Source organism: Coregonus clupeaformis, unplaced genomic scaffold (assembly GCF_020615455.1).
Source record: "Coregonus clupeaformis isolate EN_2021a unplaced genomic scaffold, ASM2061545v1 scaf1071, whole genome shotgun sequence".
Taxonomy (NCBI): Eukaryota; Metazoa; Chordata; class Actinopteri; order Salmoniformes; family Salmonidae; genus Coregonus; species Coregonus clupeaformis.
The window spans coordinates 60,514-132,602 of record NW_025534525.1 but is presented as its reverse complement, the minus strand read 5'-3'; the positions used below and the strand labels follow the sequence as shown (position 1 = coordinate 132,602).

Genomic DNA, 72,089 nt, shown 5'->3' with positions numbered 1-72,089 from the left:
AGGCTCCCAGTGTAAACTGCCTGCGGAGGCTCCCAGTGTAAACTGCCTGCGGAGGCTCCCTGCGCTGTGAGTCTCGGCTAAATTCCTCCTCGTCCAAGGAGGGAATGGAGAGACCGCGTAAATTGTTGGTCAGCGATCACTCAGTCGTTGTTATAGTCCCACTAAGCGCAAACCAGATGGGATGGCGTATTGCTGCAGAACGCTGTAGTAGCCATGCTGGTTAAGTGCGCCTTGAATTCTAAATAAATAAACGACAGCGTCACGATCACACCTCCTCCTCCATGTGAGACAGAGCAGGAAGAGTTGGCAATAGGTTGTGTGTATGAAGGAATTTTGGGTGTGGTAGCTGATGTGAACTTAACCATTGAACAGCAACAGTTTTTCTCTGTGCACCAAACAGTTCCCCATATCTCTATCTCCGAGATAGAGGGAAACCAAATGGGAAGAATTTGGTGCATGGGGCGTGAGGTTGGCAACAGACTGGGAGGCTCAGCCAGACGGGAGAGAATTATCCTCTGTGATTGGGGGATCACAGCACGCCGTGCACAGAGGGGACAATGAAGTCCCTGTTCCTGTTTCCTGTTGCGCCTAACCAGCCCTCGCCCTGACAGCTGTTGTCTCAGGTTCCAGACCGTTCATGGACAAAGGATAAATATGACATAGGGGAGATGAGAGGAGCAACGCCTGTGACCGTCTCTCCTAAAGGCTCATATCGGCCCCACAAAGCACAGTACCCTTGCGTAAGGAGGAGGCGGAGGCAGGAATTGGCAAAATCCTGACCTCTCTGCTGAGCAGGGGGGCTGTTGTCACCTGTACGTCATCACCTGGCAACACGCCAATTTGACCTGTTAGGAAAGCATCTGGTGAATGGAGAATGGTACAAGATCTTAGAGCTGTTAACGAGGCAGTGTATGCCATGGCCCCAGTTAGAGCTGTTAACGAGGCAGTGTATGCCATGGCTCCAGTTAGAGCTGTTAACGAGGCAGTGTATGCCATGGCCCCAGTTAGAGCTGTTAACGAGGCAGTGTATGCCATGGCCCCAGTTAGAGCTGTTAACGAGGCAGTGTATGCCATGGCCCCAGTTAGAGCTGTTAACGAGGCAGTGTATGCCATGGCCCCAGTTAGAGCTGTTAACGAGGCAGTGTATGCCATGGCCCCAGTTAGAGCTGTTAACGAGGCAGTGTATGCCATGGCCCCAGTTAGAGCTGTTAACGAGGCAGTGTATGCCATGGCCCCAGTTAGAGCTGTTAACGAGGCAGTGTATGCCATGGCCCCAGTTAGAGCTGTTAACGAGGCAGTGTATGCCATGGCCCCAGTTAGAGCTGTTAACGAGGCAGTGTATGCCATGGCCCCAGTTAGAGCTGTTAACGAGGCAGTGTATGCCATGGCCCCAGTTAGAGCTGTTAACGAGGCAGTGTATGCCATGGCCCCAGTTAGAGCTGTTAACGAGGCAGTGTATGCCATGGCTCCAGTTAGAGCTGTTAACGAGGCAGTGTATGCCATGGCTCCAGTTGTGCCAAACCCCTAAAAATGGTGAAGAAGCGCAAATTTGGCTTAAACAGGCACTCTCGTTGATGCATTTTTTAAATTTTAAATTTTAGTCATTTAGCAGACGCTCTTATCCAGAGCGACTTACAGGAGCAATTAGGGTTAAGTGCCTTGCTCAAGGCCACATTTACGTCATTTAGCAGACGCTCTTATCCAGAGCGACTTAGAAATTGGTGCATTCACCCTATAGCCAGTGGGATAACCACTTTACAATTTGGGGGGTTAGAAGGAACACTTTATCCTATCCCAGGTATTCCTTAAAGAGGTGGGGTTTCAAATGTCTCCGGAAGGTGGTGTGACTCCGCTGTCCTGGCGTCGTGAGGGAGCTTGGTCCACCATTGGGGTGCCAGAGCAGCGAACAGTTTTGACTGGGCTGAGCGGGAGCTATGCTTCCGCAGAGGAAGGGGAGCCAGCAGGCCAGAGGTGGATGAACGCAATGCCCTCGATTGGGTGTAGGGACTGATCAGAGCCTGAAGGTACGGAGGTGCCGTTCCCCTCACTGCTCCATAGGCAAGCACCATGGTCTTGTAACGGATGCGAGCTTCAACTGGAAGCCAGTGGAGTGTGCGGAGGAGGGGGGTGACGTGAGAGAACTTGGGAAGGTTGAACACTAGACGGGCTGCGGCATTCTGGATGAGTTGTAGGGGTTTAATGGCACAGGCAGGGAGCCCAGCCAACAGCGAGTTGCAGTAATCCAGACGGGAGATGACAAGTGCCTGGATTAGGACCTGTGCCGCTTCCTGTGTAAGGCAGGGTCGTACTCTCCGAATGTTGTAGAGCATGAACCTGCAGGATCGGGTCACCGCCTTGATGTTAGCGGAGAACGACAGGGTGTTGTCCAGGGTCACGCCAAGGCTCTTCGCACTCTGGGAGGAGGACACAACGGAGTTGTCAACCGTGATGGCGAGATCATGGAACGGGCAGTCCTTCCCTGGGAGGAAGAGCAGCTCCGTCTTGCCAGGGTTCAGCTTGAGGTGGTGATCCGTCATCCATACTGATATGTCTGCCAGACATGCAGAGATGCGATTCGCCACCTGGTTATCAGAAGGGGGAAAGGAGAAGATTAGTTGTGTATCGTCAGCGTAGCAATGATAGGAGAGGCCATGTGAGGATATGACAGAGCCAAGTGACTTGGTGTATAGGGAGAATAGGAGAGGGCCTAGAACTGAGCCCTGGGGGACACCAGTGGTGAGAGCACGTGGTGCGGAGACAGCTTCTCGCCACGCCACTTGGTAGGAGCGACCGGTCAGGTAGGACGCAATCCAGGAGTGAGCCGCGCCGGAGATGCCCAGCTCGGAGAGGGTGGAGAGGAGGATCTGATGGTTCACAGTATCAAAGGCAGCAGACAGGTCTAGAAGGACAAGAGCAGAGGAGAGAGAGTTAGCTTTAGCAGTGCGGAGAGCCTCCGTGACACAGAGAAGAGCAGTCTCAGTTGAATGATCAGTCCTGAAACCTGACTGGTTTGGATCAAGAAGGTCATTCTGAGAGAGATAGCAAGAGAGTTGGCTAAAGACGGCACGCTCAATAGTTTTGGAAAGAAAAGAAAGAAGGGATACTGGTCTGTAGTTGTTGACATCAGTGGGATCGAGTGTTGGTTTTTTGAGAAGGGGTGCAACTCTCGCTCTCTTGAAGACGGAAGGGACATAGCCAGCGGTCAAGGATGAGTTGATCAGCGAGGTGAGGTAGGGGAGAAGGTCACCGGAGATGGTCTGGAGAAGAGAGGAGGGGATGGGGTCAAGCGGGCAGGTTGTTGGGCGGCCTGCAGTCACAAGTCGCAGGATTTTATCTGGAGAGAGAGGGGAGAAAGAAGTCAAAGCATAGGGTAGGGCAGTGTGAGTAGGACCAGCAGTGTCATTAGACTTAACAAACGAGGATCGGATGTCGTCAACCTTCTTTTCAAAGTGGTTGACGAAGTCATCCACAGATAGAGAGGAGGGGGGGATTCAGCAGGGAGGAGAATGTGGCAAAGAGCTTCCTAGGGTTAGAGGCAGATGCTTGGAATTTAGAGTGGTAGAAAGTGGCCTTAGCAGCAGAAACAGATGAAGAAAATGTAGAGAGGAGGGAGTGAAAAGATGCCAGGTCGGCAGGGAGTTTAGTTTTCTTCCATTTCCGCTCCGCTGCCCGGAGCTCTGTTCTGTGAGCTCGCAATGAGTCATCAAGCCACGGAGCTGGAGGGGAGGACCGAGCCGGCCGGGAGGATAGGGGACACAGAGAGTCAAAGGATGCAGAAAGGGAGGAGAGGAGGGTTGAGGAGGCAGAATCGGGAGATTGGAGGGAGAAGGATTGAGCAGAGGGAAGAGATGATAGGATGGAAGAGGAGAGAGTAGTGGGAGAGAGAGCGAAGGTTGCGGCGGCGCATTACCATCTGTGTAGGGGCAGAGTGAGTAGTGTTGGAGGAGAGCGAGAGAGAAAAGGACACAAAGTAGTGGTCGGAGACATGGAGGGGAGTTGCAGTGAGATTAGTAGAAGAGCAGCATCTAGTAAAGATGAGGTCAAGCGTATTGCCTGCCTTGTGAGTAGGGGGGGACGGTGAGAGGGTGAGGTCAAAAGAGGAGAGGAGTGGAAAGAAGGAGGCAGAGAGAAATGAGTCAAATGTAGACGTAGGGAGGTTGAAATCCCCCAGAACTGTGAGGGGTGAGCCATCCTCAGGAAAGGAGCTCATCAAGGCATCAAGCTCATTGATGAACTCTCCAAGGGAACCTGGAGGGCGATAGATGACAAGGATATTAAGCTTAAATGGGCTAGTGACTGTGACAGCATGGAATTCAAATGAGGAGATAGACAGATGGGTTAGGGGAAAAATTAAGAATGTCCACTTGGGAGAGATGAGGATTCCTGTGCCACCACCCCTCTGACCAGATGCTCTCGGGGTATGCGAGAACACATGGTCAGACGAGGAGAGAGCAGTAGGAGTAGCAGTGTTTTCAGTGGTAATCCATGTTTCCGTCAGCGCCAGGAAGTCGAGGGAATGGAGGTTAGCATAGGCTGGGATGAAGTCAGCTTTGTTGGCAGCAGAACGGCAGTTCCAGAGGCTGCCTGAGACCTGGAACTCCAGGTGTGGGGTGCGTGCAGGGACCACCAGGTTAGAGAGGCAGCAGCCACGCGGTGTGAGGCGTTTGTGTAGCCTGTGCGGAGAGGAGAGAACAGGGATAGGCAGAGGCATAGTTGACAGGCTGTAGCAAATGGCTACAATAATGCAGAGGAGATCGGAATGAAATGAACTAAACATCAGGGAAAGGAGAGAGTAGGGCCTCCCTCACCAAAACTTCCACCTCAGAAACTATAATTGTTTCACTGAACCACCCGAATAAAAAACTCTCCCAACTTCCACTTTAGAAATTAGAATTGTTGTGAACTACAGCGGTTCGATGTTTCAAGGAATAGACTCAACTTACTTTATTCAGCTAGCTAAATATGACACCATAGCTAACTAGCATGCTAGCATCCAATAACACACAGTTTAGCACCAATACTTGGTTACAACAAACTACCAGTAGTGTGATAACACACTAAACAGATAATTCGTGTGTTAATGAATTACGTTGGCTAGCTAGCACAAATATATTGTATTTAGCTGCTACAGTACAGTTAGCTGGTCGTGTTGGCTAGCTAGCAATGGCTACTGTGTTGACTTTGTTTGGAAAACGGCTAGCTAGCTAGCTTCGTGCTACCTACAATAACTACCCACAATAACTACCCACAACAGCCCACGATGCCTGACTATGACGCCATAGCTAACTAGCATGCTAGCATCCAGTAACACACAGTTTAGCACCAATACTTGGTTACAACAAACTACCAAAAGTGTGTTAACACACTAAACAGATAATTCGTGTCCGTGTCTAGTTCCTATCATAACGCAGCAATAATTAAACGTTGGCTAGCTAGCACAAATATATTGTATTTAGCTGCTACAGTACAGTTAGCTAGTCGTGTTGGCTAGCTAGCAATGGCTACTGTGTTGACTTTGTTTGAAAAACGGCTAGCTAGCTAGCTAGCTTCGTGCTACTCCCGGCACAGCCGAATACAATGCTAACCTACAATAACTACCCACAACAGCCCGCGATGCCTACCTACAATACCTAACTACGATCTAAATACATAATTAAGCCTTACTCGACAAAGCCCAAGCTATGTATAAAGCCAAACTTACCCGACGCCAGCTGATATTTGTCTTCTGCAATCAGTAGGTGTAATTAAGTACAGTAGCTACTAACTACCTAACGTTGATGCCTCAGATGAGGTTAGAAAAACGGCTGAAATGGTAGGTAGCTAGCTGGCTTAATTACAGGTACTCTTAAGCGTGAAATAACATTGGAAACAGCTATCCACCGTTGCTAAACGTTACCAGTAGCTACCCGATAGCTAGCTAGCCTCGTGCTTCGCCGGGCTCCGCCGTAAACAATACTTACCTACAATAGTTACCTACAGAAACCTACAATAACTACCTAAATAACTACCTAAATAAACTACCTACAATACCTAACTACAACTACCTACCTACAATCAAATACATGGTTTAAGCTTTACTCAACGCCATAAAAGAAGCCAAGCTTACATCCTGCTAGAGAAAACACAACCTCTCCCGTCCTCAGCAGTATACACTGATAGATATGCTAAATGCAAAACGTTCTCTATATGAAAGTAAACTGACGGCTGTAGCATTCTGAAACATTTTTTAGGACCAGGAATGTGAACTTGCACACCATGTCGGCTTGTTTTACTTACTGTAAAAAACACTGTGTGCTGATGTAAGTCAGTGTTCTTTCAACATAAGCAAAGGGACCTTCAGGTGCATTCAATCAGCTTCACTCATGCCTTGTTTGGGGTTACCTGATCACTCAAAACCTTTCCAAAATAATGGGTTTATGTTAGCAGTACTGACACAAACTGTGGGTGGTAAGATGAGACCTGTTGGTTTCTACTCTAAACGTCTCCATACTGTTGGTTTCTACTGTAAACGTCTCGATACTGTTGGTTTCTACTCTAAACGTCTCCATACTGTTGTGCGTGCACTGCTCCCTTGCCTACGCTCTGTGGCGACACCAACGGAGGCAGTGTTGGCCTGTGTTGACATTGTAGCTATGCGGCCCTTAACTGTCATGTGCCTCATTAGTGTCTTCTCCCTTATCTCACAGGCGAGGACAGCACATCTCACCCCCGCAAGGCCGCTACATTGGCAGAATGTGTTACTTACAATGGCTCATGTTACTCTGAAACGCTGCACTGTCTTAAACCCTACAACCTTACTCCCCACAGTGTGACGGTGATGCACATGACTGCAGTGAGGTGGTTGACCTCTTGTGTAAACCACGCCCTGATCTCCAAGATGTGCCAATTCCTAACAGTGATCTAATCTATTTTGTTGATGGTTGTGCTAAACGTTCTTCTTCAGGTGATCCAGTTGCATCTTATGCTGTGTGTATATGTACCCCACAGTTTTGAGGAGGCAGCCAGACTACTCTCCCACTACTCTGCACAGGAAGCAGAGCAGTTTGCTCTTACACGTGCCTGTGTGTTGGGAAAGGGCAAGTCCCTCACAGTGTACACTGACTCTCAGTACGCTTTTGGTGTCTGTCACATTTCTGGAACCGTGTGGCAACATGGTGGTTTCCTCACCTCAACTGGTAAACCAATAGCACACCATAACATGGTTAAAGTACTGCTTGAGGCAGTACTCCTACCTTCCACTAAACACACTGATCCTGTTTCCCTAGCAGACTGTGCAGCGACAGCAGCTGCCTCCCCTCTCCTTGTGATGGCATGCATTGACCCTGTCACCTCTCTCTCCTTTAATGATGTCTCCCTGCTACAACAGGGGGCTGATACAGTGGAACATAAACGTTGGCAGCGAACATGAACGCGTGACCCCTCTGATGGCGTGTGGAAGGGCCCAACTTTCTAGCACAGACTGGAATATGTTCCGGGATTCATCCAATGGCATTGAGGAGTAAACCACCTCAGTCACCGGCTTCATATGTGCATCGACGACGTCGTCCCCACAGTGACCATACATACATATCCCAACCAGAAGCCATGGATTACAGGCAACATCCCCACCGAGCTAAAGGCTAGAGCTGCCGCTTTCAAGGAGCGGGACACTAATCCGGATGCTTATAAGAAATCCCGCTATGCCCTCAGACGGACCATCAAAGAGGCAAAGCGTCAATACAGGACTAAGATTGAATCCTACGACACCGGCTCTGATGCTCGTCGGATGTGGCAGGGCTTGCAAACTCCTCTACACAAGGAGATGGTGCCGGTGTGGTGCCCTCCCTGAAAGCCGAGAGAGGATACATCTGTGCTGTGACTGACTGTCTAGACACGTTGGGCCGACTAGCCTTGGATACTCCTCGACGGTCAGGTTTTTCATCTGTGTTCCATCAATCTACCGGAGTCTTCTGACTCCACTACTGCCTTGCTGTGCTGTGTGGTGGAAGCCTGAGGTCGGTATCTGCGCTGTGACGTAACGTCTAGATACGCTGGGCTTCCTAGCCCAGGATACCCCCGCCGGGTGGACTCGCCACCGGTGATTGGCCGGTCTACTGGGCCCGCTGCTGCCTCACTGTGCGGTAGTCTACTGCAAGGAGACTGGGTGCATTGACCAGATCCACACACTGGGTGGAATCCCTGTCAAGGAGCCTGGGCGCATTGACCAGATCCACACACTGGGTGGAATCCCTGTCAAGGAGTCTGGGCGCATTGACCAGATCCACACACTGGGTGGAATCCCTGTCAAGGAGACTGGGCGCATTGACCAGATCCACACACTGGGTGGAATCCCTGTCAAGGAGCCTGGGCGCATTGACCAGATCCACACACTGGGTGGAATCCCTGTCAAGGAGACTGGGAGCATTGACCAGATCCACACACTGGGTGGAATCCCTGTCAAGGAGACTGGGCGCATTGACCAGATCCACACACTGGGTGGAATCCCTGTCAAGGAGACTGGGCGCATTGACCAGATCCACACACTGGGTGGAATCCCTGTCAAGGAGACTGGGGGCATTGACCAGATCCACACACTGTGGGTGAAATCCCTGTCAAGGAGACTGGGCACATTGACCAGATCCACACACTGTGGGTGGAATCCCTGTCAAGGAGTCTGGGCACATTGACCAGATCCACACACTGTGGGTGGAATCCCTGTCAAGGAGACTGGGCGCATTGACCAGATCCACACACTGGGTGGAATCCCTGTCAAGGAGACTGGGCGCATTGACCAGATCCACACACTGGGTGGAATCCCTGTCAAGGAGACTGGGTGCATTGACCAGATCCACACACTGGGTGGAATCCCTGTCAAGGAGACTGGGTGCATTGACCAGATCCACACACTGTGGGTGGAATCCCTGTCAGCACATTCCTGCAGCGACTGTTGAACGCGCTGGCGTTCTAACTAAGGCAACATCGCTCGGGCAAACACTTGGTTTCTAAATCTACTAGACCTGTAGGCATACAGCTGAACATTTTTAGGGCATTTAAGGTTTCAAAAGACTGACTCAGCATATTTTGTTTTCTTTTTGTTTTAGTGAATTGTTGGATTCAGTGGTTAAAATGGGTATTTTTGTAAAAATGGTTGTAACTGCTGCCTACATGGGTTATGGCTCATTGCAGAGTCTCAGTTATCAAAAACAATCTCCTCTCCTTTCCCCAGAGATACCTCTAAATACCCTACGTTGACTGATGGTGCAGCAGCTTTTATCTTTCAGAGGGATCTGATTGTTACCATTTGACTCCTGATGGTGCAGCAGCTTTTATCTTTCAGAGGGATCTGATTGTTACCATTTGTCTCCTGATGGTGCAGCAGCTTTTATCTTTCAGAGGGATCTGATTGTTACCATTTGCCTCCTGATGGTGCAGCAGCTTTTATCTTTCAGAGGGATCTGATTGTGCTACCATTTGCCTCCTACTGTGACATGCTCATGAAACTCTTTCTCATCTACAGGGTTTGGTCTGGCTAAAAACTGGGTTTGTTGTATCAGATGACTGTAGTTTGGATCATTTTAAATAATCTAAAGTGTAGAGAGATTTTGGGAAGCAACAAATCAAGGTGTTTTATTGTTCTTCTGCTTTTGGTGTCAGGAAACATTCAGCCAAACCCAGGTCCACTGGCTATGGAGGAACTTCTCACTCCAAATAATTTGGTGTCAGGAAACATTCAGCCAGACCCAGGCCCACTGGCTATGGAGGAACTTCTCACTCCAAATAATTTGGTGTCAGGAAACATTCAGCCAAACCCAGGCCCACTGGCTATGGAGGAACTTCTCACTCCAAATAATTTGGTGTCAGGAAACATTCAGCCAAACCCAGGTCCACTGGCTATGGAGGAACTTCTCACTCCAAATAATTTGGTGTCAGGAAACATTCAGCCAAACCCAGGCCCACTGGCTATGGAGGAACGTCCCACTCCAAATGATTTGGAAACTAGATCAGGGTTGGGACTGTGTCATGAGAATCGTATTAATGTGAGGAGTATGATGGTGAAAATAGACATGATAAAAGTCTGGGTTCACTCTGCTGACCCAGATGTCTTAGTTCTGTCCGAGACCTGGCATAAGACATCTGTTCTAAATCAGTCTATAGGCTTGGATGGTTATAATGTTTATCGATGTGACCGAAGAAGAAAGGGGGGGTAGTATAGCCATCTATATTAAAGACAGATATGTGGTGTGATGTCACGAGAGGCTGTGTCCTGGAGGGACGTTACATCCCCCTGAGGTGGCTGCAAACCCAGACAGCTATGGCTCCATCTGCTGGTATGGTCGGGAACTCCAACCCTCTATGGCCAATCTTCCCACGCAGCTGAAACAAATGAGGAGCTGATGAGCTGAAGGTTTTGGAAGGGAAGAGACACAGTCTCCAACCTGGGCTCTCTGGAGGACAAGAGTGCTGCACGTCCACTTCCATGAGGAATATAAGGATTTGGAGATACTTACCTTTGGGAAATACTCACCTTTGGATATATGCACCTGTGGAAATACGTGTGGGACATTTGGAAGGACGTGTTGCTGGGTTGGCCACTAGCTGCAACGTGGAATATAGTAAGACTGGGGAAAAGTTATTTGAGCGAGGGAGAGTTATGATTTTGGATGTGGAAGAGACATCCCTGAACTGTTAACCCTTAAAGAGCCACCAGAGAACAGAATTGTGTTATACTTTCGTTAGTTTCCCAAGACCTTTAATAAATTCCTTGTTTTGTTTGAACCAAAAGAAAGCCAACCTTCTGAAGGCAGAGGAATTGCAGTTGCAGAGACAGAGGGTGGTCCAAAATACCCGCCCAATAAAGGCAAGTGACTTTATATCTAAGATGGGAGCTACCGATGACATTGAGGCATACCTGCATGCATTTGAGGCCACGGCCACTAGGGAAGCCTGGCCCAAGCAACAGTGGGTTGGTCTGTTAGCCCCCTTTCTAACCGGGGAATCGCTGAATGCTGTCCGGGACCTGGGCCCTGACCAGGTTACTGACTATGATGCCCTGAAGTCTGAGATCCTCAGCAGATATGGACTCACAAAGTTTGGTATGGCCCAGCGCTTTCACAGCTGGACCTTCCAACCAGACCAACCTCCTCGGGCGCAGATGCATGAACTTGTCCGAATCGCAAGGAAATGGCTGGATCCGCAGAGGAATACAGCAGCGGCGGTGGTGGAGGCCGTTGTGGTGGATCGTTACTCTACGCGCCCTGCCTTATGAGGCAAAACGGTTCATCAGTCAACAGGCCTTGACCACGGCTGATCTGACCGTGGAAGCTGTGGAAAAGTACCAGGCCACAGCGGAGATGCTGAATGCTTCCCGAAAAGACCCCAGGAGTGCGGCCCCACCACAAATGGGAAGAACCCGTCCAAAGGACCCCAAGGTCTCGAACCCAGCCACGTCAGGACTTATCCCGGCTCCAGGGGGAGCCAGAAACCAGGCGGGTCCAAGAAGAGTACACCAGGAGGGGGAAACTCGACAGTGTTACCGGTGTGGGGAGATGGGACATATCTCCTGGCAGTGTGGGAAACCAGCCGATGAACCTATGCCCACTGCGAGTCCTCCAGCTCAGCACCCACACACCGTTTTGCCTCGCTCTTGGGAGTCGTGAGATGGCGGCCCAGATCGACCCCCCCACCTGCCCGGTAACTGTGAATCACCATGATGTGGAGGCCTTACTGGATTCTGGTAGCCGGGCCACCCTGGTGCGTAAGGATTTGGTGGGCCCAACGTGTCTGACCCCGGGAAAGTCCTCCCAGTTTCCTGTGTCCATGGGGACACCAGAGAATACCCCATTACTGAACTTACAATGACCAGCACACGGGGAACCATACACACGACGGGCGGGGGTGGTTGATTCCCTCCCCGTCCCTGTCCTAATTGGACGAGACTGCCCAGCCTTTTACCCACTCTGGAGAGAGTCTCAGGAGAGGATAACCCGAGTACCTCGGAAACGGAGAGGCAAGACTCATCCTGGTAAGGCTCCGGTGCAATCCTCCGATTACTCACTCCCGCCCGGGCTCTGATAGGGATGGCAGGTGCCCAGACCGACACAGAGACGGAGCTACAGAATCTGGACAAAGAACTGTCTGGTCTGAAGGGGACCGCTGAGAGGTATCGTTTGTTAAAGCAACAGTTAGACATGAAGACAGAAGAGTTAGATATCCTCCAGGCTAAACTCCAACAGAGCTCCTTCCATAAGCAACAGGAGGAGCTGGAGAGGCTGCGCAGGACCATCGAGGAGTGTGAGGAGACCCTGCGCAGTAGTAAGGAGGTCCAGAAGAAGGCAGAGGAGAAGTACAAGGTGTTGGAGAACAAGATGAAGAATGCGGAGGCAGAGAGAGAGAAGGAACTGAAAGCTGCTCAACAGAAGCTAAACTCTGCTAAAACCAAGGCTGATGCGTTCAGTAAGAAACTCAAGGGAGAGACAACAGGAGGCTGAGTCCCTGGTCCTAGAGTTGGAGGAGTGGAAGAGAGAGCAGTCTGGCAAGCACCACGGCAATGCGGACGCCCTCTCCCGGCGTGATGCCTTCTTCGCTGCCTTTACCCGACGAGGACGTCGGTCCCAAGGAGGGGATGTGTGATGTCACGAGAGGCTGTGTCCTGGAGGGACGTTACATCCCCCTGAGGTGGCTGCAAACCCAGACAGCTATGGCTCCATCTGCTGGTATGGTCGGGAACTCCAACCCTCTATGGCCAATCTTCCCACGCAGCTGAAACAAATGAGGAGCTGATGAGCTGAAGGTTTTGGAAGGGAAGAGACACAGTCTCCAACCTGGGCTCTCTGGAGGACAAGAGTGCTGCACGTCCACTTCCATGAGGAATATAAGGATTTGGAGATACTTACCTTTGGGAAATACTCACCTTTGGATATATGCACCTGTGGAAATACGTGTGGGACATTTGGAAGGACGTGTTGCTGGGTTGGCCACTAGCTGCAACGTGGAATACAGTAAGACTGGGGAAAAGTTATTTGAGCGAGGGAGAGTTATGATTTTGGATGTGGAAGAGACATCCCTGAACTGTTAACCCTTAAAGAGCCACCAGAGAACAGAATTGTGTTATACTTTCGTTAGTTTCCCAAGACCTTTAATAAAATCCTTGTTTTGGTTGAACCTTGTCTCCTTGCACTACTTGAGCAATCCCGCTGAAAGCTGTGTAGCCTCTCGTGACGTCACAGAGGCTACTGAACTAAGGTCTTTATCTAAACCAAAACAGTTTGAGTTTTTAGCATTGAAACTGCAGTTATCAAAAGCTGTGAACTTAGATTCAATAGGATGTTATTGGCCTCCATCTGCAAAAGTAGATAGGCGATTTAAACTGGGACTGGTTATCTCCAAACTCCGAGGCCATAAGAGGACTGTGCAATACACTGAATTCTACTCAAATTATAAATGCAGTCACAAGACTCAATCCAAAAGACATCTCTACGTCAACACTTATTGATGTTATTCTAACTAACAATCCGCATAAATACTCGCCCGTTGGTATTTTCCCTAATGATTTAAGTGATCATTGTGCAGTTGCTTGCATTAGAGACGCCAACATTTTACACTGTTCTGTGAGCAGGCATTTATGCATGAACTTTATGCATGCAACTGGGGTAGGATTGTGCTTATTCCAGACATCAAAGAGGCATTCTCCTATTTTAATTCCATGTTTTCTACTATCTGTGATAAACACACTCCTCTCAAAAAGTACCGGGTAAGAGGTAGAGACAATCCCTGGTTTACAGGGGAAGTATCTGATTTGATCCATAAACTAAATACACAATGGGCCAAAGCCAGAAAGGGTAATTCCCAGGCTGAATGGCAGTTATTCAGGCCACTGAGAAATAAGTGCCCCTTGTTAAAACAGAAATGCAGATCTAGCTTCTATTGCGAATCTACCAAGTCAAACCTCAATTACCCAACGAAATGATGGAAAACCATTAAATCCATGAATGCTAACACAGACTCCTCTGGCCTTCCGCTGAAATTGACCTCGAATTCAATGCTTGTGACTGACAAGAATAAACTGCTTGACATGTTGAATGAGCATTTTGCTAAAGCTGGTCCTCTGTAGCTCAGCTGGTAGAGCACGGCGCTTGAAACGCCAAGGTAGTGGGTTCGATCCCCGGGACCACCCATACACAAAAATGTATGCACGCATGACTGTAAGTCGCTTTGGATAAAAGCGTCTGCTAAATGGCATATTATTATTATTATTATTATTATTATTATTATTATTATTTGATAATGAACTCCTTCCTAACATCTGGAATGAGGCAGTGAATGAAACTGCCACATGCCGGCCTGTGGTTCATCTATTTCATTTGACAGAGATTGAGCTTTCAGAAGTTGTAAAGTCACTCAAATCTATTGATATTAAGAAATTATTTGCCAATACGAACGATGTAGTAAATATTGTTTCCAAACTGCGTTACCCACTCCAGTCAGCAGATGGCGATGTGCGTCTTTCAGGTGATTATTCTTGCGTGACGTATAATGGACTGGACGGGACTCTTCTTCAGCAACAACCACACGGCTACTCTTTCAACCATCTCAGTAGCTTGCTAGCCAACATAAAACCGAAAGATTGAGGCTTTAGACCATGTTTATGTACATTAGCTAATCTCAGTGTTTTAAACACATTTATTTTGACGTAACATGGGTAACTTTAACCTAATTTGCAAACTTGTTAAAGATTGATACTGAGCCTAGCACTAGGCTAGTCGCTAATGCTAACTAGCTATCTAACTAGCTTACATCCCTGACCATGAGCTCAGTAAACTACTCCTCCCCTGCTAAAGAAGAGGAGGTCTGGTGTATGGAGAAAGAAGCTCTGGGGCTGAACATTGCCGTGAAACAAGAAGAGGAGGATGTTACAGTGAAAGGAGAGGAAGAAGCTTTCAGAATGATAAAGGAGGAAGAGGAGGATATTACACTGAAAGAAGAGGAGGATGTTACAGTGAAAAAAGAGGAAGAACCTTTTAGAGAGGAAGAGGATGCTATCTCAGTAAAGGTGAAAAAGGAAGACATTTTTGGCGTGAAAGAGCAGGAGGAGGAGACAGAATATCAGATTAACACCAGTGAGTACTGTCTTAAAAACAGGGGCACAAACTATGCAGTTCTTGAACTAATGTGTGGTTTTTAAGGGGCATTCTACTGAAGTTATATACTTCAATATGTTGTTCAGTACTGTATAAATTGTTAAAGGTTCAATCTGCAATTGGTACATATATTTTTCAGACTTTTAAATTAGCTTGAATGAATTCTCCATGTGGTCTACATTAAAGTGCACCTCATCTAATATAACAGGCTTTTACAATTCAATATTGGTGCTTAATTTCTACTTAAAATATCAAATGGACGCAAAAGGCACCCAATTCGTGGAACTACCTTTTTCACATTTGCATCATAAACAATATTTTATAAAATCATGATGAAAGTGACCGTTTTAGGCCCTGTTTAGATATATTAATGCCTCTTGTAAGACCCTATGATTGCAATAGAAGATAATATGTTTACCATCTGTTTGATGTTCTCGTTCACACAGGAGGGAGACATGACTATCATGGATCCTCTGGGGAGCCTCAACAACATCCTGATGCTGACGAGGCAGAGAAGAGTCTCTCCAGATCAGAACACCAGATGGTACAGCTTGGTCTGGTCTAGCATACAGCTTGCTCTATCGGGGTCTGGGCTGGGTTTCTGTAAAGCACTTCATGACAACAGTGACATCAGCATCCATAATGATATGTGTCTGTGTCCCCTCTATATGGTTACCAGGACAACGCTAGCCCTTCCTCCCTCCCAGAGTCCCTGTGTCGTACCTCTCCCAGTAGCACCTTACTGCTGGGTCTGAAGAGGTTGTCTGTGCGGCTGGTGGACTGCAGGAAAACAACGGGGCTGAGTGGAACTGTGAGAGGAGGAAAAGAGAAGAAAGGAGCAGATTTGACTCGTCAAAGTAAGTGCTGTAGTTTAGTTTGAACAAATAAAATAGATCTGCCCACTGGTATCTGTTACCAGGACAACCAGCAGAGTTCTGTTAGTTGAAATGAAGATTGACTGGTACCTGTTCCCAATAGGGCTGTCCCCGACTAATACAAATCTTGGTCGACTTAGTCACCTGTTCTTTCCACCAATCGATTGCTAAACATTTTAAACATGCATTTCAATATATAGACGGTAAATAATGTACTGACATTCAGTAATCTTGCTTTGATTTGTCATCCTGAGGGTCCCAGAGATAAAATATATCATAGTTTTGTTTGATAAAATCCATTTTTATATCCTAACACGATCCATGTTGTATACAGCGTTTTTCATGAATTCTGACTCTTTCAACTTGCAACAAAACTATTTATGAAATCTAATTAGCAAAACATTGTTTAACCCAGTCAAGTTAGTTAGTTCTATTATCTATGTTGACTATGACTTTACTTTAGCTAATATGGTGACAACGATGTAGGCTGTGTGTAGCAGTTATGATATGGTTTGGCTTGGAAAGGTTTTTTTGCCTTGTCACATACAGCTGATGTGGTTTGCATTGAAGTCCAGAAGGGAAAAGGTGAGAGGGGGAGAGCGCATAGATGCAAGAAGAAATATAACGTGGCTGTTATGAACGTGAACTGTGTTTACGCGTGATCAGGGGTGTATTCATTCCGCCGATTCTGTTGAAAAACGTTTCTAAAACGGAACTAAACCGGGATAAACGTACCTGAATTTGTCCAATAGAAACTCTCGTTTGCAACTGTTGAACTAACGATTACACACTATGTCAGCTAGATACAGGCAACAGTGTGGAAGGTGGTATTGAATGTGTCACTGTGTGACCATGTTTCACTGTCTGTCACCTCAAATGTTTCTCTCCACCTGTGTGCACCTACATTCTAAACTTTCATTCATAGGCTAGGTTGTAGCAACCTCATGATGGGTATAGGGAAAAGTATCATGTAGTAGCATAAACCTATAGCTGTTACATTGAACAGGGTGAATGGAATATGAATGACAGTCATCCAATGTGGTGTAATATAAATAAGGCCATGCTCATGATTTAGTTTTTTGTCCTCCCTCATCTTAAACGGCACCAACCGCCACTGTTTGGGTGGTGGACCATTCTTGGTACACATGAGAAACTGCTGAGCTGGAAAAACCCAGCAGCGTTGCAGTTCTTGACACAAACTGGTGCGCCTGGCACCTACTACCATACCCTGTTCAAAGGCACTTAAATATTTTGTCTCCCCCATTCACCCTCTGAATGGCACAAATACACTATCCACTTCTCATTTGTCTCAAGGCTTAAACATCCTTCTTTAAAACCTCTTCATCACGAGGTTCCCCATATCCGGGGTACTCCTCCCGCAATCTCAAACAATGGCATAGTACGGTTTTTAAACATGTGTGAATACCTGAATGTCATACACTACTGGAACGAGAAGCGTCTCAACCGTGAATCTAGCTAAACTGTTGTTGCCCAAATGAAATAATATTCCGACTCCAAGCAAATATATAAGCATATAGCAAAACCAGTACTCTATTTTGAAACCGTGCATGCCCGTATATTCGTAGACAGATAATGTATTTTTCTCAACCTATCTATTCAAACGATACACCATTCAAAAGCTGCTACCTCACAGATTCCAACAGTGATAGCCATGTTCCTCTATGACCAACGCTCACTAAACTATTAATCAAAGAACGTCAATAACAAACTTCCATTTTTTAAAATCACACCAACAAACTGCGTCTTACCTTTGTTGTGTCTGTTACCAAAAGTAGTGTCTGATCGAATAAAACCACTTGGAAAAGATACTATAGTGTCTCTCTCTCATTCCGAGTCGATTTCAATGAGTTTCCATCATTTTACATGGCCAACAATGTGTTTGAAGATGAAGTCAGTAGTTTGGTTCAATCACAACAGGCACTGTTTTGTCGCCATCTTCTGGATATATGATGCAATCCCCGTGGTTTGTCATTGTGCTTATTTAATTATACTGATCCAGAGCTTTCGATAGAGGGGTCACATGTCAAAATCGACCAACCGGTTGTTGAAATATCCAAGTGCGCACCTCATTGTCTCATATTAGTTGACTTGCTGCGTTACGCACGGTTACGCAGAGCGCACAACAACACTAGAATTTCGGAGGGAAAAACGCAAAGTTTATTGAAATATGGCAGGCTCTAGTAACAAATATGCAGTTACAGAGGCGTTATTTATTGTAACAGATGAAAGTTGGACTCCATGTATCCCCATTGACTCTGAATCAGACGATGAGGACCTGCTTAGACCGGACGAACCAGACCCCAACGACGAGAACGAAGGTTATCGTGTCCAGGGCCCTACTCAAGCATCAGAAGAGTATGCAATCCCGTTGTTATTTATTACTTCTAATACTACTATTACTAATTTATTGTATGAGTACAAAACATACATTCTTAAATATCTATTTGAGTAACTGAAGCTCAACGTAAGTTAGCGCTAGCTTAGAGGCCCACGCGCAAGTTTACTTACAATAGAATGCTATGTGTATTATTTCTTGTCACTGAATTATCACTTTAGTCAACATTCTCATAGTTGTAACTATTTATTTGATATATCTGACTGTTTTGAGTCAGATTTGTCAATGAATGAATACAAGTGTGTGTTAGTCATGATTTTCTTTTCTCTTTTGTCTTGTTTGTACAGTGAAGATGATTATAGGGGTGATGAGCCACAGCCAGAGCATCTGCCTCCTCAGCCACAGCTTCCCCTTCCTCAGGCAGAGCCTCCTCTTCCTCAGCCTGGCCGCTTGTCTAGACAACGCACTTCTGCTCCCCTCCCTCGGCCACGGTCTTCATCGGACACCGAGTCCCCTGTAAAGAGCCCTCAACCCAAAAGAAAAGGAAACGCTTTCTCAAAGTCAGCGTATCCAAGTCAGCGTGGTGGAGGTAGGCCTGCCACTCCAAGAGTCGGTGAGGAAGAAGAGGAAGAAGAAGATAGGTGGCATAATAGAGAAGAGAATGATGAACGACCAGACCCAATCCGATTTATGCCCACCAGAGTCCCAGGCCCCACAATCGACACCACTGCGTCATGGTCTCCCCTTTCACTCTTTCAACTGTTTTTTACCACTTCAGTTGTCCGCACAATAATTTGCAACACTAATGCAAATGCTGCCAAAAGACTGCAGTCCGGACTGAAATTCGCTTGGATACCACTAACGATGAGAGATTTTTACATTTTCCTGGCAATTCTGCTATACTCAGGGCTTGTCTCTGTACACGAGAGGGGCACCTACTGGAGGAAGGAATGGCCATATAATTTCCGCTTCCCTGGAGACACTATGACACGAGACCGTTTTGAAGCAATCATGTGGTCACTGCACTTGAGCAAACCGGAAGACGATGAAGCCAACAACACTAAAAAAGGCACTGCAGAATACGATAGACTTTTCAAGATCAAGCCCCTGTACACTGAGCTTACCAATGCCTGCAAATCACATTTCCAGCCGTACCAAAACATCTCCATAGACGAAAGGATGGTGGCATCCGAGGCGAGAATAAGTACGCGGCAATATATGAAAGCAAAGCCCACTAAGTGGGGGTATAAATTATTTGTACTGGCTGACTCTCACACTGCTTATACGTGGAATTTTGTTGTTTATGAAGGCAAGAGTGTGTTCACACCAGGCCAGGGACTAAGCTACACTTCAGTTATGGACTTGATGCCATTCCCTCTACTCGGTGGGGGCTATACACTTTTTGTAGACAATTTCTATTCTAGCCCTGCCCTTTTTGAGGAGCTACGTAGAAGAAACACTGGTGCCTGTGGGACGATTAGAACGAACAGGATTGGTTTCCCACAAACCAAAAGGAACAACCTGCCAAAAAAAGCAGAAAGGGGAGATTTGCGTTGGATACGCAAAGGAAATGTATTATTTGTAAAATGGATGGACACACGTGAGGTAACCATGTGCTCTACTGTACATGAAGCATTTAGTGGACAAACTGTCAAAAGGAAGGTAAAAGAGGGTGGTGTATGGCAGACTAAAACTGTGCCCGTCCCAGATGCGGTAGCCGACTACAACCGGAGCATGGGTGGAGTGGATTTATCCGACGCATTGATTGGATACTGCAGTGTTCACCACAAGACGATGAAATGGTATAAGACTTTTCTTTTTCATTTTGTTGATATTGCTGTTGTAAATAGTTTCCTACTTCACAAAGAACTCCATAAGAACAACTCAACTAAGCCGTACACACAGAAGAAGTTCAGGGAAAAGCTACTCACAGAAATGGTGAGCTTTGCTAAACAGTCTGAACCACAACCTTCACCACGACCACCACCAACATCCTGCATGCCAGAATACTATGGTGATGATGCCAGCAAAGGCAGGAAGAACTGTAGGAGATGTCTGGATGCTGGCGTCCCCAAAGTGAAAACCCCTGTGTACTGCAGGAAGTGCCAAGTCCCTTTATGCCTTACATCAAAGCGTAACTGTTTCAAGGATTGGCACGACAGCAAGTTTTAGGGTAAAAAGGGGTCTACATTTTGTGTGACAACCCACCCAAGGACACCATATCATTGTTTATAGTTTTGGGATGTGTGTAATTTTTTGTTTTTTAAATTTGTTGTTTATAGTTTCTAATAAATCTGCTCAGTTTGGAGTCAAACTTTCCCATTGCATGGTTTATTTGAATGGGAACACGTATAGAGGTCTGGGAGAACATGGGAAACAACATCAAAACAGTTGTATTTGGATGGAATGTACACATATAGTGAGTGATATGTTAGTGAAATGAAATGCCTTTTGCTGTCTGGTTCCTGATAAAAGTCAAGTGGCACTGATGGTGCCCAAATCTACCCAAATGTCTCCATTTGGTAATCCGCCTAAACATACTTCAACTAAAACCCCTACAACTTTGGTTTACTTTACTTTTATTGGCATCAAACTTCACATAAGTACTCATCAGATATTGGGCTGATATATGGTCCCATAGTGTTTAGGGGCTGCAGCTGCATAAGTCCAATACATTATTCCCTATAGAACCTGAAGTTACTTTCAGGCGGAATCAAAACCTCCCAATTGATGCTGTGTTCTAGCTTCATGTACTCTGTCACAGTAATACCCACATTAATTATTTACACTTCAAGATACATCTCCCACGTGTTACCTTTCTTTTGCTACCAATATTATGTTGATAGCCCTTGTCGTTTTGGAGATGCACTCTATTCAATTTGGGCGTGCATTTTCGAGGCAGGCACTTTAGCCAGGTGCCTAGTGATGGAGAGGTTAACCGGTCTCCTCCCCTTCATCTACACTGATTGAAGTGGATTTAACAAGTGACACCAATAGTTGGATCATAGCTTTCACCTGGATTCACCTAGTCAGTCTGTAATGGAAGGAGAAGGTGTTCTTAATGTTTTGTATACTCAGTGTATATCACTACAGATAATCAAGTGCTATTTGCATGTGATGCATTTGCTCTATTGTTTACAGGATGATTTGTATCTTATAGAGCGTGGCTTTAAGGGAATATTATGGTCACATCTAGATAAAAACGAATGTGAAAAATGAACAGAGCAAATGTGTATTAACACATTACCTATTCATATAAGTATTTATTAATCAAATTCAATCAATCAAATTTTATTTATGAAGCCCTTTTTATATCAGCAGATGTCACAAAGTGCTATACAGAAACCCAGCCTAAAACCCCAAACAGCAAGCAATGCAGATGTAGAAGCATGGTGGCTAGGAAAAACTCCCTAGAAAGGCAGAAACCTAGGAAGAAACTTAGAGAGGAACCAGGCTCTGAGGGGTGTAACAGTACATGGCCATTAAGGCCAGATTTTTCTCCAAGATTTTCAAACATTCATAAATGACCAGCAGGGTCAAATAATAATCTCAGTGGTTGTAGAGGTTGCAACAGGTCAGTACATCAGGAGTAAACATCACTTGGCTTTTCATAGCCGGGCATTTAGAGGTTGAAATAGCAGGTGCGGTAGAGAGAGAGAGTTGAAAACAGCAGGTCTGGGACAAGGTAGCACGTCCGGTGAACAGGTCAGGGTTCCATAGCCGCAGGCAGAAGAGTGGAAACTGGAGCAGCAGCACGACCAGGTGGACTGGGGACAGCAAGGAGTCATCGGGACAGGTAGTCCTGAGGCATGGTCCTAGGGCTCAGGTCCTCCGGGATGGGAGGGAGAGAGAGAATTAGAGGGAGCATACTTACATTCACACAGGACACCGGATAAGACAAGAGAATAACACCAGATATAACAGACTGCCCTAGCCCCCCAGCACATAGACTATTGGAGCATAGATACTGTAGGCTGAGACAGGAGGGGTCGGGAGACACTGTGGCCCCATCCGATGATACCCCAACAGGGCCACCAGCATATACCCCACTTTGCCAGCACAGCCCCCACACCACCAGAGGGATATCAACAGACCACCAACCTACTACCCTGAGACAAGGCTGAGTATAGCCCACGAAGATCTCCTCCACTGCACGAGCCCGAGGGAGCAACAAACCGGACAGGAAGATATCGTCAGTGACTCAACCCACTCAAGTGATGCACCCCTCCTAGGGACGGCATGGAAAGCACCAGTAAGCCAGGGAAACAGCCCCGTAATAGGGTCAGAGGCAGAGAATCCCAATGGCGAGACAGGAACCTAAATCTAAATATTCATATTAAGCTTTACGTCTGTGTACAGGAAAGTCTTATTTGTAAGACGTAGGAGAAAATATATCAGCTTACTGTTAAATTATTACGACATTCTTTGCCAATACGAACAATGTAGTAAATATTATTTCCAAACTGCGTTACCCACTCCAGTCAGCAGATGGCGATGTGCGTCTTTCAGGTGATGATTCTAGCGTGACGTGTGATGGACTGGACGGGACTCTTCTTCAACAACAACCACACGGCTACTCTTTCAACCACCTCGGTAGCTTGCTAGCCAACATAAAACCGAAATATTGAGGCTTTGACCATGTTTATGTACATTAGCTAATCTCAGTGTTTTAAACACATTTCTTTTGACGTAACATTATCTACTTGGTAACTTTAACCTAATTTGCAAACGTGTTAAAGATTGATACTGAGCCTAGCATTAGGCTAGTCGCTAATGCTAACTAGCTAGCTAACTAGCTTACATCCCTGACCATGATCTCACTAAACTACTCCTCCGTTGCTAAAGAAGAGGAGGTCTGGTGTATGGAGAAAGAAGCTTTGGGGCTGAACATTGCCGTGAAACAAGAAGAGGAGGATGTTACAGTGAAAGGAGAGAAAGATCCGTTTGGAGTGAAAGAGGAAGAGGGGATAGAGGCTGTCACAGTGGAAGAGGAGGAGGTAGAAGCTTTCAGAATGATAAAGGAGGAAGAGGACGCTGGTGTATTGAAAGAAGAAGAGGAGGATGTTAAAGTGAAAAAAGAGGAAGAACCTTTTAGAGAGGAAGAGGATGCTATCTCAGTAAAGGTGAAGAAGGAAGACATTTTTGGCGTGAAAGAGCAGGAGGAGGAGACAGAATATCAGATTAACACCAGTGAGTACTGTCTTAAAAACAGGGGCACAAACTATGCAGTTCTTGAACTAATGTGTGGTTTTTAAGGGGCATTCTACTGAAGTTATATACTTCAATATGTTGTTCAGTACTGTATAAATTGTTAAAGGTTCAATCTGCAATTGGTACATATATTTGTCAGACTTTTAAATTAGCTTGAATTAATTCTCTATGTGGTCTACATTAAAGTGCACCTCATCTAATATAACAGGCTTTTACAATTCAATATTGGTGCTTAATTTCTACTTAAAATATCAAATGGACGCAAAAGGCACCCAATTTGTGGAACTACCTTTTCACATTTGCATCACAAACAATATTTTATAAAATCATGATGAAAGTGACCGTTTTAGGCCCTGTTTAGATATATTAATGCCTCTTGTAAGACCCTATGATTGCAATAGAAGATAATACGTTTACCATCTGTTTGATGTTCTCGTTCACACAGGAGGGAGACATGACTATCATGGATCCTCTGGAGAGCTTCATCAACATCCTGATGCTGACGAGGCAGAGAAGAGTCTCTTCAGATCAGAACACCAGATGGTACATCTTGGTCTGGTCTAGCATACAGCTTGCTCTATCGGGGTCTGGGCTGGGTTTCTGTAAAGCACTTCATGACAACAGTGACATCAGCATCCATAATGATATGTGTCTGTGTCCCCTCTATATGGTTACCAGGACAACGCTAGCCCTTCCTCCCTCCCAGAGTCCCCGTGTCGTACCTCTCCCAGTAGCACCTTACTGCTGGGTCTGAAGAGGTTGTCTGTGCGGCTGGTGGACTGCAGGAAAACAACGGGGCTGAGTGGAACTGTGAGAGGAGGAGAAGAGAAGAAAGGAGCAGATTTGACTCATCAAAGTAAGTGCTGTAGTTTAGTTTGAACAAATAAAATAGATCTGCCCACTGGTATCTGTTACCAGGACAACCAGCAGAGTTCTGTTAGTTGAAATGAAGATTGACTGGTACCTGTTCCCAATAGGGCTGTCCCCGACTAATACAAATCTTGGTCGACTTAGTCACCTGTTCTTTCCACCAATCGATTGCTAAACATTTTAAACATGCATTTCCATATATAGACGGTAAATAATGTACTGACATTCAGTAATCTTGCTTTGATTTGTCATCCTGAGGGTCCCAGAGATAAAATGTATCATAGTTTTGTTTGATAAAATCCATTTTTATATCCTAACACTATCCATGTTGTATACAGCGTTTTTCATGAATTCTGACTCTTTCAACTTGCAACAAAACTATTTATGAAATCTAATTAGCAAAACGTTGTTTAACCCAGTCAAGTTAGTTAGTTCTATTATCTATGTTGACTATGACTTTACTTTAGCTAATATGGTGACAACGATGTAGGCTGTGTGTAGCAGTTATGATATGGTTTGGCTTGGAAAGGTTTTTTCGCCTTGTCACATACAGCTGATGTGGTTTGCATTGAAGTCCAGAAGGGAAAAGGTGAGAGGAGGAGAGCGCATAGATGCGAGAAGAAATACAACGTGGCTGTTATGAAAGTGAACTGTGTTTACGCGTGATCAGGGGTGTATTCATTCCGCCGATTCTGTTGAAAAACGTTTCTAAAACGGAACTAAACCGGGATAAACGTACCTGAATTTGTCCAATAGAAACTCTCGTTTGCAACTGTTGAACTAACGATTACACACTATGTCAGCTAGATACAGGCAACAGTGTGGAAGGTGGTATTGAATGTGTCACTGTGTGACCATGTTTCACTGTCTGTCACCTCAAATGTTTCTCTCCACCTGTGTGCACCTACATTCTAAACTTTCATTCATAGACTAGGTTGTAGTAACCTCATGATGGGTACAGGGAAAAGTATCATGTAGTAGCATAAACCTATTGCTGTTACATTGAACTGGGTGAATGGAATATGAATGACAGTCATCCAATGTGGTGTAATAGAAATAAGGCCATGCTCATGATTTAGTTTTTTGTCCTCCCTCATCTTAAACGGCACCAACCGCCACTGTTTGGGTGGTGGACCATTCTTGGTACACGTGGGAAACTGCTGAGCTGGAAAAACCCAGCAGCGTTGCAGTTCTTGACACAAACCGGTGCGCCTGGCACCTACTACCATACCCCGTTCAAAGGCACTTAAATATTTTGTCTCCCCCCATTCACCCTCTGAATGGCACAAATACACAATCCACTTCTCATTTGTCTCAAGGCTTAAACATCCTTCTTTAAAACCTCTTCATCGCGAGGTTCCCCATATCCGGGGTACTCCTCCCGCAATCTCAAACAATGGCATAGTACGGTTTTTCAACATGTGTGAATACCTGAATGTTATACACTACTGGAACGAGAAGCGTCTCAACCGTGAATCTAGCTAAACTGTTGTTGCCCAAATGAAATAATATTCCGACTCCAAGCAAATATATAAGCATATGGGTCAATATCACCATAAGGTGCCTTTGAGACTTCCCCATTTCCCCCCAAAAAAGCTGAGATTTTCCATTGAACTTCATATTCATTGTATTAAGTATATGTTATGCTGTTAGAAATGCATATTGGTCAAGCTCCCACACTTTTTATAAATTAACTGCAAGCAGACAATTTACATGCAAACAGCAAAATATGTCCACCCTGTCATGGACAATTTCAAAGCAGAATAAATACATTGTAATTACATAGTGATTATAAAACGTACATTTTCAGAAAACTATTTAGTCACTTTCTCAACAATATATTTTAGTTTATGGGAAAAGTATTTGGATAATAATGAAATTATGGCAAACTATTTGTTTCTCTATAAAATCTGCGAGAGTTGCACTTTCTTTTCTAAATAAAATCTAACAAAAAAGATATCTGGTCAAACTTTCAAACAATACTATTTGGCCCTCATTTGTTTATAAAGGAATCACACAAAAGATTTTGCTAACTTGTGAAAATAATTTGTTTATTTTCATAGAACATGAAAATAACAGGGTGGACAGTGACATGACAGGGTGGACCCTGGGCATGACAGGGTGGACACGTTGTGAAATGTCATTGAATGGCCTCATAAATGCAAGGAACAATGCAAGAAAATGATGTAAAAATGCCTTTTCCCATGTAGAGGGAAATTACAAGTTGAACAGACTGTTTTTGATCCACTCTACCTGCATGCAGCCACTGAATAAAGATGCCCAAAATGAGACATTAATGTGGCCTTCTAGCGTTAAACTCTGTACATCATTCTGCACAGTGAAAGTCAAACATTCAACTGTAGAACAAGAATAAAAATGTTTTTTAAGTGGAGAACAGTTGATTTGAAAAAACAGAATATTACAGAAAGATCACTTGGACGCATCTCCAAACAGTCTCTCCCTTTCTGCAGAGACATGGCTCAGTTCTGCAGTTGCTGTTCCACATACTTCCATGCAGACACTTCAATCTGTACAGAGCGCTTGTTCAGAGCCTGTGGTTCTGGTATTAGGCAAAGTACCTGCCAGTCATGGTACCAACAGATGTCGTCCCGAAGACTTGGCCATTTGAACTTGTTTATGCCATGGCGTTGCATACACTTAACTTTCACACTGTGCCCTTCTGCATCCATGATGATACCTGGGTATGCTTCATTGTCATAATTAACGACGCACCACTCTCCAATGTGCTTTACCTCAATCATTTCTGGTCTCCTAGGATTATCTGGTGTCTTTCCACATGCTGGGGACTTGTCAGATGAAACAGGAACATTAGCTAGAGTGACCTCTTGAAGGTTAAAGCAGGGGCAGTCCAAAACACCTTCCTCCCTTTTACACAGACATGAAATGTCTCTGTATTTCATTTGGCCGGGTGTCAGACTGATAGCTTGGTGGATTCTCATAGTGCCTTTTATGGCAGCTATTGCAGGTACCTCAGGCTTTGATTCAATATCCCTCTCTGGGATGAAGAACAGCTCGACAGATGTGTCCAGGCTTTTCAGCTTGTTATACAAGCTCTGGGCATCAGGAATGTCTCCTCCATGGGCTACAATCCGGTCTGCTGACCTCTTGAGGGCCCCACCCACACTGTCTGGTGCCCCCTTCCCATGATTAGCCTCAAAGAAATTCCACGTTATTTCTTTGAAGCCATACTTGTAGGGTTCCGTTGAGAGGTAGAAGAAATTTCCCTTTTGTCGATACTGCGTTGCAGGCCCATCGCTGAAAAAATCAAGTGTGCTGACTTGAGGGTGTCGTTCTCTCACTACCTTCAGAACTGGATCAAGGTGGGCCCAGATGGCCACAGGGTCGTGTCTTCTGGAGGGTGATATGGAGCAGAAGGTGTGTGGCGCTTGTTCACCAGTGGTGTAGAGCACTCCAGTGTGCAGACTGGCCTGCTTGTGTGAGCCTCCAAAATGCACAGATTGTATTTCTTCGCTGTACTTACATGAGTAATTTTCGCTAAAATCTATATGCAAGAGGGACTCATTGTGCTTCAGACTCCTCCTGAGCTCCCTGTAGGCATCAAACTGCCATTTAATGTTGAAGACATGGCTCCTAAAATGGAGAAGCCTCTCCTGGAAATCTGTGTTAAGCTCATGCTCTGTTGTTGTTATCTCCCTTTTCACTGTTATTGTTGACACCTTCTCATCCTTCTTGATCTTCTCTGTCATCCACTGAGATAAACGAATGTTCTCTTCCCCAGGGGTTTTCAGCATCGGGTGACAAGTTAGGAGGCATTCACTGCACTCACCATAAGCACAGACCTTGGCTTTCGGGTCACACATGGTTGCTTCAGACATTTCCTCAATATTTCTTGAGGACAGTAACCCTTGGCTCTGCAAGGCATTGGCAATGAATTGCAAGTTCTCATGTTTTTTGCAGAGACATGTGTCACGGTCAGAGGAAGAAGGGGTTACCACCCAAAAGGGTCTGAGACGGCAAAAGGAGGTGTATGACATTTGGCCAATGTGCTCAGAGAGAAACCTCCTATGCAAGTTCTTCATTGTATCAGTAAGCAACCTCTTTTGCATTTTTTTCTTTAGCCGTGTGACTGTTTGTTTGCGGCCAGTTGTCATTCGACTAACATCATCTCGAAGAAAAAATTATGTAACGTTCTTCCTAATCTCATTTCGACTGAAGCACCTCCTCCCACGGTAGGTCAGATCCACAGGATACTTTGCTCTCTTCTTAGAGTAGCCAAAAGCAGCCTGGGCATGCTTTTGGAGCTTATACTTCTTAAGAATGTTTCCACTGACCACTTTTGCTATCAGCTGCTTCTCTCGGTTTGTTTTTGCATGTTCATATTTTCTTCTAATATCTTCAATCAGGGATGTATGGAAAAGAAGAGCTCTTTTGATGGGTGAATTCACTTTTTGATGTGCCAACAAAGCATTGACTTTTGTACGTGGTGATTTGGACGCACTTTCTTTCTTGGCCCGATAGTACCTCTTCTTATATTTCTCAGTTTTACTTTTCTCTTTTGTGAGCTGTGCCACTAATATTTCGATCTGTTTTTTCCGTTTTCTCTTCGAACTCCTTCGAATGCTTTCCCCTTGACGCCGTTGCCTGAAACACAAAATATTTGTAAGGATTTTTTTTAGCAAGTTAGTTATCAATATGTCATTTTATGGGGACATAAACAGTTGATAATTGTCCTTCAAATAAATCTAAACTTTCTAATAAGTCTCATCAGCTAAACTTCCAATGATCTAACCTGGAGGGCCCTGGCTCATGCTGATTTTCAGGAGTTTCAGCAGGGGAGTTGGGTGGTGTCTCTGACTGTAGCAAAGCACTGGCCCTGTTTCTGGCTCTGGCTTGACTTTTTGCCTCTCTCCATTTCTTTCTTTTTGGCCTCTTCTCTCTCTCACTGAGCTCATTGACACCCTTCTTCTTTCCAGTCTCTCTGTCTTTTTTCCATTTGACCCTTTCTTTCTCAAGGTACTTTCTTCTTCTGTCTGGGTCAGCATCACGACGTTCCCGATATCTCCTTGCTATCTCAGCTCCTTTTGATCTCATTCCTTGAAAAAGACGATTCAAAATGTTCCCTTACACACTTTAATTGGCAGTCCCGGTAAACTAGGCTTGCATTATCAAACTAGGTTTGCTGATACCGATATCGCCAAAAAAATTGTCCATATTGTCCATTCTTACTATGTATAGCATGTACTGTTATAAAATGTGTGTAATAGCTGTTGTAATATGTGTAACATTATCAGTATGTGGCCTAAACTATGCACATGTCCTTCCTGTCATGAACCATGTCCACCCTGTCATGGAAGGCTTGCTGACAGGGTGGACAATGACAGGGTGGACATTTTTGCTAATGTTAGCATTTAATGAGCACATGGTGGACCTTCACTTAGCAACATACTACAGTTAGCAAGCTGACTGTGTACTGTTTTACAAATATATTTCAAAGTTCTGATAGGTTTTTCTATCAATTGATATTTCACTATGACAGAGTGGACATGTTAAGCTTGACAACATCCAACTACACACATAATATGATGAAAATTATGAAACATAAGTGTAAATACTTACTCTGCAACTAGACACTGCTTCAGCCTTCATTGAAGAAAGACAAAATGCTCAGAGTGATGTCACTGAAAACATCAGTGGGTTTCTTAAAGGGGCAGTTACCCCATAATGACAGGGTGGACAGCAATTTCAGGGACACATGCAAAATGTTCAATATGATTATGAAAATACAATATACATGATCAAAATTACTTGTTTTATCAAATAACTTATTGTGGACAGTAAAACCATGTAAAAAAAAATGTGGATTTAGTATCATTTAACCACTTATTACACACACTGTAGTTAGCAGAGCAGTGTGTGGGACATGCCAAAATCACGTACATCCAATGAAAAAAATTTAATAAAATGAAGGAAACACTTTTTAGAGACTTATCATTCTACTGATATGTGTGCAAATGTTTGGCCACTTATAATAAGACCTCAGACTTTCATTATTCTGCTACGTTTTCATGATGACTGAGTGAGTCTGATGAGGACACCAAAGGCACCTCATAGTGATATTGACTCATATAGCAAAACCAGTACTGTATTTTGAAACCGTGCATGCCCGTATATTCGTAGACAGATAACGTATTTTTCTCAACCTATCTATTCAAACGATACACCATTCAAAAGCTGCTACCTCACAGATTCCAACAGTGATAGCCATGTTCCTCTATGACCAACGCTCACTAAACTATTAATCAAAGAACGTCAATAACAAACTTCCATTTTTTTAAATCACACCAACAAACTGCGTCTTACCTTTGTTGTGTCTGTTACCAAAAGAAGTGTCTGATCGAATAAAACCACTTGGAAAAGATACTCTAGTGTCTCTCTCTCATTCCGAGTCGATTTCAATGAGTTTCCATCGTTTTACATGGCCAACAATGTGTTTGAAGATGAAGTCAGTAGTTTGGTTCAATCACAACAGGCACTGTTTTGTCGCCATCTTCTGGATATATGATGCAATCCCCGTGGTTTGTCATTGTGCTTATTTAATTATACTGATCCAGAGCTTTCGATAGAGGGGTCACATGTCAAAATCGACCAACCGGTTGTTGAAATATCCAAGTGCGCACCTCATTGTCTCATATTAGTTGACTTGCTGCGTTACGCACGGTTACGCAACAACACTAGAATTTCGGAGGGAAAAACGCAAAGTATATTGAAATATGGCAGGCTCTAGTAACAAATATGCAGTTACAGAGGCGTTATTTATTGTAACAGATGAAAGTTGGACTCCATGTATCCCCATTGACTCTGAATCAGACGATGAGGACCTGCTTAGACCGGACGAACCAGACCCCAACGATGAGAACGAAGGTTATCGTGTCCAGGGCCCTACTCAAGCATCTGAAGAGTATGCAATCCTGTTGTTATTTATTACTTCTAATACTACTATTACTAATTTATTGTATGAGTACAAAACATACATTCTTAAATATCTATTTGAGTAACTGAAGCTCAACGTAAGTTAGCGCTAGCTTAGCTTAGAGGCCCATGCGCAAGTTTACTTACAATAGAATGCTATGTGTATTATTTCTTGTCACTGAATTATCACTTTAGTCAACATTCTCATAGTTGTAACTATTTATTTGATATATCTGACTGTTTTGAGTCAGATTTGTCAATGAATGAATACAAGTGTGTGTTAGTCATGATTTTCTTTTCTCTTTTGTCTTGTTTGTACAGTGAAGATGATTATAGGGGTGATGAGCCACAGCCAGAGCATCTGCTTCCTCAGCCACAGCTTCCCCTTCCTCAGGCAGAGCCTCCTCTTCCTCAGCCTGGCCGCTTGTCTAGACAACGCACTTCTGCTCCCCTCCCTCGGCCACAGTCTTCATCGGACACTGAGTCCCCTGTAAAGAGCCCTCAACCCAAAAGAAAAGGAAACGCTTTCTCAAAGTCAGCGCATCCAAGTCAGCGTGGTGGAGGTAGGCCTGCCACTCCAAGAGTCGGGGAGGAAGAAGAGGAAGAGGAAGACAGGTGGCATAATAGAGAAGAGAATGATGAACGACCAGATCCAATCCGGTTTATGCCCACCAGAGTCCCAGGCCCCACAATCGACACCGCTGCGTCATGGTCTCCCCTTTCACTCTTTCAACTGTTTTTTACCACTTCGGTTGTCCGAACAATAATTCGCAACACTAATGCAAATGCTGCCAAAAGACTGCAGTCCGGACTGAAATTCGCTTGGATACCACTAACGATGAGAGATTTTTACATTTTCCTGGCAATTCTGCTATACTCAGGGCTCGTCTCTGTACACGAGAGGGGCACCTACTGGAGGAAGGAATGGCCATATAATTTCCGCTTCCCTGGAGACACTATGACACGAGACCGTTTTGAAGCAATCATGTGGTCACTGCACTTGAGCAAACCGGAAGACGATGAAGCCAACAACACTAAAAAAGGCACTGCAGAATACGACAGACTTTTCAAGATCAAGCCCCTGTACACTGAGCTTACCAATGCCTGCAAATCACATTTCCAGCCGTACCAAAACATCTCCATAGACGAAAGGATGGTGGCATCCGAGGCGAGAATAAGTACGCGGCAATATATGAAAGCAAAGCCCACTAAGTGGGGGTATAAATTATTGGTACTGGCTGACTCTCACACTGCTTATACGTGGAATTTTGTTGTTTATGAAGGCAAGAGTGTGTTCACACCAGGCCAGGGACTAAGCTACACTTCAGTTATGGACTTGATGCCATTCCCTCTACTCGGTGGGGGCTATACACTTTTTGTAGACAATTTCTATTCTAGCCCTGCCCTTTTTGAGGAGCTACGTAGAAGAAACACTGGTGCCTGTGGGACGATTAGAACGAACAGGATTGGTTTCCCACAAACCAAAAGGAACAACCTGCCAAAAAAAGCAGAAAGGGGAGATTTGCGTTGGATACGCAAAGGAAATGTATTATTTGTAAAATGGATGGACACACGTGAGGTAACCATGTGCTCTACTGTACATGAAGCATTTGGTGGACAAACTGTCAAAAGGAAGGTAAAAGAGGGTGGTGTATGGCAGACTAAAACTGTGCCCGTCCCAGATGCGGTAGCCGACTACAACCGGAGCATGGGTGGAGTGGATTTATCCGACGCATTGATTGGATACTGCAGTGTTCACCACAAGACGATGAAATGGTATAAGACTTTTCTTTTTCATTTTGTTGATATTGCTGTTGTAAATAGTTTCCTACTTCACAAAGAACTCCATAAGAACAACTCAACTAAGCCGTACACACAGAAGAAGTTCAGGGAAAAGCTACTCACAGAAATGGTGAGCTTTGCTAAACAGTCTGAACCACAACCTTCACCACGACCACCGCCAACATCCTGCATGCCAGAATACTATGGTGATGATGCCAGCAAAGGCAGGAAGAACTGTAGGAGATGTCTGGATGCTGGCGTCCCCAAAGTGAAAACACCTGTGTACTGCAGGAAGTGCCAAGTCCCTTTGTGCCTTACGTCAAAGCGTAACTGTTTCAAGGATTGGCACGACAGCAAGTTTTAGGCTAAAAAAGGGGTCTACATTTTGTGTGACAACCCATCCAAAGGACACCATACCATTGTTTATAGTTTTGGGATGTGTGTAATTTTTTTGTTTTTTAAATTTGTTGTTTATAGTTTCTAATAAATCTGCTCAGTTTGGAGTCAAACTTTCCCATTGCATGGTTTATTTTAATGGGAACACGTATAGAGGTCTGGGAGAACATGGGAAACAACATCAAAACAGTTGTATTTGGATGGAATGTACACATATGTTAGTGAAATGAAATGCCTTTTGCTGTCTGGTTCCTGATAAAAGTCAAGTGGCACTGATGGTGCCCAAATCTACCCAAATGTCTCCATTTGGTAATCCGCCTAAACATACTTCAACTAAAACCCCTACAACTTTGGTTTACTTTACTTTTATTGGCATCAAACTTCACATAAGTACTCATCAGATATTGGGCTGATATATGGTCCCATAGTGTTTAGGGGCTGCAGCTGCATAAGTCCAATACATTATTCCCTATAGAACCTGAAGTTACTTTCAGGCGGAATCAAAACCTCCCAATTGATGCTGTGTTCTAGCTTCATGTACTCTGTCACAGTAATACCCACATTAATTATTTACACTTCAAGATACATCTCCCACGTGTTACCTTTCTTTTGCTACCAATATTATGTTGATAGCCCTTGTCGTTTTGGAGATGCACTCTATTCAATTTGGGCATGCATTTTCGAGGCAGGCACTTTAGCCAGGTGCCTAGTGATGAAGAGGTTAACCGGTCTCCTCCCCTTCATCTACACTGATTTGAAGTGGATTTAACAAGTGACATCAATAGTTGGATCATAGCTTTCACCTGGATTCACCTAGTCAGTCTATGTCATGGAAGGAGAAGGTATTCTTAATGTTTTGTATACTCAGTGTATATCACTACAGATAATCAAGTGCTATTTGCATGTGATGCATTTGCTCTATTGTTTACAGGATGATTTGTATCTTATAGAGTGTGGCTTTAAGGGAATATTATGGTCACATCTAGATAAAAACGAATGTGAAAAATGAACAGAGCAAATGTGTATTAACACATTACCTATTCATAGAAGTATTTATTAATCAAATTCAATCAATCAAATTGTATTTATAAAGCCCTTTTTACATCAGCAGATGTCACAAAGTGCTATACAGAAACCCAGCCTAAAACCCCAAACAGCAAGCAATGCAGATGTAGAAGCATGGTGGCTAGGAAAAACTCCCTAGAAAGGCAGAAACCTAGGAAGAAACCTAGAGAGGAACCAGGCTCTGAGGGGTGTAACAGTACATGCCCATTAAGGCCAGATTTTTCTCCAAGATGTTCAAACGTTCATAAATGACCAGCAGGGTCAAATAATAATCACAGTAGTTATAGATGTTGAAACAGGTCAGTACATCAGGAGTAAACATCACTTGGCTTTTCATAGCCGGGCATTTAGAGGTTGAAATAGCAGGTGCGGTAGAGAGAGAGAGAGTTGAAAACAGCAGGTCTGGGACAAGGTAGCACGTCCGGTGAACAGGTCAGGGTTCCATAGCCGCAGGCAGAAGAGTGGAAACTGGAGCAGCAGCACGACCAGGTGGACTGGGGACAGCAAGGGGTCATCAGGCCAGGTAGTCCTGAGTCATGGTCCTAGGGCTCAGGTCCTCCGGGATGGGAGGGAGAGAGGGAGAGAGAGATAATTAGAGGGAGCATACTTAAATTCACACAGGACACCAGATAAGACAGGAGAATAACACCAGATATAACAGACTGCCCTAGCCCCCCAGCACATAGACTATTGCAGCTTAGATACTGGAGGCTGAGACAGGGAGGTTCGGGAGACACTGTGGCCCCATCCGATGATACCCCCAGACAGGGCCAACCAGGCAGGATATAACCCCACCCACTTTGCCAAAGCACAGCCCCCACACCACCAGAGGGATATCAACAGACCACCAACCTACTACCCTGAGACAAGGCTGAGTATAGCCCACAGTCTCTCCACGCACGAGCCCGAGGGAGCGACAAACCGGACAGGAAGATAATGTCAGAGACTCAACCCACTCAAGTGATGCACCCCTCCTAGGGACGGCATGGAAAGCACCAGTAAGCCAGGGAAACAGCCCCGTAATAGGGTCAGAGGCAGAGAATCCCAATGGAGAGACGGGAACCTAAATCTAAATATTCATATTAAGCTTCTACGTCTGTGTACAGGAAAGTCTTATTTGTAAGACGTAGGAGAAAATATATCAGCTTACTGTTAAATTATTACGACATTCTTTGCCAATACGAACAATGTAGTAAATATTATTTCCAAACTGCGTTACCCACTCCAGTCAGCAGATGGCGATGTGCGTCTTTCAGGTGATGATTCTAGCGTGACGTGTGATGGACTGGACGGGACTCTTCTTCAGCAACAACCACACGGCTACTCTTTCAACCACCTCGGTAGCTTGCTAGCCAACATAAAACCGAAATATTGAGGCTTTGACCATGTTTATGTACATTAGCTAATCTCAGTGTTTTAAACACATTTCTTTTGACGTAACATTATCTACTTGGTAACTTTAACCTAATTTGCAAACGTGTTAAAGATTGATACTGAGCCTAGCATTAGGCTAGTCGCTAATGCTAACTAGCTAGCTAACTAGCTTACATCCCTAACCATGAGCTCACTAAACTACTCCTCCGTTGCTAAAGAAGAGGAGGTCTGGTGTATGGAGAAAGAAGCTTTGGGGCTGAACATTGCCGTGAAACAAGAAGAGGAGGATGTTACAGTGAAAGGAGAGAAAGATCCGTTTGGAGTGAAAGAGGAAGAGGGGATAGAGGCTGTCACAGTGGAAGAGGAGGAGGTAGAAGCTTTCAGAATGATAAAGGAGGAAGAGGATGCTGGTGTATTGAAAGAAGAAGAAGAGGATGTTAAAGTGAAAAAAGAGGAAGAACCTTTTAGAGAGGAAGAGGATGGTATCTCAATAAAGGTGAAGAAGGAAGACATTTTTAGCGTGAAAGAGCAGGAGGAGGAGACAGAAGATCAGATTAACACCAGTGAGTACTGTCTTAAAAACAGGGGCACAAACTATGCAGTTCTTGAACTAATGTGTGGTTTTTTAAGGGGCATTCTACTGAAGTTATATACTTCAATATGTTGTTCAGTACTGTATAAATTGTTAAAGGTTCAATCTGCAATTGGTACATATATTTTTTGGACTTTTAAATTATCTTTAATGAATTCTCCATGTGGTCTACATTAAAGTGCACCTCATCTAATATAACAGGCTTTTAAAATTCAATATTGGTGCTTAATTTCTACTTAAAATATCAAATGGACGCAAAAGGCACCCAATTTGTGGAACTAGCTTTTCACATTTGCATCATAAACAATATTTTATAAAATCATGATGAAAGTGACCGTTTTAGGCCCTGTTTAGATATATTAATGCCTCTTGTAAGACTATGATTGTAATAGATCATAAGTTTACCATTTGTTTGATGTTCTCGTTCACACAGGAGAGAGATACGACTATCATGGATCCTCTGGGGAGCCTCAACAACATCCTGATGCTGACAAGGCAGAGAATAGTCTCTCCAGATCAGAACACCAGATGGTACAGCTTGGTCTGGTCTAGCATACAGCTTGCTCTATCGGGGTCTGGGCTGGGTTTCTGTAAAGCACTTTATGACAACAGTGACATCAGCATCCATAATGATATGTTTCTGTGTCCCCTCTATATGGTTACCAGGACAACGCTAGCCCTTCCTCCCTCCCAGAGTCCCCGTGTCGTACCTCTCCCAGTAGCACCTTACTGCTGGGTCTGAAGAGGTTGTCTGTGCGGCTGGTGGACTGCAGGAAAACAACGGGGCTGAGTGGAACTGTGAGAGGAGGAGAAGAGAAGAAAGGAGCAGATTTGACTCATCAAAGTAAGTGCTGTAGTTTAGTTTGAACAAATAAAATAGATCTGCCCACTGGTATCTGTTACCAGGACAACCAGCAGAGTTCTGTTAGTTGACATGAAGATACACTGGTATCTGTTACCAGGACAACCAGCAGAGTTCTGTTAGTTGACATTTTATTTTATTTATTTTTAGTAATTTAATCTTATCCAGAGCGACTTACAGGAGCAATTAGGGTTAAGTGCCTTGCTCAATGGCACATCGACAGATTTTTCACCTAGTCGGCTCTGGGATGAAGATGTAGATAGACTTTTGAATGTGGATGTTATGAATATCATAACACTGAAAAAGGATTCTGCCAATGAAAAGAGAGAAACCAATAGACAATATAAAACCTTGATGAAAGTTAGATTTAGAGAGAAAGTTTCAAGATGATCCAATATAAGGTGCATGTTTTACAAAAACATTTCCTAAAAACATTATGAATGTTACATTGCCTGTCCCAGTCACCCCCCACTAACTTTACAATACTGTAGAACAGGCAAAACCAAACTCAAGACACTTCAATATGGTCTGTATTGCTTCATTAACATCTGATCTACAGAATTGGTTCAAAATTGTAAATATATATATTTTTTAAACAAGCTCCGTAAGCCTTTTCTAAAAGCCATGAAATATGATTGAATGAAAAGCATTTTCTGTGACACTTGGCCTCCGTCTCTGTACCGATTGACCATAAAACATAGACAAATATGATGATATCATAGTGAATTCATGACATCTGAATGAACAAGCCTTTTCATACTTTATAATATAGCTATATAGGTCTGAATACTTCGGGAAAGTATTCAGACCCCTTGACTTTTCCATATTTTGTTACTTTACAGCCTGATTCTAAAATTGATAAAAATGAATTTTTCACTCATCAATCTACACACACTACCCCTTAAATGACAAAGCGAAAACAGTTTTTTTTTTAGAAATGTTTGCAAATGTATTAAAAATAAAAAAACAGATACCTTATTTACATAAGTATTCAGACCCTTTGCAATGTTTCCATTGATCATCCTTGAGATGTTCCTACAACTTACCTGTGGTGAATTCAATTGATTGGACATGATTTGGAAAGGCACACACCTGTATATATAAGGTCCCAGAGTTGACAGTGCATGTCGGAGCAAAAACCAAGCCATGAGGTCGAAGGAGTTGTCCGTAGAGCTCAGAGACAGGATTGTGTCACGGCACAGATCTGGGGAAGTGTACCAAAACATTTCTGCATCAGTGAAGGTCCCCAAGAACACAGTGGCCAACATCCTTCTTAAAAGGAAGACGTTTGGAACCACCAAGACTCTTCCTAGTGCTGGCCGCCCGGCCAAACTGAACAATCAGGGGAGAAGGGCCTTGGTCAGGGAGGTGAACAAGAACCCGATGATCACTCTGACAGAGCTCCAGAGTTCCTCTGTGGAGATGGGAGAAACTTCCAAAAAGGACAACCATCTCTGTAGCACTCAGGCTTTAAAGTAACAAAATATGGAAAAAGTCAAGGGGTCTGAATACTGCAAAAATCTCTGAAGCTGGAGACTCTTATCTCCCTCACTAACTTTAAGCATCAGTTGTCAGAGCAGCTTACCGATCAGCCCATCTGTAATTAGCCCACCGAACTACCTCATCCCCATATTGTTCTTTATTTTGCTCATTTGCACCCCAGTATCTCTATTTGCACATCATCTTCTGCACATCTATCATTCCAGTGTTAATACTAATTGTAATTATTTTCCACTATGGCCTATTTATTGCCTTACCTCCATAACTTGCTACATTTGCACACACTGTATATAGATTATTCTATTGCGTTATGGACTGTGCATTTTACCCCATATGTAACTCTGTGTTGTTGTTTTTATCGCACTGCTTTGCTTTATCATGGCCAGGTCGCAGTTGTAAATGAGAACTTGTTCTCAACTGGCCTACCTGGTTAAATAAAGGTGAAATAAAAAATAAATAAAAACTCCATCAATCAGGCCTTTATGGTAGAGTGGCTCGACGGAATCCACTCCTCAGTAAAAAGCACATGACAGCCCGCTTGGAGTTTGCCAAAAGGCCCCTAAAGGATTCTCAGACCATGAGAAACAAGTTTCTCTGGTCTGATGAAACCAAGTTTGAACTCTGCCTGAATGCCAAGCATCACGTCTGGAGGAAACCTGGCGTCCTCCTTAAGGTGAAGCATGGTGGTAGCGGCATCAAGCTGTGGGGATGTATTTCAGGGACTTGGAGACTATTCAGGATCGAGGGAAAGATGAACCGAGAAAAGTACAGAGAGATCCTTGATGAAAACCTGCTCCAGAGCGCTCTGCACCTCACTGGGGCAAAGGTTCACCTTCCAACAGGACAACGACCTTAAGCACACAGCCAAGATAACACAGGAGTGGCTTCGGGACAAGTCTCTGAATGTCCTTGAAGGTTCACCTTGAGAGGATCTGCAGAGAAGAATGGGAGAAACTCCCCAAATACAGGTGTGCCAAGCTTGTAGCATCATACCCAAGAAGACTCTAGGCTGTAATCGCTGCCAAAGGTGCTTCAAGAAAGTACTGAGTAAAGGGTCTGAATACTTATGTAAATGTGACATCAGTCATACAAACCTGTTTTTGCTTTGACATTATGGGGTATTGTGTGTAGATTGATGAGGGGAAAAAACCAATCTAATCAATTTTAGGCACAAACGATCAATTTAACGTAACAAAATGTGTAAAAAGTCAAGGAGTCTGAATGCTTTCCGAATACACATTACCAGTCAAAAGTTTGGACACACCTACTCATTCAAGGGTTTTTCTTTATTTTTACTATTTTCTACATTGTAGAATAATAGTGAAGACATCAAAACTATGAAATAACACATACAGTGAGGGAAAAAAGTATTTGATCCCCTGCTGATTTTGTACGTTTGCCCACTGACAAAGACATGATCAGTCTATAATTTTAATGGTAGGTTTATTTGAACAGTGAGAGACAGAATAACAACAAATAAATCCAGAAAAACGCATGTCAAAAAATGTTATAAATTGATTTGCATTTTAAAGAGGGAAATAAGTATTTGACCCCTCTGCAAAACATGACTTAGTACTTGGTGGCAGAACCCTTGTTGGCAATCACAGAGGTCAGACGTTTCTTGTAGTTGGCCACCAGGTTTGCACACATCTCAGGAGGGATTTTGTCCCACTCCTCTTTGCAGATCTTCTCCAAGTCATTAAGGTTTCGAGGCTGACGTTTGGCAACTCAAACCTTCAGCTCCCTCCACAGATCTTCTATGGGATTAAGGTCTGGAGACTGGCTAGGCCACTCCAGGACCTTAATGTGCCTCTTCTTGAGCCACTCCTTTGTTGCCTTGGCCGTGTGTTTTGGGTCATTGTCATGCTGGAACGACCCATGTTCAATGCCCTGGCTGAGGGAAATAGGTTCTCACCCAAGATTTGACGGTACATGGCCCCGTCCATCGTCCCTTTGATGCGGTGAAGTTGTCCTGTCCCCTTAGCAGAAAAACACCCCCAAAGCATAATGTTTCCACCTCCATGTTTGACGGTGGGGATGGTGTTCTTGGGGTCATAGGCAGCATTCCTCCTCCTCCATACACGGCGAGTTGAGTTGATGCCAAAGAGCTCCATTTTGGTCTCATCTGACCACAACACTTTCACCCAGTTCTCCTCTGCATCATTCAGATGTTTATTGGCAAACTTCAGACGGGCCTGTATATGTGCTTTCTTGAGAAGGGGGACATTGCGGGCGCTGCAGGATTTCAGTCCTTCACGGCGTAGTGTGTTACCAATTGTTTTCTTGGTGACTATGGTCCCAGCTGCCTTGAGATCATTGACAAGATCCTCCCGTGTAGTTCTGGGCTGATTCCTCACTGTTCTCATGATCATTGCAACTCCACGAGGTGAGATCTTGCATGGAGCCCCAGGCCGAGGGAGATTGACAGTTATTTTGTGTTTCTTCCATTTGCGAATAATCGTACCAACTGTTGTCACCTTCTCACCAAGCTGCTTGGCGATGGTCTTGTAGCCCATTCCAGCCTTGTGTAGGTCTATAATCTTGTCCCTGACATCCTTTGAGAGCTCTTTGGTCTTGGCCATGGTGGAGAGTTTGGAATCTGATTGATTGATTGCTTGCTTCTGTGGACAGGTGTCTTTTATACAGGTAACAAACGGAGATTCGGAGCACGCCCTTTAAGAGTGTGCTCCTAATCTCAGCTCGTTACCTGTATAAAAGACACCTGGGAGCCAGAAATCTTTCTGATTGAGAGGGGGTCAAATACTTATTTCCCTCATTAAAATGCAAATCAATTTATAACATTTTTGACATGCGTTTTTCTGGATTTTTTTTGTTGTTATTCTGTCTCTCACTGTTCAAATAAACCTACCATTAACATTATAGACTGATCATTTCTTTGTCAGTGGGCAAACGTACAAAATCAGCAGGGGATCAAATACTTTTTTCCCTCACTGTATGGAATCATGTAGTAACCTAAAAAGTGTTAAACAAATCAAAATATGTTGTATTTTAGATTCTTTAAAGGAGCCACCCTTTGCCTTCATGACAGCTTTGCACACTCTTGGCATTCTTTCAACCAGCTTCATGAGGTAGTCACCTGGAATGCTTTTCCAACAGTGTTGAAGGAGTTCCCACATATGCTGAGCACTTGTTGGCTGCTTTTCCTTTACTCTGCGGTCCAATTCATCCCAAACCATCTCAATTGGGTTGAGGTGTAGTAGCAAATGTTGTCCTTATACTGATCAAAGAACCAAAGTATTTCAGAGTTTTTGTAGAATTAAGATAGACTTTATTACAATAGCCGAGGTGGTTTGCAAAGCATCCTTCTTCTACCTCTCAGCTTCTCAGTTTATATAGTCATCTCACATATCTTTTAGCCTAACCCCTCTTTCCTGGGTTCCCCCACCACTGTCTCCAGCTTCCACCCCTTGACTGCTCCGCCCACCTCCCCAGTTTATGATAGTGGCGAAATCTGACTTATCCTATTCAGTTTGGAAACAATGGTGGTACACTCAATAAAGACCTGTCATGAAAAATGTATAATGTTCAGTTTGAACTCTGTTCAACCCCGGCTCACCCTGGCTCGACCTGAAGATTGACTGTTGGACATGGCATGTTCACAATCAATCTCTCAAACATACCCAAGCCCAACTCCTCTCTCTCCTCCCGTCATGCTGTAATTAATCAAGAAGCCGCCCCAGGAGAGACAAAGGGTTTAGGCTGAACTCTGTTCAACCCTGGCTCCGTTTTCAGGACTTTGTCTAAGGAGAGAGGCAAAATGCAACAGTCTGGTTTCAGTCACTGATAAGGTAGGACAGCCCTGAATTGGTTAAGAGCGAGGAATTCGACCCGAGGTCAGATCCCCATTTCACACACACACAAACTCGGTGAGAGAGCAACCAATTAAGTTCTTGCCTAGCAACAGAGATGTACCCATGTTTAACCCTGGCTCCGTGTTTGTCATGTTGTGATTAACTTTGTTTATCTTACTGAAAAATCCTCATCAGAGATCGGTTGATTGTGGAGGCCAGGTCATCTAATCCAGCACTCCATCACTCTGCTTCTTGGTCAAATAGCCTTTACACAGCCTGGAGGTGTGTTTTGGCCCTTTACACAGCCTGGAGGTGTGTTTTGGCCCTTTACACAGCCTGGAGGTGTGTTTTGGCCCTTTACACAGCCTGGAGGTGTGTTTTGGCCCTTTACACAGCCTGGAGGTGTGTTTTGGCCCTTTACACAGCCTGGAGGTGTTTTGGCCCTTTACACAGCCTGGAGGTGTGTTTTGGCCCTTTACACAGCCTGGAGGTGTGTTTTGGCCCTTTACACAGCCTGGAGGTGTGTTTTGGCCCTTTACACAGCCTGGAGGTGTGTTTTGGGTCATTGTCCTGTTGAAAAACAAATGATAGTCCCACTAAGCCCAAACCAGATGGGATGGCGTATCGCTGCAGAATGCTGTGGTAGCCATGCTGGTTAAGTGTGCCTTGAATTCTAAATAAATCACTGACAATGTCACCAGCAAAGCACCATCACACCTTCTCCTCCGTGCTTCACGGGGGGAACCACACATGCAGAGATCATCCGCTCACCTACTCTGCGTCTCACAAAGAAACAGTGTTTGGAACCAAAGATCTCGCATTTGGACTCATCAGACCAAAGGACACATTTCCACCGGTCCATTGCTCGTGTTTCTTGGCCCAAGCAAGTCTCTTCTTATTATTGGTGTCCTTTAGTAGTGGTTTCTTTGCAGCAAATCGACCATGAAGGCCTGATTCACGCAGTCTCCTCTTAAAAGTTGATATTAAGACCTGTCTGTTACTTGAACTCTGTGAAGCATTTATTTGGGCTGCAATCTGAGGTGCAGTTAATTGCCGATTTCTGAGGCTGGTAACTCTAATGAACGTATCCTCTGCAGCAGAGGTAACTCGGGGTCTTCCTTTCCTGTGGCGGTCCTCATGAGAGCCAGTTTCACCATAGCGCTTGATGGTTTTTGCGACTGCACTTGAAAAAACGTTAAAAGTTCTTCACATTTTCCGGATTGACTGACCATGTCTTAAAGTAATGATGGACTGTCGTTTCTCTTTGCTTATTTGAGCTTGTCAAGGACTTGGTATTTTACCAAATAGGGCTATCTTCTGAAATATCATGACATTAGTCAAAATGTAAAAAATGTGTGAATGTCTAATTCAGAAAAATTGCCATTTAAAACATTGTGTCGAACCCTTTCAACGGGGAGATGTTTCTGATGTGCTTTGTGTCTGTCTCCAATGTAAAAAAATTACAGTTTAGGGCTTCCACACAAAATTACTTCTTTACTTATTTTAGGTTGAAGGAAATGTGTAGGTCTCATTCTGTATCATACAGCTGTTAAGGTTATACATTTACAACCACCTGCACGATAGGAATCTAAACATATCAGTAAAATCACATGAAGATTTTTTTAAATGATGATATGTTTGAAAACTGGTCTCAGGTTATTGAAGAATCTGATTTGGATTAAACCTCACAGCAAGGCAGTTTTATCATGTGGAGGTTTCATTCAGGTCTCTCTTTAAATAAACACTGTCTTTGGCAGGAGAAAAACCAAAGTCGGAGGAACCAGAGACGTCCAAACCAGCAAGACGACACCTCTGCTCCCAGTGTGGAAAGAGTTTTAACCTGTTAGGATGTCTGAAAAGACATGAGAGGGCACACACAGGAGCGAAGCCACACCATTGCACCCAGTGTGGAAAGAGTTTTATCCAGTTAAGGCAACTGAAAGAACACATGAGAACGCACACAGGGGAGAAGCCTTTCCATTGCTCCCACTGTGGAAAGAGTTTTAGCCATTTAGGAAGCCTGAAAGGTCATGAGCGAATCCACACAGTGGAGAAGCCTTACCACTGCTTGCAGTGTGGAAATAGTTTTAGCCATTTAGGAAGCCTGAAAGATCATGAGCGAATCCACACAGGGGTGAAGCCTTACCACTGCTTGCAGTGTGGAAATAGTTTTAGCCATTTAGGAAGCCTGAAAGGTCATGAGCGAATCCACACAGGGGAGAAGCCTTACCACTGCTCCCATTGTGGAAAGAGTTTTAACAGGTTAGGCAACCTGAAAAGTCATGAGAGGGCACACACAGGGGAGAAGTCTTACCACTGCTCCCACTGTGGAAAGAGTTTTAGCCATTTAGGAAGCCTGAAAGCTCATGAGCGAATCCACACAGGGGAGAAGCCTTACCACTGCTCGCAGTGTGGAAATAGTTTTAGCCATTTAGTAAGCCTGAAAGGTCATGAGCGAATCCACACAGGGGAGAAGCCTTACCACTGCTCCCAGTGTGGAAAGCGCTTCATCCGGTTATGGAACCTGAAAGAACACATGAGAACGCACACAGGGGAGAAGCCTTACAAATGTTCAGACTGTGGGAAGACATATTACTCATCACAGTCACTTAAAAGTCATGTGAGAATCCACACAGGAGAGAATAATAACTCATCCTAGTGTGTAAATTGATATTTCACATCACATTGACTTAATTACTTCTAGTGTTGAAATTGACATTTCACATCAAATTGACTTAAATTACTCATCCTAGTATCTAAATTGATATTTTACATCACATGACTTAAAGTTAATAAGTTAATCAGAGAACGTACACACTGCTCCCATTGTCTTATATTGTTGACTGAGAATGTGTTTACTTGTTTACACCATATGAAATGTAATTATACAAAGTATACTCAAAAATATTTGTATGTTTTTATTAAAAAACATGAATTGAATATGGAGTGTGTCAGTTTGAATATAGAGTAGATCAGATTCCATGTGTTTAAATTGTACTTTTTTAAACGCTGACTATGACTACTAGCTGTTTAGGGTGTTCGGTCCAGTCCAGGTGTTTTCAAGGTTGACCTCATATTTTTTTTACAATTTCAGAGACGGATGTTGGAGGTAGGGGGTAAAGGAGGAGTTAAACATATTTATTTACAATGGAAATGAGATTGGTATACAGTGCATTCGGAAAGTATTCAGACCCCTTCACTTTTTCCACATTTTGTTACGTTACAGCCTTATTCTGAAATGGATTCAATAGTTTTTCCCCTCATCAATCTACACACAATACCCCATAATGACGAAGCAAAAAACAGGTTTTTAGAACTTTTTGCAAATGTCTTAAATTAAAAACTGAAATATCACATTTACATAAGTATTCAGACCCTTTACTCAGTACTTTGTTGAAGCACCTTTGGCAACGATTACAGCCTTGAATCTTATTGGTTAAGACGCTACAAGCTTGGCACACGTGTATTTGGGGAGTTTCTCCCATTCTTCTCTGCAGATCCTCTCGAACTCTGTCAGGTTGGATGGGGAGCGTCACTGCACAGTTATTTTCAGGTCTCTCCAGAGATATTTGATCGGGTTCAAGTCCGGGCTCTGGCTGGGACACTCAAGGACATTCAGAGACTTGTCCCGAAGGCACTCCTGCGTTGTCTTGGCTGTGTGCTTAGGGTCGTTGTCCTGTTGGAAGGTGAACCTTCGCCCCAGTCAGAGGTCCTGAGAGCTCTGGAGCAGGTTTTCATCAAGGATCTCTCTGTACTTTGCTCTGTTCATCTTTCCCTCGATCCTGACTAGTCTCCCAGTCCCTGCTGCTGAAATATACCTCTAGTAAGAGTCTTGGTGCTTACAAACTTATTCCATTTAAGAATGATGGAGGCCATTGTGTTCTTGGGGACCTTCAATGCTGCAGACATTTTTTGGTACCCTTCCCCAGATCTGTGCCTCGACACAATCCTGTCTCAGAGCTCTACGGACAATTCCTTCGACCTCATGGCTTGGTTTTTGCTCTGACATGCACTGTCAACTGTGGGACCTTATATAGACAGGTGTGTGCCTTTCCAAATCATGTCCAATCAATTGAATTGTGTATATATATATATATTTTTTTTTTTTATGAATTAGCAAAAATTGTATAACCTGTTTTCGCTTTGTCATTATGGGGTATTGTGTGTAGATTGATGAGTATTTATATTTATTTAATACATTTTAGAATAAGGCTGTAATGTAACAAAATGTGGAAAAAGTCAAGGGGTCTGATTAGTTTCCGAATGCACTGTAGGTCATCATTCTCGCCACCGCCAGAGAGAAGACAGGGAAGAAACCACCATTTACCTCTAGGCTGCTATATACTCTCAAAAAATACATTTGTATGTTTGTTTTTAAAAATGGAGTGTGTCAGTTTGCTCTGTGAATTGTTTTAAAGAACTTCTCAGTGATATGATTGGAGATCATCTGCAAAGGATATAACAACCGGAGGAGTACATTCCTTTTAATTACTGCATTATTTCTAACCAATAAAGTGTCAATGATGATCACCTAATCAGATCATCCTTAATCTACTGACTACTACTCTTTCTACTGTATGGGGCTGCATGTCCTTAATCTATTGACTACTACTCTTTCTACTGTATGGGCTGCATGATTTATGTAAGATGACATTCAACAGTTGCCTGGAGAGGCGCCCTGGACATGGACAACATACATATTTGTGTGCCTCTTGCCCAGGGCTGTGCACAGACTCTAACAAAAAAAAGGGCACCCCCCCAAAGAAAATTGATCCCGCAACAGAAATCAGCACAATTTGGAAAACTATTTTGAACTGGAATAAATGCTGCCCTTAGTAACAATAACCAACACAATTGCAGTCAAAATAGTATATTGTATGAAATACCATAGCTTACCCTGACTATATCCAACCCAACTCCATGTGTTGCCACTATCATGTATCCTACCATGACTATATCCAACCCAACTCCGTTTGTTGCCACTATCATGTATCCTACCATGACTATATCCAACCCAGCTCCATGTGTTGCCACTATCATGTATCCTACCATGACTATATCCAACCCAACTCCATGTGTTGCCACTATCATGTATCCTACCATGACTATATCCAACCCAACTCCGTTTGTTGCCACTACCATGTATCCTACCATGACTATATCCAACCCAACTCCATGTGTTGCCACTATCATGTATCCTACCATGACTATATCCAACCCAGCTCCATGTGTTGCCACTATCATGTATCCTACCATGACTATATCCAACCCAGCTCCATGTGTTGCCACTATCATGTATCCTACCATGACTATATCCAACCCAACTCCATGTGTTGCCACTATCATGTATCCTACCATGACTATATCCAACCCAGCTCCATGTGTTGCCACTATCATGTATCCTACCATGACTATATCCAACCCAGCTCCATGTGTTGCCACTATCATGTATCCTACCATGACTATATCCAACCCAACTCCATGTGTTGCCACTATCATGTATCCTACCATGACTATATCCAACCCAGCTCCATGTGTTGCCACTATCATGTATCCTACCATGACTATATCCAACCCAGCTCCATGTGTGGCCACTATCATGTATCCTACCATGACTATATCCAACCCAGCTCCATGTGTTGCCACTATCATGTATCCTACCATGACTATATCCAACCCAACTCCATGTGTTGCCACTATCATGTATCCTACCATGACTATATCCAACCCAGCTCCATGTGTTGCCACTATCATGTATCCTACCATGACTATATCCAACCCAACTCCATGTGTTGCCACTATCATGTATCCTACCATGACTATATCCAACCCTACTCCATTTGTTGCCACTATCATGTATCCTACCATGACTATATCCAACCCAGCTCCATGTGTTGCCACTATCATGTATCCTACCATGACTATATCCAACCCAGCTCCATGTGTTGCCACTATCATGTATCCTACCTGGCTGAAGCTTTGATCCAGTGGAAGAAGTATTGAGGGGCAGGGAGGTTAAAGGTCACTGCAGGGATAGAGCTGTTACTCTACACTATCCCTAGATAATCCAGTAATGAGGGAAAATGTATAGAATATTTAGGGCCTTCTCAAATCTGTTAAATTTTGTACCTAATTACGTTGTTTTCTTTTAACGTTTTCTCTGTGTAGTTTTTCCAGGTTTCTGATTTGTACCTGTTTTTCTGTTTTTCGCTCTCAAAATCACACTGTTAATAGAAAAACAACAACATTCTAAGTCCACAACAATACTTAAACCACATCAGGAGACCACTTTTGACATTTTCATTTTTGGGTGTAGATACCCATTAATTCAAGTGGCACCAGCAAGAGCCTTGCTTGGTTAGCGGTGTCTCTGTAGCACACGTGATTGCAGAGTTTGCTGAACAAATCACAACTGGATTGATGCAAATAATCATGATATCATTCTGCCAGGTAGGCACAGACTACTTTGTAGTTAACATTTAATTGACAAGGTTTTTGGGAAAGCTTTTCCATTAACCAAAAGATGGTTGTCATTAGCATCATCGCTAACAGCTACACAGCTTGGAATAAGACACCCTCGTCAATCTGTCGCCTAATCCTGCCTAATGGGCAGGTCAGCCCTGGAGGAAAGTATTGGCTGTAAGAAGTAACTGCCCTGGAGGAAATTAAACATAACATATGGTTGTTTTTAAATTACTTCTCATGACATTGCTAGATTTTTTTTTCTCCAATCTGCGTTACCCACTCCAGTCAGCAGATGGCGATGTGAGACTTTCAGGTGATGCTTCTTGCGTGACGTATAATCTAGTGGACGGGACGGGATGCTTCTTCAACAGCGACAAAAGGCTGCTGATTCAACCAGGCGGTAGTTTGCTAGCGAACATAAAACCGAAACATTGAAGCTCTTAAGACCAATCTTGTGTATTTAATCTTAGTGTTTAGAACATAATTATGTTTACGTGTCTACTAGTTCATTTAAACGTAATTTGCTTGTTAAATTATCAAATGTGTTAAATTGCTATTGCACTAGGTTAATCGCCCGGAGCTTGAGCTCACTAAACTAGACGGAGAAAGAAGCTCTGGTGAAAGGAGAGGAAGAAGCTTTCAGAATGAAAAAGGAGGAAGAGGAGGCTATCACATTGAAAGAAGAGGAGGATGATATTACAGTGAAAGAGGAAGATGGAAAAGAGGTTGTCAGAGTGGAAGAGGAGGAGGTAAAAGCTTTCAGAATCAAAAAGGAGGAAGATGCCATAACATTGAAAGAAGAGAATGTAGTGAAAGAAGAGGAAGAACCTTTTGGAGTAAAAGAGGAAGAGGAGGCTATCTCAATAAAAGAGAAGGAGGAAGTTGTTTTGGGAGTGAAAAAGGAGGAGGAGACTGAAGATCCGATTAACACCAGTGAACATTGTCTTTAAAACTAGACCCTTTTACATTTGCATCAAACAATATTTTATAAAAGCACAATGAAAGTGGCAATTTAAAGCCATGTTTAGACATATTAATGCCTCTTGTAAGACTATGATTGTAATAGATCATAAGTTTACCATCTGTTTGATGTTCTCGTTCACACAGGAGAGAGACATGACTATCATGGATCCTCTAGGGGAGCCTCAACAACATCCTGATGCTGACGAGGCAGAGAAGAGTCTCTCCAGATCAGAACACCAGATGGTACAGCTTGGTCTGGTCTAGCATACAGCTTGCTCTATCGGGGGCTGGGCTGGGTTCTGTAAAGCACCTCATGACAACAGTGACTTCAGCATCCATAATGATATGTGTCTGTGTCCCCTCTATATTGTTACCAGGACAACGCTAGCCCTTCCGCCCTCCCAGAGTCCCCGTGTCGTACCTCTCCCAGTAGCACCTTACTGCTGGGTCTGAAGAGGTTGTCTGTGCGGCTGGTGGACTGCAGGAAAACAACGGGGCTGAGTGGAACTGTGAGAGGAGGAGAAGAGAAGAAAGGAGCAGATTTGACTCATCAAAGTAAGTGCTGTAGTTTAGTTTGAACAAATAAAATAGATCTGCCCACTGGTATTTGTTACCAGGACAACCAGCAGAGTTCTGTTAGTTGACATGAAGATAGACTGGTATATTTCCACCACAGTAGACAGTTCTGTTAGTTGACATGAAGATAGACTGGTGGATATGGATGTTATGAATATCATAACACTGAAAAAGGATTCTGCCAATGAAAAGAGAGAAACCAATAGACTATATAAAACCTTCAAGAGTCTTATGACTTAGAGGTAGAAGCTGTTAAGACGCCTTTTTTACCTAGACTTTTACCTAGACCTAGACCGCTTGCCGTGCGGCAGCAGAGAGAACAGTGTATGACTTGGGTGGCTGGAGTCCTTGGCAATTTTTTGGGGGCCTTCCTTAAATGAGTTCAATTTTGAGTCTTAAAGGAGGACTGTAGCATCTAATGATGAAACATTATGGAGTCTTAAAGGAGGACTGTAGCATCTAATGATGAAACATTATGGAGTCTTAAAGGAGGACTGTAGCATCTAATGATGAAACATTATGGAGTCTTAAAGGAGGACTGGAGCATCTAATGATGAAACATTATGGAGTCTTAAAGGAGGACTGTAGCATCTAATGATGAAACATTATGGAGTCTTAAAGGAGGACTGTAGCATCTAATGATGAAACATTATGGAGTCTTAAAGGAGGACTGTAGCATCTAATGATGAAACATTATGGAGTCTTAAAGGAGGACTGGAGCATCTAATGATGAAACATTATGGAGTCTTAAAGGAGGACTGTAGCATCTAATGATGAAACATTATGGAGTCTTAAAGGAGGACTGTAGCATCTGATGATGAAACATTATGGAGTCTTAAAGGAGGACTGTAGCATCTAATGATGAAACATTATGGAGTCTTAAAGGAGGACTGTAGCATCTGATGATGAAACATTATGGAGTCTTAAAGGAGGACTGTAGCATCTAATGATGAAACATTATGGAGTCTTAAAGGAGGACTGTAGCATCTGATGATGAAACATTATGGAGTCTTAAAGGAGGACTGTAGCATCTAATGATGAAACATTATGGAGTCTTAAAGGAGGACTGTAGCATCTGATGATGAAACATTATGGAGTCTTAAAGGAGGACTGTAGCATCTAATGATGAAACATTATGGAGTCTTAAAGGAGGACTGTAGCATCTGATGATGAAACATTATGGAGTCTTAAAGGAGGACTGTAGCATCTAATGATGAAACATTATGGAGTCTTAAAGGAGGACTGTAGCATCTAATGATGAAACATTATGGAGTCTTAAAGGAGGACTGTAGCATCTAATGATGAAACATTATGGAGTCTTAAAGGAGGACTGGAGCATCTAATGATGAAACATTATGGAGTCTTAAAGGAGGACTGGAGCATCTAATGATGAAACATTATGGAGTCTTAAAGGAGGACTGGAGCATCTAATGATGAAACATTATGGAGTCTTAAAGGAGGACTGTAGCATCTAATGATGAAACATTATGGAGTCTTAAAGGAGGACTGTAGCATCTAATGATGAAACATTATGGAGTCTTAAAGGAGGCCTGGGATGAAAAGGGAAAGGAAAGGGGATATCTAGTCAGTCACAGCTGAATGCATTCACCCTAAATGTCTTCCTCATTTAACCCAACCCATCTGAATCAGAGAGGTGCGGGGGCTGCCTTAATCGACGTTCCACGTCATCCGCGTCCGGGGAGCAGTTGTTGTTGGGGGTTAACTGCTTTGCTCAAGTGCAGAACGGCAGACCTTTCCACCTTGTGGGCGTGGGGATTCGAACCAGAGACCTTTCAGTTACTGGCCCAACACTCTTAACCGCTAGTCTACAACTATTCCAACTTCAATTAATTATTTCTCAATGATGCTTTAAAGGAGAAGTTTACCCCAAATCCAGAAACTCTGAAGTGATTCCATACTATGAAACTAGTCCAGTGGAGTTTGCCCTCTCTCCCTGTAGTGCTGTACTGAAACAGCTGCAAACACGTATCACGTGACGTTGCTGAATGCGGGCCAAGCTCTGCTACTTTGCCAGTTAATTTGTTATTTTATTAAAGCTATGGCCTTTGTCTTTCACCTGGAATTGTTTATTTATGTCTGAGGAAAAAAACGATTTTCAACCCATAAAACATATATAAATATGATGATATCATAGTGAATTCATGACATCTGAATGAACAAGCCTTTTCATACTTTATAATATGGCTATATACAGTGCCTTCGGAAAGTATTCAGACCCCTTGACCTTTTACATATTTTGTTACTTAACAGCCTGATTCTAAAATGGAAAAAAATATTTTTCCCCTCATCAATCTACACACAATACTCCTTACATGACAATGCGAAAACAGGTTTTTAGATAATTTTGCAAATGTATTAAAAATAAAAAACAGACCATTTGCTCTGAGACTTGAAATTGAGCTGAGATGCATCATGTTTCCATTGATCATCCTTGAGAAGTTTTTACAACTTACCTGTGGTAAATTCAATTCATTGGACATGATTTGGAAAGGCACACACCTGTCTATAAAAGGTCCCACAGTTGAAGGTGCATGTCAGAGAAAAAACCAAGCCATGAGGTCGAAGGAATGATCCTTAGAGCTCCTAGACAGGATTGTGTCACGGCACAGATCTGGGGAAGTGTACCAAAACATTTCTGCAGCAGTGAAGGTCCCCAAGAACACAGTGGCCAACATCCTTCTTATAAGGAAGACGTTTGGAACCACCAAGACTCTTCCTAGAGCTGGCCGCCCGGCCAAACTAAACAATCGGGGGAGAAGGGCCTTGGTCTGGGAGGTGAACAAGAACCCAATGGTCACTCTGACAGAGCTCCAGAGTTCCTCTGTGGAGATGGGAGAACCTTCCAGAAGGACAATAATCTCCGTAGCACTCGATCAATCAGGCCTTTATGGTAGAGTGGCCAGACGGAAACCACTCCTCAGTAAAAAGCACGACATCCCGCTTGGAGTGTGCCAAAAGGCCCCTAAAAGATTCTCAGACCATTAGAAACAAGATTCTCTGGTCTGATGAAACCAAGATTGAACTCTTTGCCTGAATGCCAGGTGTCACGTCTGGAAGAAACCTGTCATCATCTCTACGGTGAAGCATGGTGGTGGCAACATCATGCTGTGGGGATATATTTAAGCGACAGGGACTTGGAGACTATTCAGGATCGAAGGAAAGATGAACTGAGAAAAGTACAGAGAGATCCTTGATGAAAACATGCTCCAGAGCGCTCTGCACCTCAATGGGGCAAAGATTCACCTTCTAACAGGACAACGACCCTAAGCACACAGCCAATATAACGCAGGAGTGGCTTTGGGACAAGTCTCTGAATGTCCTTGAGTGGCCCAGCCAGAGCCCGGACTTGAACTCGATCAAACATCTCTGGAGAGACCTGAAAATAGTTGTGCAGTGACGCTCCCCATCCAACCTGACAGAGCTTGAGAGGATCTGCAGAGAAGAATGGGAGAAACTCCCCAAATACAGGTGTGCCAAGCTTGTAGCATCATACCCAATAAGGCTGTAATCGCTGCCAAAGGTGCTTCAATAAAGTATTGAGTAAAGGGTCTGAATACTTACAGTGAGGGGAAAAAGTATTTGATCCCCTGCTGATTTTGTACGTTTGCCCACTGACAAAGAAATGATCAGTCTATAATTTTAATGGTAGGTTTATTTGAACAGTGAGAGACAGAGTAACAACAAAAAAATCCAGAAACATGCATGTCAAAAATGTTATAAATTGATTTGCATTTTAATGAGCTGTTCTTGCCATAATATGGACTTGGTCTTTTACCAAATACATTTACATTTACATTTACGTCATTTAGCAGACGCTCTTATCCAGAGCGACTTACAAATAGAGCCATCTTCTGTATACCCACCCCCCTTACCTTGTCACAAGACAACTGATTGAATTAAACGCATCAAGAAGGAAAGAAATTCCACAAATTAACATTTAAGAAGGCACACCTGTTTATTGAAATGCATTCCAGGTGACTACCTCATGAAGCTGGTTGAGAGAATGCCAAGCGTGTGCAAAGCTGTCATCAAGGCAAAGGGTGGCTATTTGAAGAATCACAAATATGTTTGGGACCCCAGGAAGAGTAGCTGCTGCCTTGGGAGCAGCTAATGGGGATCCCTAATGAATACAAATACTTTTTTGGTTACTACATGATTCCATATGTGTTATTTCATAGTTTTGATGTCTTCACTATTATTCTACAATGTAGAGCATAGTAAAAATTAAGAAAAACCCTTGAATGAGTAGGTGTTCTAAAACTTTTGACCGGTAGTTTATGTAAATTAGATATTTCTGTATTTAATTTAAATAGTTTTACGCACAACAGCGTTCTATCCAAGCTGGGAGAGAGCACAAGGAGGGTTCATGACGTTCAGGTAGCAGCTACAGGACAGTTGTATATTATTTTAAAAATCAATTTGTAGCTGATTAGTATGCATGGACAATTTATTTTAAAATCTGCAATATTTAAATGTCCAGTTTTAATTACTGAACAAGAAATTACATTATTACCACCAGCCAGCAGTCTATAAAATTGCAGCATTATGACACCGTGTATAGATTTCGTCTACTGTTAGGCTCCGTGTAGCACAGTTGGTAGAGCATGGCGTTTGCAACCCCAGGGTTGTGGGTTCGATTCCCACGGCGTGCCAGTATGAAAAAAAAAAATGTATGCACTCACTAACTGGATAAGAGCGTCTGCTAAATGACTAAAATGTAAACATGAGAAAATGACGACCAAATAGAGGCCTTCCAATAAACCTTTATCCATTAGCTAAAGCAAAGCTTTACATGCTCTTGCACCACAGGAACACTATCATCGATTAATTAGGCACGAAGCCGCATAGACATGTCTCTATTTCAGCACGATGTACAGCGATCGGTTTGTGAGTGGATATCTGGCTGAAACATTCTATTTTATTTTATATTAGGGAGAAGCCCAAAGTCCAACCTTGCGGGGTCCAGAGAAACTGCGTTAACTTGAGAAAATTAGCTACTAAAAGCAGAAGGCTTCCTACGACTGGAGTATTATTTGTATGTTGGCCGAATCCCAATGTTTAAGTTGAACGGAAGTGAAGGCGGAGCCTGGCTCTTTTCTCTTGTGACTTTACGCTCCGTGCAGAGTAGAACACCAGACAACATGATTGAACAAAGGAGGAATGTTAAAATGATATCGGACTGTAACTTTTGAAAACGAGCTAAGCAGACTACTGCTGTATTATTATTTGTATGTTGGCGGAAGTCCAATTTTTCATTCGAACGGAAGTGAAGGTGGAGTCACATGTTCTCTATTCTCCATTTTGTCTTTTGACTTTAGGCAGAGAGTTACATGTTGAAATATAACGTCTCGGTCCTCTACCTCCCTGATCTAAAAGGTCCGTAGACTACATATAAACATTGTTATCTTCGCCTGAACTCTGCAATCGACCATAAACACACGTTTCTACAATGAATCAGGTGAGTTTAGATTCATTTTACACATTTTTATAACGGTTCTTTGTAGCCTACTTCATGCTTTTACACTGCACGCATTTAATGGTCCTTGACTTTTGGAAAATCGTTTGTGTAGTTTAGCTGGTTACTCGTAGCCAGGCCCGGTGGCAGGATGAACACGGCAAGGGGGCATCAGAAATGACTAAGGGGGCACAACTATTTAGCTTGCTGATAACACAGGATGGATAATAATCGATAGTACAATTACACACATTGCTGTCTTGCAGCAAGTATACAGGCTACTGCACCGCTTTACAAACATGGACAATTCATAAATCGCAAGTTATGACAACGATACACAGCTACATGCACAATACCCAACAATCCAATGCAAAACAGTGGCTAATTACCGCAATACAATGCATTTCCAATCGCGGAAAGCAAACAATAATGTACAATGCACTACCAACGACTTATCGGTACAATGCAGCTTGGACGCAGCTACCAAGCTGTCTTCCCACTAGAGTGCCGTCCTACGCTGGTATGATAACAGATAAATTACTATTCCATAACTACGAGTTGTTTATGGCAACACTATAGCTACATCGTTACTCATCCATTGGCATATGTAAAAATGTGTGCGCACATGACTGTAAGTCGCTTTGGATAAAAGCGTCTGCTAAATGGCATATTATTATTATTATATTATATTGGTCAAGGTCTGCTCACCCTCATCAATGTAATGCAAAGCACCTCTTCTACATTATAAAACAATCCAATTATATTATAAACCAAACATTTCCATTCCAATCAAAGAAATTAAGCAGTAGACTTAGCAGCAACGCCAATAAAGAAAATCACCTCTAGGCCTATTTCTGACGTTTGCCACGCATTTCCAAAAGCTAGCAAATAACAAAATAATACAAGCCCAGCCAGGCTGCCTGTTCTTACCCAGATTCAAGAGTTGTAGCCGCCTTGATGCTGTGTTGAACCTCCTCAGCAGTCTCTTGTTCCCCACGGAATGTGCTTGTAAGATCCCTCTCATAGCCATATATAGATCCACCACATATTCTTTCAAATTACTACTCACTACTCTTTGCCATTTGCTTGGAGCGGGGGTGTCCAAGTGTGCTTGCATTTCTCCCATAACTCATCTACTATCAGCTACATACCTAATTGTTAACATTAACTAAATTCCATCCAGCTGCGCGTGAATGTTTTTTTTCCCTTCGTAATACGTAACTTTGAAAGTAAACCTAAACCGTCACATTTTTCAACCAGTAAAATGTGTATAATGTACAATGTAAAACATTTTCAAAATAAATAAATAACCCTTCAATGAGTAGGTGTATCCAAACTTTTGACTGGTACTGTATTCACTGCTTTATCCAAACGTACATCTTGCTCACGCAGCAATCTCTCATTGGGTCCATTATCAAGTATGCCTCAGACTATCCTTTCACTAGTGAGTCTTTCAGATTTTTCAAATTCACACGTTTTGCTCATTGTGTTCAGCTCAACCAAGTACTGGTCAAAACTGACTTCCTGTTTCTGATCATGAGAGAAAAACGTGTATTTCTCAAATGTGATGTTCTGGCTTGCTTCAAAGTACTCCTCAAATTTAGCCATGTGCACAGTCAATGTCACGTTTGCCTCGTCAAGCTGAAAAGCTATTGCCTTCGGAAAGTATTCAGACCCCTTGACTTTTTCCAGATTTTGTAAGGTTACAGCCTTATTCTAAAATTGATTAAATAATTTTTTTCCCCTCATCAATCTACACATAATACCCCATAATGACAGAGCGAAAACGTAAGTATTCAGACCCTTTGCTATGAGACTCAAAATTGAGCTCACGTGCATCCTGTTTCCATTGATCATCCTTGAGGTGTTTCTACAACTTGATTGGACATGATTTGGAAAGGCACACACCTGTCTATATAAGGTCCCACAGTTGACAGTGCATGTCAGAGCAAGAACCAAGCCATGAGGTCGAAGGAATTGTCCGTAGAGCTCCGAGACAGGATTGTGTCGAGGCACAGATCTGGGGAAGGTTCCAAAAAAATTCTGCAGCATTGAAGGTTTCCATGAACACAATGGCCTCCATCATTCTTAAATAGAAAACGTTTGGAACCACCATGACTCTTCCTAGAGCTGGCTGCTCCGCCAAACTGAGCAATCAGGGGAGAAAGGCCTTGGTCAGGGAGGTGACCAAGAACCCGATGGTCACTCTGATAGAGTTCCTCTGTGGAGGTGGGAAAACCTTCCAGAAGGACAACCATCTCTGTAGCACTCCACCAATCAGGCCTTTATGGTAGAGTGGCCAGACAGAAGCCACTCCTCAGCAAAGGGCACAACAGTCCGCTTGGACTTTGCCAAAAGGCACATAAAGGACTCTCAGACCGTAAGAAACAAGATTCTCTGGTCTGATGAAACCAAGTTTGAACTCTTTGGCCTGAATGTCAAGCATTACATCTGGAAGAAACCTGGCACCATCCCTACGGTGAAGCATAGTGGTGGCAGCATCATGTTGTGGGGATCTTTTTTGAGTGGCAGGGAATGGGAGACTTGTCTGGATTGAGGGAAAGATGAACACCGCAAAGTATAGAGAGATCCTTGATGAAACCTGCTCCAGAGTGCTCATGATCTCCGACTGGGGTGAAGGTTCACCTTCCAACAGGACAATGACCCTAAGCACACAGCCAAGACAACGCAGGAGTGGCTTCGGGACAAGTCTCTGAATGTTCTTGAGTGGCCCAGCCAGAGCCCGGACTTGAACCAGATCGAATATCTCTGGAGATACCTGACAATAGCTGTGCAGCAACACACCCCATCCAACCGGACAGAGCTTGAGAAACTCCCCAATTACAGGTGTGCCAAGCTTGTAGCGTCATACCCAAGAATACTCTAGGCTGTAATCACTCTCAAAGGTATTTCAACAATGTGACACTCTGGCTCCGGGACTTTTGTATTTGAGCCAGGGTGTATTTGTTTTGTGGGGGTTTTGTTGTGGGGTTTTGTTGTATAGGGTGTATTCGTTTGGTTGTGTTTTGGGTGAGTTATTTGTGGTGTCGTGTGACTCCCAATCGGAGGTAACGAGTGTCAGCTGTCGGCTCGTTATCTCTGATTGGGAGCCATATTTAAACTGGTTGTGTTCTCATGAGGGTTGTGGGTTTTTGTTCCGTTTCGGTCAGTGTACCGTGGACTTCATTGAGTCGTCTTTTGTTTTGTAGTTCGATAACGTTTAATTAATAAAGTCATGTTTCTTGGACACGCTGCGCCTTGGTCATACTTAGACGACATAGACGACCGTGACAGAAAAACCCACCGTAAAAGGACCAAGCAGCGTGTCAAGCGGCAACAGGACCTACCTACACAGGATTTATGGACGCCTATCAAGGATTCATGGACATGGGAGGAGATACTGGATGGAAAGGGTCCTTGGGCACAACCAGGAGAATATCGCCGCCCTCGTGAAGAGCTGGAGGCAGCTAAAGCCGAGAGGAGGCGGTATGAGGAGGCAGCACGGAGTCAAGGCTGGAAGCCCGTGGGTACTACCCAAAAAATTTCTTGGGGGGGCTTAAAGGGAGTGTGGCGAAGTCAGGTAGGAGACCTGCGCCTACTCCCTGGACTTACCGTGGAGAGCGAGTACGGGCAGACACCGTGTTACGCAGTAGAGCGCATGGTGTCTCCTGTACGCAGGCATAGCCCGGTTCGGTACATTCCAGCTCCACGTATCGGCCGGGCTAGATTGAGCGTTGAGCCGGATGTCATGAAGCCGGCCCAACGCATCTGGCCACCAGTGCGTCTCCTCGGGCCGGGCTTACATGGCACCAGCCTTGCGCATGGTGTCCCCGGTTCGCCCACATAGGCCGGTGCGGGTTATTCCACCTCCCCGTACTGGTCGGGCGACGGGGAGCATCAACCCGGGTAAGGTTGGGCAGGCTCAGTGCTCAAGGGGGGCCAGTAAGCCTGCACGGTCCGGTATTTCCGGCGCCACCTCCCCGCTCCAGCCCAGTACCACCAGTGCCTACACCACGCACTAGGCTTCCTGTACGTCTGCAGAGCCCTGTGTCTCCTCCACGCACTAGCTGTATGGTGCGTGTCTCCAGCCTTTTCCCACCAGTGCCTACACCACGCACCAAGCCTCCTGTGTGTCCCCGAGTCCTGTGCGTCCTGTTGCTGCTCTCCGCACTAGGCCTTATGTGCGTCCCCAGGGTCCAGCATGCCCTGTTCCTGCTCTCCGCACTAGGCCTTATGTGCGTCCCCAGGGTCCAGCATGCCCTGTTGCTTCTCCCCGCACTAGCCCTGAGATGCGTGTCCTCAGCCAGGTACCTCCAGTTCCGGCACCACGCACCAGGCCTACGGTGCGCCTCAGACGGCCAGAGTCTGCCCGTCTGCCCAACGGGGCCTGAACTGCCCGTCTGCCCAAAGGCGCTTGAACTGGCCATCTGTACTGAGCCTGCAAAGCCGCCCGTCTGCCATGAGCCTTCAGAGCCGTCCGCCAGACCGGGAGCCGCTAGAGCATTCCGCCAGACAGGATCAGCCAGAGCCTTCCGCCAGACAGGATCAGCCAGAGCCTTCCGCCAGCCATGAGCAGCCAGATCCGTCAGCCAGCCATGAGCAGCCAGATCCGTCAGCCAGCCACGAGCAGCCAGATCCGTCAGCCAGCCATGAGCAGCCAGATCCGTCAGCCAGCCGCGAGCAGCCAGATCCGTCAGCCAGCCATGAGCAGCCAGATCCGTCAGCAAGCCATGAGCTGTCCAGCCAGGATCCGCCAGAGCCGTCCCAGCCGGGGTCCGCCAGAGCCAGCCAGCCAGGATCCGCCATTGAGTCCGGGGCTGTCCCTTAGCCCGGTGCTGCCCCTTATCCTGGTGCTGCCTCTTAGTCCGGTGCTGCCCCTTAGCCAGGTGCTGTCCCTTAGCCCGGTGCTGCCCCTAAATCCAGGTGGGGTAAGTTGGAGGGTGGTCATGTGGAGGAGGCTAGGGAAGCGGGTGGTGACTAAGGTGGGGTGGGGACCACGACCAGGGCCAGAACCGCCACCGTGGACAGACGCCCACCCAGACCCTCCCCTAGACTGTATGCTGGTGCGCCCGGAGTGTGCACCTTTAGGGGGGGGTACTGTGACACTCTGGCTCCGGGACTTTTGTATTTGAGCCAGGGTGTATTTGTTTTGTGGGGGTTTTGTTGTGGGGGTTTTGTTGTATAGGGTGTATTCGTTTGGTTGTGTTTTGGGTGAGTTATTTGTGGTGTCGTGTGACTCCCAATCGGAGGTAACGAGTGTCAGCTGTCGGCTCGTTATCTCTGATTGGGAGCCATATTTAAACTGGTTGTGTTCTCATGAGGGTTGTGGGTTTTGTTCCGTTTCGGTCAGTGTACCGTGGACTTCATTGAGTCGTCTTTTGTTTTGTAGTTCGATAACGTTTAATTAATAAAGTCATGTTTCTTGGACACGCTGCGCCTTGGTCATACTTAGACGACATAGACGACCGTGACAAACAAAGTACTGAGTAAAGAGTCTGAATACTTATGTAAATGTGATTATTTCAAATATTATTATTTTTAGATACATTTGCAAACAGTTCTAAAAACCTGTTTTCGCTTTGTCATTATGGGATATTTGTGTGTAGATTGAAATGTTTTTTTATATATATTTTTTGTTTTTTTTACATCCATTTTAGAATAAGACTGTAACATAACAATGTGGAAAAAGTCAAGAGGTCTGCATACTGTGAGTGCACTGCATGTTCAATGCATTCTCTCCAATAACATACAGAACAATGGAAGCTTTCAATTAGTCATCATCTCCCCCTGCTCTACTGGCTGCTGGTAGACATGGAATCTCTGCTTGAAACGTTTCCAGTTGTCGGTTAGATTGCCTTTTAACTGCATAGGAGTAGAAGGACTAAGCCTATCCATGACAGGAAACACTCGGGGAACAGGTACAGATTCAATTTCTCTTACTTCGGTAGGTTGCTCGGCAACAGATTCCAATGCATCTCGTTCTCTCTGCTGTCACTTTTTTGCTAGCTAGCGTCTTCGACTACTCACGTCTATTGACTTGTAGAATGTTTGCGTACATTTTCAGAGTTAGTGCTTTCTTTTCTCTGTCTCGTCATAGCGACTACCAATCTGACACCATGTTATGTTTGTTGAACTTCTTTTAATAATCAGATACTACAGCTACCAATATCCTTGTGTAGCCACGGAAGGCATTCTTCAACTCCCCCACCCTCGCATTGCCTGCTGGGGAACGCAGTCTTAATGTTATTAACACGCAACAACACACTCTGGTTTCATTATGGATTCGTTATATATTCATGACTGACAAATGGTTTTATAGCAAATAGCTCAAGTTGTTGATACCAGACATTTGCTTAATATCTATCGGTTCTTTTGGTACTTGTTGCGTAGGCCTACTGTAGCATATTACAATTAGTCTCTGACATCCCTGACCTAGGGAAACAGCACGTGGTCTGGGTAAAGCATATTATAATTAGTCTCTGACATCCCTGACCTAGGGAAACAGCACGTGGCCTGGGTAAAGTGGGGGGTTAAGGCCAATCCAGAGATCACTCTTTTTTTTGTTGGTGTGGGTATGGGTTTGGGTGGACTCTGATCTTTTGGAGCAATATGCACCTGTTGGTAACATGACACCCTCACCGTTCCATGTGTGCCTAGACCCCCGAATAGCAATATTTACAATGGGGATAGCAGTGACTCTCCATTTGGGATAAAAGCAAAAAATAATCCTGTTGAAAACATAACCACTGTTAGCTCATTTCAAAGAAATTGCATTTGGAATAATAGCTCCATGTAATAAAAGTTTAGGTTTGTATTACATTTACATCATTTGTGACAGTTGGCTGTAGGCTCCACTAGCAGCTTACCAGTTGGCTGTAGGCTACTCCACTAGCAGCTTGCCAGTTGGCTGTAGGCTACTCCACTAGCAGCTTACCAGTTGGCTGTAGGCTACTCCACTAGCAGCTTACCAGTTGGCTGTAGGCTACTCTACTAGCAGCTTACCAGTTGGCTGTAGGCTACTCCACTAGCAGCTTGCCAGTTGGCTGTAGGCTACTCCACTAGCAGCTTACCAGTTGGCTGTAGGCTACTCCACTAGCAGCTTGCCAGTTGGCTGTAGGCTACTCTACTAGCAGCTTACCAGTTGGCTGTAGGCTCCACTAGCAGCTTACCAGTTGGCTGTAGGCTCCACTAGCAGCTTACCAGTTGGCAGTAGGCTACTCCACTAGCAGCTTACCAGTTGGCTGTAGGCTACTCCACTAGCAGCTTGCCAGTTGGCTGTAGGCTACTCCACTAGCAGCTTACCAGTTGGCTGTAGGCTACTCCACTAGCAGCTTGCCAGTTGGCTGTAGGCTACTCCACTAGCAGCTTGCTAAAAACTGTAAGCAAGCTAGCCTTTTAGCTTCCCACAGATTTAGATGTGGCTTAGTGTTGTAGGTTATAGTCTTGCTGAAAGGTGAGTTCCTCTCCCAGTGTCTGGTGTAAAGCAGACTGAAGCAGTCTTTCCTCTAGGAAATCCTGTTTCTTTTCATCCTGTAAAACTCCCCAGTCTTTGACGATGTCAAGCATTTCCTTACCATGATGCAGCCATCACCATGCTTGAAAATAAGGAGGCAGTTACTCAGTGATGTTATGTTGGATTTGACCCAAACTTAAAGCTTTGCATTTAGGCCCAAAAAGTGTGTTCATTTCCGTGTTAATTTTTTAGCAGTATTACTTTAGTGCCTTGTTGCAAACAAGATTGATGTTCTGGAATATTTATATTCTCCTTTCACTCTGTCATTTAGGTCATTATTGTGGATTATTGTGAATATTCACATGTACAGGGTTGCAGGTGGTCATTATTGGGGATTATTGTGAATAGTCACATGTACAGGGTTGCAGGTGGTCATTATTGGGGATTATTGTGAATAGTCACATGTACAGGTTTGCAGGTGGTCATTATTGTGGAATATTGTGAATAGTCAAATGTACAGGGTTGCAGGTGGTCATTATTGGGGATTATTGTGAATAGACACATGTACAGGGTTGCAGGTGGTTATTATGTGAATAGTAAAATGTACAGGGTTGCAGGTGGTCATTTGTGAATAGTAAAATGTACAGGGTTGCAGGTGGTCATTATTGTGAATAGTCACATGTACAGGGTTGCAGGTGGTCGTCATTGGGGATTATTGTGAATAGTCACATGTACAGGGTTGCAGGTGGTCATTATTGTGGAATATTGTGAATAGTCAAATGTACAGGGTTGCAGGTGGTCATTATTGGGGATTATTGTGAATAGACACATGTACAGGGTTGCAGGTGGTTATTATTCTGAATAGTAAAATGTACAGGGTTGCAGGTGGTCATTTGTGAATAGTAAAATGTACAGGGTTGCAGGTGGTCATTATTGTGAATAGTCACATGTACAGGGTTGCAGGTGGTCGTCATTGGGGATTATTGTGAATAGTTACATGTACAGGGTTGCAGGTGGTCATTATTGTGAATAGTCAAATGTACAGGGTTGCAGGTGGTCATTATTGGGGATTATTGTGAACATCTTTGATGTGTCTGGGTGGCTTAATACACCATACACAACATCATTATTAACAGAGGAAGGGTTAGTCATTCAAATAAATCATGTTTACCGCTATTAGTTTACAGTCCATATCACTTATTATGTTATTTCTTAACACCAACTTTACTGACTATTTTAGTTATTGTTTTGTATTTGTTTGTACACATTTGTAGAATTTTGTTTTTACTTTCACATTATTTTGTGTAGATGAATTACGAAAAATTATAATCAAACCTATTTCAATCCCACTTTTTAAAGCAACAAAATGTGAAAAAAGTTATAGTGGGTGTAGACTTTCCATAGGAACTGTATAGCCTAATAATATTTAGGAAGTTAATTTCCTTGGGAAGATAACTGCCTGTGCTTCTCCGGTCCATTCATATAGACTACTCTATTTAATTGAGACCAAACGCTCACCTGATCTGGCACGCCCAACTAGGAGAGGAGAGGTATGGCTGCTGAACTAGGACAGGAGAGGTATGGCTGCTGAACTAGGAGAGGTATGGCTGCTGAACTAGGACAGGAGAAGTATGGCTGCTGAACTAGGACAGGAGAGGAGAGGTATGGCTGCTGAACTAGGACAGGAGAGGAGAGGTATGGCTGCTGAACTAGGAGAGGAGAGGTATGGCTGCTGAACTAGGAGAGGAGAGGTATGGCTGCTGAACTAGGAGAGGAGAGGAGAGGTATGGCTGCTGAACTAGGAGAGGAGAGGTATGACTGCTGAACTAGGACAGGAGAGGTATGGCTGTTGCACTAGGAGAGGAGAGGTATGGCTGCTGAAATGGGACAGGAGAGGTATGGCTGCTGAAATAGGACAGGAGAGGTATGGCTGCTGAACTAGGACAGGAGAGGTATGGCTGCTGAACTAGGACAGGAGAGGTATGGCTGCTGAACTAGGAGAGGAGAGGTATGGCTGCTGAACTAGGAGAGGAGAGGTATGGCTGCTGAACTAGGAGAGGAGAGGAGAGGCTGATGAACTAGGAGAGGAGAGGTATGGCTGCTGAACTAGGACAGGACAGGACAGGAGAGGTATGCCTGCTGAACTAGGACAGGACAGGAGAGGTATGCCTGCTGAACTAGGAAAGGAGAGGTATGGCTGCTGAACTTGAAACAGCAAGAAAGATGAGCGGTCCGTTGCACTTTCTCTTGACCTATGTTTTGCACGTAGGATATAGCCTGTCTTTTAGGAGCGGGAATATTTTCAGTCAGAGACAAATAAATTGATAATTAATATATATTGAAAAGGAGAAGACTCAACGCTCGATCCCCATGTTGCGCCTTTTGCTTTATATATTGATAATCACATTTTGGGATTTCACCTCGACTCACGTTGGTTGAGCGTCCCCAACTTCTTTCTATTAACAGACACTGTAGTAAACTATAGCCTAATTATATTTAAGTGAATTTCCTTGGAAAGATAACTGCCATGTGATTTATTCGCCCATTCATAGGTAGCCTGGTAGGCTAGTGTGTGAATAATTTGACAGAGGTGCTTTTAGTACAATAGCTAGGCTAACGCATACACAGCAGAAAGACACCGTTTCCAAATAATCTGCGGGACAAGTATTTTTATCACAACGTTTTCTGTCTGACCGCCCTCAACATGAAAAATACGGACCGCGCTGCAATGATCTCTGTCGGAGCCCGCAGCCCTCTACCTCTAAACGACTTTGTTGTACCATTTGAAAGTGGAAAGAAATATATACAGTTCCAGTCAAAAGTTTGGACACACCTACTCATTCAAGGGTTTTTCTTTATTTTTACGTTGTAGAATAATAGTGAAGACATCAAAACTATGAAATAACACATATGGAATCATGTAGTAACCAAGAAAGTGTTAAACAAATCAAAATATGATGTTTGAGATTCTTAAAATAGCTACCCTTTGCCTTGATGACAGCTTTGCACTCTCTTGGCATTCTCTCAATCAGCTTCATGAGGTTGTCACCTGGAATATATTCTGATTTGTTTAACACTTTGTTGGTTACAACATGATTCCATATGTGTTATTTCATAGTTTGGATGTTATTACATTTTAGTACATTTGTCAGCCAAAACATGACACCCACCCTTTTTTTATGTGTTCTATCGCAAACTGTCATCAACATGAAGCTTTCCAACGTAACATCAACTATCCAATCTAAGCCACATTGACAATTTGAAATTAGCACATCAATTACAATTTAATATATTTCAATCCCACTTTGTAACGTAACAAAATGTGAAAAAGGTTCAAGGGAGTGCAGACGTTCTAAAGGCAATGTATTATATTAGGTTAACATTTCAAAATAGCCTGATGCATATCCTGTAGATCAGATCAAATATCCTGTAGATCAGATCAAATAGCCTGAAGATCAGATCAAATAGCCTGTAGATCAGATCAAATAGCCTGTAGATCAGATCAAATAGCCTGTAGATCAGATCAAATAGCCTGAAGATCAGAACAAATATCCTGTAGATCAGATCAAATATCCTGTAGATCAGATCAAGGAACGCTGTCTATACTTCCATCCCTTTTGTTATTGGCTGATTCCATCGCCAGCAATGGCCAAAAATATTCTTGGAATTCTCACATAGAAATGTAATTGGGGTCTAATATAAAAATAAGCTAAATCAATTTGCCCTTTTTCCCGATAGGGAATGTCCTATTGGTCTGAAGTGTAAGATATTGGTTTCTCCCGTGGGAGCCCCGGGTTCATATCGTGCGTGTTACATACAGTTACAATATTTGAGCGCTGCAAATCTGCGTAGCAAGCAAACAGACAATGTGAATTATTTTTAACATGCTGTGAAAGTAGTACTCACTTTTAGGAATGGGTAATCGTTTACAAGTTGCAAGCTATATCATAAACCCATCGTTGAAAACCACATTTTTCATCTTCTGTGGTTTGGTAACTTCCTGTTGTTCAACGGACCGGAATGAAGAAGCAGAGTTTGGAAAAAATGTATTTGGTGTCCATTAAGTCTTAAACAGCAAGGGGGCATTGCTTCCACTCCGTTGTGACCGTCCCCATTTAAATGCAAGACCTCATCATACCATTGTTGTGTTGTTTTACCCTTAGTGTACTAACTTGAACTCCACTACCCTCTTTTTGGGATTTACAGGAAACTCATATTCCACCCCCTCCTCCCTCTCCCTCCAACTCTCCTCCCCCCTCCCCCTCTTGGGGTCCCCAGGTCGTGCCTCTCCTGGTAACTTACTGCTGGGTCTGAAGAGGGTGTCTGTGCTGCTGGTCGACTGCAGGAAAACACCGGGACGGAGTGGGTTTATGCTCTTAGATACATTTATTTTGGGACACTCCCTAGATGTCCTTAATTACCATTAAATACCTTCTTAAAATGTAGACTCATTAGAAGCACTCCTACCCCATTGGTTACATTGATGATTTTAACGCATCCAAAATGCTCAAATCTGATCACAAGAGTTGGAAAGCTGGGCCTTGAACTAACTTCGATATGAAGAAGAAACCCTAACTGTCTGTCTTTGTTTCACAGGGGACAGCCCTAACCGTCGCTCTTTCAGTAGAAGGGGCTTATCATCTGGGGAAGCTAACCGACATCATGATGCTGACGAGACAGAGACGAGTCTCTCCAGATCAGAACACCTCAAGAAACACCAGCAGAGACTTCACTGCTGCTTTGACTGTGGAAAGAGTTTCACCTCTTCAGCAAATCTTAAAACGCACCAGAGAATACACACAGGAGAGAAGCCTTACAGCTGTGATCAATGTGGGAAGAGATTCACTGGGTCAGGAAGCCTGGCAGGACACAAGAGAATACACACAGGAGAGAAGCCTTACAGCTGTGATCAGTGTGGGAAGAGATTCACTCAGTTAGGACACCTGGCTAGACACAAGACAATACACACAGGAGAGAAGCCTTTTGGTTGTGATCAGTGTGGGAAGAGATTCACCTCGGTCAGGACACCTGGTTGAACACAAGAGAATACACACAGGAGAGAAGCTTTTTGGTTGTGATCAGTGTGGGAAGAGATTCACTCAGTCAGGACACCTGGTTGAACACAAGAGAATACACACAGGCGAGAAGCCTTACCACTGCTCAGACTGTGGAATGAGCTTAACCACTTCACAGGGACTTCTACGACACAAGAGAACACACACAGGAGAGAAGCCTTTTGGTTGTGATCAGTGTGGGAAAAGATTCACTCATTCAGGAAACCTGGCTTTACACAAGAGAATACACACAGGAGAGAAGCCTTTTGGTTGTGATCAGTGTGGGAAGAGATTCACTCATTCAGGACACCTGGTTGAACACAAGAGAATACACACAGGAGAGAAGCTTTTGGTTGTGATCAGTGTGGGAAGAGATTCACTCAGTCAGGACACCTGGTTGAACACAAGAGAATACACACAGGCGAGAAGCCTTACCACTGCTCAGACTGTGGAATGAGCTTAACCACTTCACAGGGACTTCTACGACACAAGAGAACACACACAGGAGAGAAGCCTTTTGGTTGTGATCAGTGTGAGAAAAGATTCACTCATTCAGGAAACCTGGCTTTACACAAGAGAATACACACAGGAGAGAAGCCTTTTGGTTGTGATCAGTGTGGGAAGAGATTCACTCATTCAGGACACCTGGTTGAACACAAGAGAATACACACAGGAGAGAAGCCTTACCACTGCTCAGACTGTGGAATGAGCTTTACCACTTCACAGGGACTTCTACGACACAAGAGAACACACACAGGAGAGAAGCCTTTTGGTTGTGATCAGTGTGGGAAAAGATTCACTCATTCAGGAAACCTGGCTTTACACAAGAGAATACACACAGGAGAGAAGCCTTTTGGTTGTGATCAGTGTGGGAAGAGATTCACTCATTCAGGACACCTGGTTGAACACAAGAGAATACACATAGGAGAGAAGCCTTACCACTGCTCAGACTGTGGAATGAGCTTTACCACTTCAAGCAGACTTCTAGTACACCAGAGAACACACAGAGGAGAGAAGCCTTTTGGTTGTGATCAGTGTGGGAAGAGATTCACTTATTCAGGAAACCTGGCTGGACACAAGAGAATACACACAGGCGAGAAGCCTTACCACTGCTCAGACTGTGGAATGAGCTTAACCACTTCACATGGACTTCTACGACACAAGAGAACACACACAGGAGAGAAACCTTATAGCTGTGATCAGTGTGGGAAGAGATTCACTCAGTCAGGAAGCCTGGCTGAACACAAGAGAAAACACCACACTGTTGGGTAACCTTTCCACTTTTGTTAGCTCAGTCCAGTTAATGGTAGACTAGTGTACATACACCGGAGAGAAGCCCTACATGGTGAGTTTTTCCACCTCAAGCGTTCTTAATGTGGCCTTCCTTAGTGTAATTTGATGTACTGTCAACAAGGGGTCCACCCTCTGAAAACTGTAACTATCCATTATTTCCAGATTTCTATTAATTTCATTGTGAGTGAAATAGTCTGTTTGAATGGTGTGGGCGTACGTACCCCAACAACAGAATGGTGTGGGTGTTTCCCAACAACAGGATTGGTCAGCTCATAGAAAGCAGGGCGGTAGCTCCTCCCCCTCTCTCTGAAGTCTATCGTTAGGGTTAAGGCAAGGGTCCGTTTAACATGTTGACCAGTTGGGATTTTGTCAGAAAAGTCCCTTAATGTGCTGCCGTCCCACAGTCTGTTGACAGATGCTATGATACCAGCCAGGAGTTTACAGAAATGTTGGCAGGTAGATTTATTTGGTTTGCTTAGCGAGCAAGCTAGAGGGATCTGAAGACTGATAACAATGTCTGAGGACAATTCACCATCACCATGATCAACCCTGTCTACCAGCCAACTCACCATGATCAACCCCGTCTACCATCCAGCTCACCTTATTTTGAAATGACATGATATTGTTTGGCAGAATGAACAGTGAAGTGAATATTTTCCCAAACTGCGTTACCCACTCCAGTCAGCAGATGACGATGTGAGTCTTTCAAGAGCTGTTTCCTCCAGTGGACAGGACGCTTTTTCAACAACAACACGGACTCATCAGCCGCCTCGGTAGCTTGCTAGCAAATAAACAAACCACTGCTGCTTCAGTGTTTTTAGATATTTTATGGTATACTGAAGTATAATTACAAGCATTCCATAAGTGTCAAAGGCTTTTATTGACAATTACATTAAGTTTATGCAATGAGTTAATACTTGCAGTGTTGACCCTTCTATTTCAAGACCTCTGCAATGGCATTGTGTCAATTAACTTCTGGGCCACATCCTGACTGATGGCAGCCCATTCTTGCCCAATGCTTGGAGTTTGTCAGAATTGGTGGGTTTTTGTATGTCCACCCGCCTCTTGAGGATTGACCACAAGTTCTCAATGGGATTAAGGTCTGGGGAGTTTCCTGGCCCATGGACCCAACATTTCTATGTTTTGTTCCCGAGCCACTTAGTTATCACTTTTGCCTTATGGCAAGGTGCTCCATCATGCTGGAAAAGGCATTGTTTGTCACCAAACTGTTCTTGGATGGTTGGGAGAAGTTGTTCTCTGAGGATGTGTTGGTACCATTCTTTATTCATGGATGTGTTCTTAGGCAAAATTGTGAGTGAGCCCACTCCCTTGGCTGAGAAGCAACCCCACACATGAATGGTCTCAGGATGCTTTACTGTTGGCATGACACAGGACTGATGGTAGCGCTTACCTTGTCTTCTCCGGACAAGCTTTTTTCCGGATGCCCCAAACAATCAGAAAGGGGATTCATCAGAGAAAATGACTTTACCCCAGTCCTCAGCAGTTCAATCCCTGTACCTTTTGCAGAATATCAGTCTGTCCCTGATGTTTTTCCTGGAGAGTAGTGGCTTCCTCGCTGCCCTTCTTAACACCAGGCCATCCTCCAAAAGTCTTTGCCTCACTGTGCGTGCAGTTGCACTCACACCTGCCTGCTGCCATTCCTGAGCAAGCTCTGCACTGGTGGTGCCCCGATCCCGCAGCTGAATCAACTTTAGGAGACGGTCCTGGCGCTTGCTGGACTTTCTTGGGCGCCCTGAAGCCTTCTTCACAACAATTGAACCTCTTTCCTTGAAGTTATTGATGATCCGATAAATGGTTGATTTAGGTGCAATCTTACTAGCAGCAATATCCTTGCCTGTGAAGCCATTTTTGTGCAAAGCAATGATGACGGCACGTGTTTCCTTGCAGGTAACCATGGTTAACAGAGGAAGAACAATGATTTCAAGCACCACCCTCCTTTTTAAAGCTTCCAGTCTGTTATTCTAACTCAATCAGCATGACAGGGTGATCTCCAGCCTTGTCCTCGTCAACACTCTCACCTGTGTTA

General features: G+C 44.1%; 2 protein-coding genes and 1 pseudogene across 6 annotated transcripts; all 3 read left to right on the top strand.

Moving 5' to 3' along the window:
* The first annotated feature begins 14,941 nt into the window (after positions 1–14,941).
* On the top strand, positions 14,942–20,640 carry LOC121563181 (piggyBac transposable element-derived protein 4). Its single transcript, XM_041875170.2, has 5 exons — positions 14,942–15,095; positions 15,563–15,660; positions 15,796–15,973; positions 18,235–18,367; positions 18,695–20,640. The coding sequence occupies exons 2-5, from the start codon at positions 15,658–15,660 to the stop codon at positions 20,517–20,519; spliced, it is 2,139 nt and encodes a 712-aa protein (XP_041731104.2). The 5' UTR covers positions 14,942–15,095; positions 15,563–15,657; the 3' UTR covers positions 20,520–20,640.
* Positions 20,641–22,876: 2,236 nt separating this feature from the next.
* On the top strand, positions 22,877–50,990 carry LOC121563182 (zinc finger protein 883-like). 5 transcript variants are annotated; one of them, XM_045217478.1, is made up of 5 exons: positions 22,877–23,537; positions 24,004–24,101; positions 24,237–24,414; positions 31,236–31,368; positions 31,701–33,674. In XM_045217478.1, the coding sequence occupies exons 1-5, from the start codon at positions 23,159–23,161 to the stop codon at positions 33,523–33,525; spliced, it is 2,613 nt and encodes an 870-aa protein (XP_045073413.1). In that variant the 5' UTR covers positions 22,877–23,158; the 3' UTR covers positions 33,526–33,674. The 5 variants fall into 5 exon arrangements, with proteins under 5 accessions (XP_045073413.1, XP_045073414.1, XP_045073415.1 ...); XM_045217481.1 differs by lacking the exons at positions 22,877–23,537; positions 24,004–24,101; positions 24,237–24,414; positions 31,236–31,368; positions 31,701–33,674 and adding exons at positions 36,357–36,559; positions 37,022–37,119; positions 37,255–37,432; positions 50,335–50,433; positions 50,568–50,746; XM_041875173.2 differs by lacking the exons at positions 22,877–23,537; positions 24,004–24,101; positions 24,237–24,414; positions 31,236–31,368; positions 31,701–33,674 and adding exons at positions 36,357–36,559; positions 37,022–37,119; positions 37,255–37,432; positions 44,520–45,971.
* A 17,444-nt stretch (positions 50,991–68,434) lies between these two features.
* LOC123486219 lies at positions 68,435–70,720 on the top strand (annotated as a pseudogene).
* The last annotated feature ends 1,369 nt before the right edge of the window (positions 70,721–72,089 follow it).

Bases quoted from the DNA above. Each gene is read 5' to 3' on its own strand.
- LOC121563181 (XM_041875170.2), top strand. The intron at 15,974-18,234 runs GTAAGTGCTGTA...TTATTGTAACAG, and splicing joins AGCAGATTTGACTCGTCAAA to ATGAAAGTTGGACTCCATGT. The intron at 18,368-18,694 runs GTATGCAATCCC...TTGTTTGTACAG, and splicing joins CCTACTCAAGCATCAGAAGA to TGAAGATGATTATAGGGGTG.
- LOC121563182 (XM_045217478.1), top strand. From the start codon at position 23,159: ATGATCTCACTAAACTACTCCTCCGTTGCTAAAGAAGAGGAGGTCTGG. The intron at 24,102-24,236 runs GTACATCTTGGT...TATGGTTACCAG, and splicing joins TCAGATCAGAACACCAGATG to GACAACGCTAGCCCTTCCTC. The intron at 24,415-31,235 runs GTAAGTGCTGTA...TTATTGTAACAG, and splicing joins AGCAGATTTGACTCATCAAA to ATGAAAGTTGGACTCCATGT.